General features: G+C 30.4%; 5 protein-coding genes and 1 long non-coding RNA gene across 7 annotated transcripts; 2 read left to right on the forward strand and 4 right to left on the reverse strand.

Annotated features, from left to right (window-relative positions):
- Positions 1-497: 497 nt before the first annotated feature.
- On the reverse strand, positions 498-2,512 carry LOC108565174. The gene is made up of 3 exons (XM_017924488.1): positions 2,408-2,512; positions 2,256-2,333; positions 498-2,196 (listed from the first exon to the last, which is right to left on the reverse strand). The coding sequence occupies exons 1-3, from the start codon at positions 2,469-2,471 to the stop codon at positions 581-583; spliced, it is 1,758 nt and encodes a 585-aa protein (XP_017779977.1). The 5' UTR covers positions 2,472-2,512; the 3' UTR covers positions 498-580.
- A 2,400-nt stretch (positions 2,513-4,912) lies between these two features.
- On the forward strand, positions 4,913-6,273 carry LOC108565154 (potassium/sodium hyperpolarization-activated cyclic nucleotide-gated channel 3-like). 2 transcript variants are annotated; one of them, XM_017924449.1, is made up of 3 exons: positions 4,913-5,441; positions 5,491-5,906; positions 5,961-6,273. In XM_017924449.1, exons 1-3 carry the CDS (start codon positions 5,192-5,194, stop codon positions 6,243-6,245), a joined length of 951 nt encoding a protein of 316 aa, XP_017779938.1. In that variant the 5' UTR covers positions 4,913-5,191; the 3' UTR covers positions 6,246-6,273. The 2 variants fall into 2 exon arrangements, with proteins under 2 accessions (XP_017779938.1, XP_017779937.1); XM_017924448.1 differs by having other exon boundaries at positions 5,491-6,273.
- Positions 6,274-6,614: 341 nt separating this feature from the next.
- On the reverse strand, positions 6,615-10,127 carry LOC108565177 (protein argonaute-3). Its single transcript, XM_017924492.1, has 6 exons — positions 9,668-10,127; positions 8,727-9,613; positions 8,361-8,674; positions 8,159-8,306; positions 7,736-7,944; positions 6,615-7,450 (listed from the first exon to the last, which is right to left on the reverse strand). Exons 1-6 carry the CDS (start codon positions 9,963-9,965, stop codon positions 6,754-6,756), a joined length of 2,553 nt encoding a protein of 850 aa, XP_017779981.1. The 5' UTR covers positions 9,966-10,127; the 3' UTR covers positions 6,615-6,753.
- Positions 10,128-10,838: 711 nt separating this feature from the next.
- Positions 10,839-13,040, reverse strand: LOC108565178 (fumarate hydratase, mitochondrial-like). Its single transcript, XM_017924493.1, has 4 exons — positions 12,999-13,040; positions 12,413-12,538; positions 11,590-12,353; positions 10,839-11,532 (listed from the first exon to the last, which is right to left on the reverse strand). Exons 1-4 carry the CDS (start codon positions 12,999-13,001, stop codon positions 11,028-11,030), a joined length of 1,398 nt encoding a protein of 465 aa, XP_017779982.1. The 5' UTR covers positions 13,002-13,040; the 3' UTR covers positions 10,839-11,027.
- A 9,361-nt stretch (positions 13,041-22,401) lies between these two features.
- LOC108565179 lies at positions 22,402-23,080 on the forward strand. Its single transcript, XR_001891166.1, has 2 exons — positions 22,402-22,770; positions 22,832-23,080. It is a non-coding gene; the product is annotated as an uncharacterized LOC108565179 (long non-coding RNA).
- Positions 23,081-23,276: 196 nt separating this feature from the next.
- On the reverse strand, positions 23,277-60,592 carry LOC108565180 (tumor necrosis factor receptor superfamily member wengen). Its single transcript, XM_017924494.1, has 4 exons — positions 60,243-60,592; positions 38,804-39,302; positions 25,263-25,403; positions 23,277-24,016 (listed from the first exon to the last, which is right to left on the reverse strand). The coding sequence occupies exons 1-4, from the start codon at positions 60,264-60,266 to the stop codon at positions 23,949-23,951; spliced, it is 732 nt and encodes a 243-aa protein (XP_017779983.1). The 5' UTR covers positions 60,267-60,592; the 3' UTR covers positions 23,277-23,948.
- Positions 60,593-70,086: the final 9,494 nt, after the last annotated feature.

The following is a 70,086-nucleotide window of genomic DNA, read 5'->3' on the forward strand; positions in this document are numbered from 1 at the left end:
ATTTATATAGATTGTTTACCTTTGAGAAACAAATCCATTATTTTGAGATATATTTCAATAATTAAAAGTTTACAGCTTACAAAACTTTCTAATAAATTTTATTTACAAATTCATTCCAATGTGTAAACGTATCAATATTAAGGTAAAGAACTAATTTTTAAGCAAAATAAATACGGAAAATTGTCATCAATAACAACAGTACGATTCATGAAAAAGAAATACAAAACTGGTTGGTCTTCTTATTAATATTTAGCTGAAAGTTTCCATAACACATGGTAGGAGGTTACAAATTGACAACATAATAATGGTTATGAAAAAAAAATAACAGAAAAACGTTGTATTAATTAATTAATTAATTTATTCAATGTGTATTGTTTTAACATTTTAATAATGTGAAACTTTTGTAATTATTCTTACCTGCTGAAATATTGCATACAATAAAGATATGAATTCGTATTTTATTCTGAAAAAGGGTGCATTAATTGAAACAAATGAAATAATATTTGAATATGCCTTAATTTATTATGTGCAATAGATAATATACATTTTATAAACAATCATAGAATTTTCATTTCGCTATTTATGACCTATTCACTAGCTGAACACTGCCAAAAACTTTTAATTGGGCTGTCACACTTAAGTCTGGAACAGTAATAGTAGGCGTTTTAGCAATAGGATTTAAAAGTTTCGTCAATAATGCAATAATTGATTTAACAAATGCATTGACAGCATTCTTAATAGCATTCGTAATGCCATTAAGCATTTCGTTAAATATGCAATTCATGAATTTTCCTTGGAATTTACCGCCATTTGAGATAAAGAAAAATTGAATTGTTCCTTGGAAGCCACCGATTACCGAAATATTATATTCTCCAAATATAAGCTCAATAAAACAGAAATTATTATGTCGGTTCATAGTAGGTGCATTTTGTACAGAAATAAATATAACATCAAAATCAACTCTCAATTCAGCAAGAAGATCAGGATTAGAAGCAAATTGTCTCTCCAAAGATCTATTATTGCCAATATTAACTATTAACTCTGTTAATTTAAAATCTCCAAATGGACCATTTGGCTTGACACTTGCCACATATATTTGTAAAAATTCCAGTAAAGCTTCATAGTTGATAGTTCCAGTTTTGAAATATTTAACAACTTCATTCGATCGTTTAATATATGTTGCAGCAAATCCACCAAATCCACCTAATCCCCACTTTAACAAGAGGCCAGCTCCATTTTTAGTCGAGAATAATGCGAGTTGTGAAGTGGATCCGAAATAGACGAAGAACAAATTTGCTCTTTGATTGTAAATAGCAAAAACATTATATTTTTCTCTGTACATAATCACAACTTGGCCATTTCCATTTCCAACTACTATGCTCCACGAATTGCCTAAAGTGTATGTAGTGATGGTAAAGATTTGACCATTGACTTTCGTACTTGTTCTACTGATGTATATTTGAATTTTATTATTGTAACCCTCTAAAGCTGCACTTAAATCAACGTAAAAAATGCCAATACCTTTAATATTTTGCACAAGTAACACTATTACTTTCACATCGGCTTTGATTATTACTTGAACAAAAACTTCCATGAAATCGACGGTTATGTTTTGGTATGTAACCGTAAATGTTATTAAAACAAATATTCCGCTAATAAAATCACTTGATCCTTCGTTCAAACCAATAGCTGGTGCAAGTAGTATTGCTATACCGATTTCAACACTAACCACTTGCTTTTGTATCAAAATTTGAATAGTATTGAAGATTACAGTAAAATCTGCCTTAATTGCTGCAGAAAGATCTCCTCTACCCTTAAAGGCAACATCCAATTGGCCCGAAAATACAATTGAAATATCGAAATAATATCCTGTATTCTTGTCGTGTTCTCCTTGAACCTTAGCTTTGTTGTCAGCAATAATTTTGAAGATAATTTCAAAACCGGCATAAATGTCAGAACCGAATTGAATGGCTCCTGTACCCTTAATGAAGAGTGCCAATTGCGTTTTGACGTTTATTAAGATAGCTCCACCAGTTTTGACGTTAACCATAACCATAATACTTGAACTGAATTCAAATACAATGACTATCTGAAGTTTGGCATTGTAGATACCAAAATAGTTTTGGTCGCTGTTGTACACAAGGTAGATGTCAACATCGATTTCCACTAACCAGTTCTTGCTATCAGGATTGTTGTCTGCATTCGAAATTGCTGTGTTAGTATTGTTTATATAATAGCATTAAATTATACATTACCAGGTGCCGATTTGCATTGCACGGTGCATTGTTCTGCGGCGCGGCTCACACTGTGCAGATGGTTCTTTGCAATGCTGCCTAATCAACAAACAACAATATGATTTCATTATTACTTTTTTCTAACTATTTTAAAAGAAAATAATTTTATTTACCCGTACTGTTGACGCTGCAGACGAAGAATAGGCAAAGCAAGCCGAAAGATATTATCCCCTTCATGATTCCACGACTGAATGGCTACACTACAGAACGTTCGGATATTCCTACTGTATTTATACTTTGCCGATATCATTTTCGGAATAACAGAAAGCTGATAAACATATTGTTCGATCAGAATTTCTGAGTTTTTCAAATTCCAGCATATTTTCAACATCTGCCATACTATGCATACTTACTTGATAACAGTGAACACCACTTTCCGCATGACCATGTAAATAATTGTTGTTTTTTCTATTGTATGCTACATAATACATAACAAAAGAAAATCAAAACTATATTTATTATTAATTATATATTGCGCCATAAGATATTCTGAATATATGTTAAATATAAGGAAAATATAGAAAACAATCAAACTACGATTGGTTGTTGCAGGATTTGTGGAAAAGAAAAGTGTAAAAATATATAAACATATATGAAAAGTTAGAAGAAAAAAATGTATCATTAATTTAAAAAAACCTAGCTTTTGCAACTTGTCAGAAATAAAATTTGCAAGTTGTGGCAAAAAACTGTTAGCAACAGGTTCATCTGAAGGATCAATTTCACCTTTAATTAGAATACCTCATTTAAGAAAAACGTGTTATTTTCAAATCGTGGAAAAATTATCCGTGCAATAACAGGTTTGAGTGTATTTCAAACTTGTCTGCTCCTAATACTAGATCTGAAATGTATAAGGACAAAATCCCAATATGATTTAAAAAAATATAGAACTTAAAAAATAAATGGAGAGTTTGTTTAAAGCCAATCAGCACACAAAAAAAAAACTATAATATTAAGAATTTTGGTTATTTTTTTCCAGTTGAAATTACGAAATTGCACCATTTTTCCTGGTATAATCAAATACTTTTCTAACATTGGTTTTGCTTGTTTTGTACAGATCCACCTATTAAATAACTATCTGTTTATATTTTGTAATAAAGAAATCTATCTTTATTGATAGTTGGGTCAAATCTGTTTATTAATAATAAATAAAATAATTATAAAAACCATAAATATTTGCTTTGAAATGTTAATAGTTCCTTTACTTGCCCTTAATTAATTTACTTGATTATTTTTCTGTTTTACCAGTCTGTTACTTTCTGTATTTCAATTATAAATGATATATAGAATTTGGAACTAAAGATTCAGTATCCGAGAACAAGGAAAACATTCTACCTCAAAAAGGACAATAAATCAATATTTTGTACGTATTCAATGTCATAAGTTATACTCAATTGCAGCATACTTTTAATTTATATTTAATGAAAGAAGAAAGAAAATTAAAGGTTTAAGGCAATATTTTAACCGTTACTACAAAAAAATTGTTTTCCATTTATTAACGATTATTTTTCTTTTTGATTAACCCTTTCCTGTTCATTTTTTTTATGCAATACCTTATAAAAGCACTTCTTTAACCATAAAAAGCATCTTCCCTGATTGTTTTCATTATACAGCATTTCCTACTGTTAAAAATACATCTAGCTTCAATTCACATTAGTTGATGCCAACAGTTTTAATCGTCGAAAGACAAAATTTAATTTAGAATTAATGATTCCATTTGGAATCATTGGGCTGGAAAGGGTTAAATGTGTTCTTACCAGATGCATATAATCAGACAACATAAAATTTCATCAAAATCCAAAATTCAATTATCGTCGACAATAATAATTACAATACTACTACTTAATTGGTTATTTCTAGGTTGATAATCTGGTTTATAATATTAATATGATTACGTTGTAATCTGAATATCCATGAAACAAATAAATGAATTATTATGTTTAAAAATATATTTTAAGTCTGACAATTAGACCTATAACGATAATCGCCTCAAGATGTTTTCGAAGGAAGATAAGTTGAGGAGTGAGATGCGACATGAATGCGAGCTGATTCAAGAAGAAGACATCGTCGTTAAGTAATTGTTATCGACAATAAAATGCACATTATTAATACTTAATTACAGCTATATCAATTCCGGTTTGTGCGTACCGTTTCGAAGAAGAGTTAGAAGGCAGCTGATGCTTTCCGACGCAAATGGCAGAAGCAAAACTTTTCTAAAGTCAGCGTACGTTATCAAGAAGGAGAAGAGGAGACATTTGAAATATTACTACTACATGATACATCCGTTCAGTAATTTCAGGTGAACAAATATTAACTATATATGTTATACATATTATTGTAAACTTCTATTTGCGACCCAGGGTCGCGTGGGAATTGTTGATGTTAAATGTATTAACACTTCTGCTGTTCACTATACCTCTAGGCGTAGTATTTCCATATAAAGTTTTTCATGCCATCAAATTGATATTGGATATAATATGTTACGTTGATATCATCGTAACTTTCAATACTGGATATCAGAATATAATCACGACTAAAATCATTTTGTCTAGAACTGGCGTGGCTAAGTAAAAACTCAAAATAAAAGTGTTTTTAGAAAATAACATGAATTTTAGGAAATATGTGCTAACTTGGTTCCTGCTCGATCTAGTTTCATCCTTCAACACTGATTTGGTGCATCTATTCCAAGAGCACAATACAGATATATTTAAGAAAGGATTGACTTTACACAACATCTCCTATTACTTGAGTTATTTAAAGTTGCTGAGAATATTCACAATTCTGCAATACATCGAACGACTGCGCGATGTAAATCACCTTAAATCCAATCTAATTGCAATATTAAATGCTTGTAATGTCATGGTTTTCAGTACAATCAATGGAGCATTTACAAATTCAAAATGTTTAAGTTAATTATAATGTTTATACTAATATTCATATGGTGCATGAGTTTGATACACATGGTAAATCAAATGCCGAACTCGGGGAATCTCCATGAACTGTCGCCATATTACATATTGAGGAATTCGGAGAGAATCGTCTATATGCTTCTCTTGTTTGGATCTCCAGGAACTACCCAACATTTACCTACAGTTATTCTTGAAATTTTTATTTTAACCATCGGTTTTACACTGCAGCTAGTAGTCGTCGGTAAGATGAATATCTAATAAGTATTCTCTATTCTAAAAATCTTTTTAAGCTCAAATATTGCAAATAGTCACTAAGCATAGTTTGTCTGGGAATAAGTATTATCAGTTGACGCAGCAGCTGGAGGAGTTTATGCGCTACAAGAATTTGCCTGATAACATCCGGGCGAGGATTATGAGCTATTTCGATTTTCGCTTCCAGCAAAGCTATTACAAGGAGGATGAAATTTTGAAGATACTATCGCCACAGTTAAGACAGGAAATGCTTGTGCACACTTACATGAATCTTTTGGAGAAGGTGAACATCTTTGATGACATCCCGATGGCTATCATCTGCAAGATTATTTATAATATGAAGCAGGAGATATATTTACCATCCGATGTCATTGTTTCCGCTGGAACGGTAGGAGATTCGATGTATTTTATTGCTTCTGGAACGGTCGCCGTTTATACTTCCACCGGGAAAGAGGTTTGTTTGTTTCCTACTGAATGGATGTATGTATTTAAATTGATTTTTTTGCAGATTTGCCATCTATCCGATGGAGCGAATTTCGGAGAGATCGCCATCATCATGGAAAACGAACAGAGAGTTGCCAGCGTTGTCGCAATAGATTGCTGCGAAGTGTTCATACTGCATAGGAAAGATTTTTTGAAACAAATTGAGAAGTACCCGGAAATTTATGCAAGGATGCGGAAAATGGCTCAAGATAGAGTTAGGAAGACGCTCGTAGCTACGTTCGGTGTTGATGACAGTGATTCCGAGGGCGACAATATATCTAGAAAATATTCAGGACGTTATCTAATTTGATATTATAAGTATTAAAAATAAATTTAATTTTCCCATAAACTTAAAATTATATTTCACTATTCTACTAATTAATTTGAATAAATCTACTTTTATTAACATTGTATAATTTATCTCATTATTATTTACTAGAACCGTTATTAATAAAGTATAGTTTAAAAAATAATCATAAACGTACTTTTCAAAGAACTAACTTTAAATTTAAAAGTTTATGAAAATATAGAATGAGAGCGAACAGAGAATACATACTAAATGTAATTGTAAATTATTTTTATATAATATGAAATTAACTTTTTTATATAGATTTTAGAGGGAGAGGTATTTTATTAGTGAATATAGTTTTCGTATTTTATAAAATATATATTTGTTCGTAAATGTATAAAAATAAGTAATACAAATAAACTATATCATAATAATGGAACAAGAAAAACAAAACAATACTTATAAAAACGTAACGTAAATGTGAATGCCTTATATAGTATTTGGTAGGTCGTAAGATTTCGAAGAAAATTTACAAGTAATACAATTTATCATTGAGTACTTCGTTCGGGTCCTTACCCAAGTATTGCCCGATAAGCCAAGCGGCTTTGTGAGCATACTGACAAGGTGCAGGTACTTTTATGGTTCCAGACCAATTGTAGTACATATGACAAAGCTTATACGTTAACATTTGTACATGATCAGGTTTCAATTTCGCATCGTCGTAGAGGACGGTATAATGGCAAGGAGTTGCGGTCCCCTGGTTAACATTTTGCGGAACTAGATAAAAGTCACTATTATTCTTGCTTATAATACATTCGTCAACGATTGTCCCGGAAGGAGGATTTCCCACCGAATCATTAGAAATTAATCTCGTGTTCAACCTTTTTTGAACCACAATCAAGCAGAGCTTGGTTTCAGTTATCTTTAGGTCGTCCAGAGCTTTGAGGTACTGCGACAACTCGTATCTCTTCACGTGATCAAATTGACCATCCCCGACGCCGTCCCTGTAAATAATTATTTGGGTCGGGTAGATTCCAGTACGTTGTCGATACATTAGCAGTGATCGTGCGAAAGGCACTTTCAGCGCATCCGAAAGTTCCTTCTCCTGTCTTATGCAAGTCGTATAATACGATGTAAATATCGAATTCGTGCTTGACACTAAAGCACCTACGGATACCTTGCTACCCGCAGAATGGTACGTATCGATTCCGCATACCATCCAAGACCTAAAAATATCAGATTATTCTCTGGTTTCAACAATCACAAAAATAAATAATCAATCCACTAATTAATTACATTACTCCATCTAAGCTTGCAGAATCCTGATAATTTAATTTTAAATTAAAACATAATCAGTCATCATTATCTTCTACATAAACAAATCTACACATAAATATATAAGTAATACCTGAAATGCATTCAACATGATAATAGTTATACATTCAGTAATATCATTGCTTTCTTTCTAAACAACAAGCACTTTACTTTTATTTTAACCACTTTGTACTTACGTGACAGGTATTTTTACACTCCAAAGCGATCCACCCAATTTGCAATTAATTTGTAAAGCAATTTTCAAAGTGACGGTACGCACTTTCTTTATGTTATTCAAATTCTTTGACAAAATTACTTGGCTAGCGACAGGCTTCTGGCATAGTGTCATCTTCTTAATCGAACTGTACAAGTCGTCACGTGCCGTAGGACATATAAAAACCATACACTGAAAGAATATTTAAATCTAATAAATAGTTCATAACTTGATAATGATATATACAGATTAATAAATTATATTAATTTAAATGAATATATTGAAAATAAACATAATAATTTGCATTGGAATCTTTCTTACATTTATTAATACTCTTTAATAATACGTTAATATTATATATTAGATATATTAAACATAAAAAGACATTTCCGAAAGTAAAACTTACTTGAACATTGTCATTGTACAATTTTGTTATAGCTTGTATGTAATTATTTGTGCGATCGTTCGGGATAGAATACAACTTTGGAGTAGTAATATTGCATCCAATATTACTACCCAAACGACACATATTTGTAGCAAATTCTTGGGCCACCCTAAAATAATGAGTAATATTAATGGGTACAATGTAATTGAAGATGATTACGAACTTTGCATCGCGCTGTGTATAAATTATGACCCAATCGTATAAATCTATTGGCCCAACAACCTTATTCTTAGACAGCGCTCCACTCCAATCAGCTTTAAAATCGCATTGGTACGGTTGGTTATTACCGAACATTATCATCTGCGGCGGCAGTAAGCGAGCATTAAGGTCGATTGTTCCATCGGCCAATGTTAAACCCCAATCACCTAAAATTTTAACCGCTTCTGGACAACTTTTAATATTGTTCAAGTATTTTCGCAGAGCCGCCATCCGTTGGTGTGCAGTTATTCTAGTATAAGCAGCAACATCTTTCATTACCTGCAACATCGTGATTTTGAATCGGCAATATGAAAAAAACATTAATAATTACATTAAAATCCGAACGCATGAAATCTGTTAGGCCAGTCAAATTGCAGAACTCTGGTATTAAACAAATATTCATATCAATGAGTTCATCCTTCATGTTAACCTTCCGCTTCTTAACATTGAGAAGGAGCGGCTGGTTCAAATCTGTGACATGTAGTCCATGCTGCTTAGCGTAATATTCAACGAAAGAAATGTCATTACCCTGGGAATTCTTAAATTTCCCTTGCGGATTAAGATCCCACAATATGTCATCGATAACGTAGGTTCTGTTATTGTACTTCGTTATAACTACAGAACCCAATAACGATTTCTTCAGTGCTTCCCTGAATCCTTCTCTATTTTCTCTTTGTATGTCTCTCATATGTTCCAGGACTGTAATCGTTCTTAAAACTCTATGCTGAGTATCCAAACACACCATTAGACCACCTTCATATTCATCAACTGCAATTGCATAACCAGGCAAAATTTCTAGTCTATGTTGGGGAATTAGCTTGGAACTTGGAGTGTCATAATAATTTCTCCCAATTCTACTCAACTTTAATGCTGACATCACTCGTTTGAATAGCACATTGAACATCTGAATGCACTGACCAATTCTTAATGTTTTCTTATAAATAATTGATAATGTAATCATTTCACCACTGAGTGGATGCGGGCTTGTAAACACAGTTTTAATGTTTTTCATTTTTATAGGTAAATACAGAATACGGCTGCCATCAAACATTTTAACACCTCCCAAAGCTGCAATATTTGCATTAATTATTTTAATCCTTGCATGCTTTGAATCAACATCTGGTTCAAAGGTGCAGTCATATTCATATGCACCTTTGTCTTGATCAATTGTCAACCTTATATAATTTGCAGAGATATTAATTGATTTTCCAACAGACCCTGAAAAAATAACAAATTCTAGTAATTATTTGAATGACATAATTTAAATTATACCTTTGTAAGAAGTAACTGGTGTGACTGCATCAAATTTTTCTACAATACTTGCTGTTTGTAAACTATTATCAGGTTCAGTTTCATGCTCTAAAACTACTTCTTGGCTTACTGTTGAGGAAGTTACAGGTCCCAAACTACCAACATTTAAGCACCTCAACTTTTGTAACAATGCTGCTCTACCCCGAGGCTTTGGGGGTTCCTCACTTGACTCTGTACTCACTCCAGCCCTATTCTCATCTAATCTTCTTAAAGTTTGCAAGATAAGGGCCCCACGGCCCATAGGTTGTACTGGATTCATTATTAAACAAATCTATCAATAAAGTAAATACAATTTACATAGAACTATCTGTTAAGTTTAATGTGTAATCCAATTGATACACAAAGGCGAACTGCAGAAATGTAAAATTCCTGAACACGCGAATAATTACAAAAAAATTAAATTATTTATGACTCTTTATATCCATCCTTATCATCTATTTCTTATTGTTTAGCGCTCTTTTCATTTTTTTTTGTATTGTTATATTTACAACTGTTTACTTTTTTAATGGTAAAATAGAACTCTGCGAAATCAGCTCCATCTCAGGGGCATATCTATAAGTTACAGTTTACAATAATCTTTAGTTGCTAGTTAATTTATTGGTTGTCAGGCGATAGAAATGGACAAAAAAAGACAACAGATAGGAACTTCTAAAAAAAGTTTTTTGATCTCTTCTGATATAATCTAATATCTTCTGATATTACTCTATAATCGAGTGGAAGTATGCAACTTACCTCACCCTTTACGATGTATGTAGCCAGTTAGTGTCATATTTAACATAAAAGTGTAAATAAATATGTAGTAGAAACAAACGAATAAAGCATATAAACACTTAAACGAAATCAACATAATAATTTATAAATAATTAAGAAATGTATAACTAAAAATTTCGCATAACAATCTTCTCTCCTAAAACACAACCAGCGTTATACCAACTATTTTGTCGTAAAAACAAATATATTCAATTTTGCCGGATCCTGTGAAGTCCCCCTGGTCAGTAGTTGTTGCCAACATCTAATAAAATTTATCAATAAGTTAATCAGAGTAACAAACATTAGAAAACTAAATTTAAATTATTCATTTACATTTTAATTTAAATGTCTTAATTTAGAACTTAAAATTTATAATCTGGGGTCTAGATCAGTGATTCTCAAAGTGGGGGTCGTCGAACAATTTTGGGGGTCCAAGAAAATTGAATTATTCGGGTATGAATGCAAAAGGGGGTTGCGGACCAAATATTTTGATAAACGCTGATCTAGATTACTATTGCTGCTAGAGATTTTTTAACTTAATTAAAATGTTTCAACAAAAACGAATACTATTTTACTTAGGTCCCAGCATGTCTTCGGGTTTCACCCAATCATTGAATTGTTGTTCAGTGAGATGACCTGACTTAAGTGCGGCTTCCTTAAGGGTTGTTCCTTCTTTATGGGCGGTCTTAGCAATTGCCGCGGCTTTATCATAGCCAATATGTGGGTTCAGAGCCGTAACCAACATAAGACTTTCGTGGAGGATCTTGTCAATCTTATCGGTGTTAGCAACAATACCATTAATGCAGTTTATTGTAAAGCATTTGCAGCTGTCGCCCAACAACCTAATAGACCTGAGTACATTGGCAACCATCATTGGTTTGAATACGTTAAGTTCGAAGTGTCCATTTGAACCACCCACAGACACAGCAACATGGTTACCCATAACCTGGGCAGCCACCATTGTGATGGCTTCACATTGAGTTGGGTTCACTTTACCAGGCATGATGGAGCTACCGGGTTCGTTTTCAGGGAGAGACAATTCTCCTAATCCGCATCTTGGTCCGGAAGCCAAAAACCTAAAATACATTTTCATCAGATGATTGTTATCATATTTTTACAAGTAAATATTCTACCTGATGTCATTGGCAAATTTCATAATTGAGCAAGCAACGGTGTTGAGCGCTCCAGAAACTTCCACCAAAGCATCATGAGCGGCAAGTGCTTCGAATTTGTTGGGAGCCGTCACAAACGGTAATCCGGTGAGTTCAGAAATTTTAGCAGCGCATTTTTCGGCGAATCCCTTCCTGGTATTCAGTCCAGTTCCAACGGCGGTACCTCCCAGCGCCAGCATATACAACCTTGGAAGGGTGTCTTCGATCCTGCAAATGCCGAAAGACATCTGTTGCACGTATCCGCTGAATTCTTGGCCCAAAGTTAGAGGGACGGCATCTTGAGTGTGGGTTCTTCCAATTTTGATGATTTTTTTAAATTCCTGAGATTTGCAGTCCAAACTATCCCTCAACATCTTCATGCTTGGCAAGAGGGTGTGATGGATTTCTTGTGCGACGGCAATGTGCATCGCAGTTGGAAAAGTGTCGTTGCTGCTTTGTGATTTGTTGACATGGTCATTGGGGTGGACAGGGGTCTTGGATCCCAATACACCTCCCATGATCTCAATTGCGCGATTTGATATTACCTCATTGGTATTCATGTTAGATTGAGTACCGGAACCGGTTTGCCAAATTACCAATGGGAAATGATCATCGTATAATTTGCCGCTGATCACCTCATCGGCGGCTTTCGAAATGGCATCAGCAATTTTCGGATCTAAACCGTAATCCTTATTTACCAAAGCGGCAGCCTTCTTTAGTGTACCCATTGCAGTAATAACCGGGTACTAAAACACAATACTTAATTACAACAACAACATTCAAATACAATACTGCTATAACTTACAGGCATCCTTTCGTAGTCACCACCAATTGGAAAATTCATGGTGCAGCGAACAGTTTGCGCGCCATAATATTTCTCGACTGGTACTTGAAGTTCACCGAAGGTGTCATTTTCGGACCTGAATTTAGCCTAAAAATAAACAATTAACAATATATAAAATGATTGACAGCAACAATTACATGCTATCTAATGATAAGTCTACTCCGATAAATTGCCATTCTTAAATGTTGACCAGTTTAGGCAATTACAAATTTGTATGTTGAATATGCAAGGCTGTAGTTTACAATAAATTTAGACACAACAATTACTTAAAATAATCCTGAAGATTATCATTTTGTAAATTATAATAGTTTGATAAATAACTTTAAATTATACTTAATTTTGTAACATTGGTGAGATGATTGAGTATTTTTAGATAATATTTAATAAAAAGTAGTATACAATCTATGGTAATCCAATTGAAATGCGATTTTTCGATACAGGTGTTATTAAGATTTCCTAAAGTTGTAAAATAGTTGTTAACTATGGAAAATTGAATATATTAGCAAATTAAATGCAGTTTTTCACAAGTTGATGACATAACACTTACCATTAGCGCAGCTCTAGTGGAAAAAAATCTCCCATCTATTGAAACAAACACTCCTGAAAGCAGGAAATCTTCAGTTGATAGTTAATTCATTGGTCGCTAGGCGAAAATCTTTGACAGATAGGAAATGCTGCTACTAAAACGAATCTAGATTTTTTCCATGTCAACATTTAAAAAAATATATAAACAACGCAAGTACACGACGTATATATAAAACGTAATATATAAAAAAATATATAAATAAAAAATATGTTTTTATTTACGTCAAGACAATTCTCAAAGATGATCCATATGATTGATTAATTAATAAATTACCTTTCTAGTGTTGTCCACATACTTCTTCCTCATGGATGGTCCACGTTTTCTCGTGTATGATCTTGATTATGCTTCCTTGCATATTCTAATAAACTTTATTGTAACAAAGTTATCAATAATATCTATATCTTGTCTTAAAATGTCATTCAAAGTTATCGAATATCAGTTACTAATTTTCCATTGCTCGAACAACGGAGAATCAAGCAGAGGAAATTTTCTCATTGGAATATTATCAAAGTTTTATGATCGCGAAGTAAAAATTTGAAATAGTCCGAATAGTTCCAACTTTAACTGATTTCGGATCAAAAATCTTCTTCAACCCGTGTTATCAACTGTTTTGTCGTAAAAAACTCACCAGCACAGAACGTGACATATCAGGACAGGTTAAAACATAACGTCATAGAACAAAAACAAAAAGTCTGTGACTGTGATACAAAGTGAGAAAACCAAAACAGAAATAAAACCACCGCCATTTATAGTACCGGACATCAACAACATAAATGAACTTGTAACATGCGTTAAACATATTTTTATAGATTAATAAAATTGATATAATATTAATCTCAGAAACCCACCTTGCGAACAGAAGCTATGTGTCTTTTCCAAAATATAAATTATACAAAACAAATCACTCGGACGAAACTACACTTTGATCAGAGCTCAATGAGCCATGAAGCGATACTCCGACGAAACTGCACACGGAGGTACTGCAGTATTAATTAATGACTCTCTGAAACATCACGATATTCCAAATTATACAAGTGAACACCTGCAGGATACAAGTATTATAATCGATGATTGGAGCGGAGAAATTGCTGTATCTGCTGTTTATTGTCCACCGAAACATAGGATTACTAAAGATCAATTCGAAGATTTCTTCAATACACTCGGACCTAGATTCATAGCTGGTGGAGATTATAACGCAATCACTGGAAGAAAAAAGCTATTGCACAGGAACATTTTTCGAAATTTATTTTATAGTACATCTATCATCATGGATGGTGAAGTGAATGTGTTAAAATTCTTAAAAATCATTATATTTTCGTTCCTACATGTATTTTAGGTAATAAAAATTATTACTAATGTAATACGTATGTTCACTAAATCTAAAAGAATACAAGTATCCTCTAACTTACGAACTCCCGGACTTACAAAAAATCTAAAAGCTCTAACTTGTTACAAAAATTGATAATTTCTTTAATAAAATATAATATTTTTGGGACTGTATTGTTAATTATTTTTTTTGTTATTAAATAATTTGTAAATATTTTGTTTATTTTAATCTATTTTTTTCAAATTTATGCAGAAAGGTTAATAGATTTCTATTAATAATAATTGATATAAATCTCTTTTGATTGTTATATTTGTAGATAATAGCATAATTTGTAGTATTAGCTGTATAATCTATTGCATAACTACACCTAACAAAGAACACTTATATTTAGTTTTCAACCACTAGATGGAAGCAGAATTATTTTCAAAATTTAAAATATTGCAAGTTTCATTCTTATTTAATAGAAGCCAAAATAAATTGAACGGGAAAAAAAGTACAAAATAATACAAAATTACTTACAAATAATTATAATTTATATAATAAACTTAATTGTATCATATTAATTTCATTTTTATGAAGATTAATAGAAATATTTGAACTATACTATAAATAAGCTAGGAAAATGCGTATGTGGCAATTTTTTTAAATCATAGAATATATTTTTGTCAACTACAAGCCTTTATAATTAATTGTAAAGAAAATGGTAATATTATCTTTAGTTTAAGTTAGTTATACTAATATATGAGTTCTAGGGAACATGAAATTTGATCAATGATCACATAACATCTAATAACAGTTGAAGACAGTTTCTATTACATCATTTAACACATGCCACGAAAGATACAAATTATGTAAAATTCCGTTCAGGGATTGCCGAAAGTGTTTCCTTCGAAGGGAAAGAGTATCTTTGTTTTCTTAATTTCGGAGTAGGGCGTTGAGGGCTGCGAATGCACATTAGCCAGGTGCGTGGACCTAATGACATGTATTTCCGTTTCTTGAGCCCTCCGGCTCCCACATAATAAGAAATGACATCCTTCCGGTGGTCCGACCTATGCAGATGCGTATACACACATCCCCGCACCGTCCCGCCCGTTGCATTTCATAACATCCATTCTATTTGTGGAGTTTTTGGGGAAGATCAAAAAGAACGAATTTTATAATTGTAAGAGGGAAATTTTGGGAAAGCCAGAAATAGAGGGTCGTGTGCAGAGGGTCTTAATGAATGAACTGAAAGAAGGAAATTGGGGGAAAAGCGTCATTCGCTGCACGGTCTACAAATTGTAAATATGTGCGTGAATGCGTGTATACATATAGAGAGAGAGAGAGAGATGCATGTATATATTTCAGGAAATGTCGTATCCTACGCACATTTATTAATATAAACCACGCGGGTTCATTCATACTTTACATTCATGCTATGTCGGTATTAATTAGGACCACTTCTTTTCCCAAAAAACATCTTCTCCTGCGATCTTCCCATCCGTCGGGATTGCCGAAATCCCTCACGCGTTTCTTGGTACCCGAAAATGCGACCGGCTCGTTTCCGAGATCATCAATTCCAGCACCGAATGCCAAAAAGTATCACTTCTGGATACTTTTAGCTCGAAAATCCGTTTCGAGCGGACTAATTTTAAAATGCATCCTCACAGCGAGAAAACATGTCAACATATTATTATTAGATTTCATAAGAGAAATAGAAAATTTGAAAATTCTTAAAATTTTATAATGAATATTTTATTTTCTAAATCTTTATGTTTAATAACTTTTTAATAACATCAATTATCCATTTAATTTTTGAATAAAACTTTATGCATTATGTAATTAACATAAAAAATTATTAGAAATGAGTTTTTTTTAATGTTATTGTAATGTTATTAACATAAGCTATATTACTTCATTAATATGTCTTTCATGATCCAAGTAGCATACGATGATTTCAATTAGTTCACTGACCCAACCTCTTTTTAGAGATTCTGTAAATCAGTTACAATATGGTAGAAAAGAAAATCACATAAATTTTATTAACCAAAATTTAAAAAAAAAAGCAATAAAGTCGGGGTTATATCATTTTTTAAATTTATCTAATTTGGACAGTATATCTTCTCTTCTATAGCTTGAGTGTGAAATAGAGGACTTACTTCAACTAATAATAGAAACGGTTTTTTTTTCAAACACTTTTCTTATTATAGGTCAAGATTTTTTGGATATTTTATTGGATAAATTCTTAATATGAAATATCTTTAAAATAATCATTTTATACTAATATATAAAGTGCTCTCATTACAAATCCAAAAATACCATATGAAGTGCATTCCTGACTTTAGAGCTAAAATAATTACATTGATTTGTTTTTATTTTTGATATAACTCTTGAAATAATCACTTGAAATGTACAGTAAAATGTCAGAAAAATTGACTTGAAATTCTAGTACTACTTATACCTTTTATATTGTTGAAAATCTATATTTTATATAAACAAATATACCAAAATTTAATCATTATTTGAATGTTCATTTATTTTATTATTTTGTATTGATTAATCAGAAAAAATTCAAGTTACATAAAAGTATTAAGAAAATTTTAATTGTTTAATTAATTCATCGTATATTTTTTTATTAAATATTATATTTTAGATTAGGAAATGCAATTTTTAATTAAAAAAACAAAATAATCGTTGTTGTTTGACTCTTATACTAGATTTATTTATTTCTTGAATCTGCATTTGATCAAATGTAAAATCTAATTAATTAAACGTATTTATAATAATTATTATACAAGATGTGTAAGTTTGAATGTTTGCTTATATATTTGTATTAACTACATATAAATTTAAAATGGATACAAACTTTATTTTCCTTTAATTGTAAAAAAATATCATTTGCATCTTTGATCACTACAAAAAACTTATTAACAACATAAGTCTCAGATATAATGAGTAATAAAATGTGATCTTTATAATATTAGCAGATTAACTTTATTTATTTCCTACAACATTTGCATTTAAGCAAGGTAGAATCGAATTCCAGACCATTAATATTCTATAAATACGGTGTTGAATAATCTAGGCGAGGCGAGACAATTCTTTGTTCCGATCTCTAATGGATCTTTCTCACCGCGATGCAGCTGCACAGTGCGAAATTTTGTTTGTTTTACAGGCATTGAATTCGGCGCGTGCCAAGTTTACCTAAAAATACCTATGTCAGGATTATAAATAAGCCGCGACTTCGAAACAATTTCTCTTTCGCGAGACTCCTTTTATTTTTCCCACTATCCAATGTAAAACGGAGCAAATGGAAGAAGCTCGAAGAAGCAACACACCACCTGGCCAACCACCAACAACTTTTCTTCTTAAGCACCTGTGTGTGCTAATTAGTGCACTGCGAGCGGCTCATCTCGCAAACGTTTCGTCGCTACATTGAGATATCCTTAAAATAATATTGAGAATAATATGCTTGGTCTACATAATAGACGCAATTATTATACACGAATAAATCTAGACTTAACAACCAGATGAATTAACTATGATTTACTATCAAAATTATTAACTAGATAATAAGTTTATTTTTATAAACACAAACAAAAATGTCAAATAACAGCATGATACAAAACTTTACATGTTCTTAAGATAATTATTATCTTTAATTTGATCTACTTGGTCTACTTAATAGATCTAAATAATATACTTGAGTAAATCTAGATTCCGTTTCCAAATGAATTAAAATTATGTCTATATCAACATTTCTCAACAGATCCTCGCTTTGACACAAGGTGACAGCAGTCATTAAAAATTTTGAGTCGTAATTCATAGACAGAGAAACTCTGGTATATATTATTGAGTTTCGTAAAATCTTGAATACAACGCGCACTTGCTTAAATTAAATTCAAATTCGTATATAATACGCATTAATAACTATTCAAGAAATAATTTTAAATTGCATTAAACATTTGTTAAAAATCTGTGCCTGCTCTTGATCATTATATAGTGTGTGCGCAAATTAATACAAATTGAGCGCATTATACACGATATTTTGTGTTAAACTATATAAATAAAGAATTAAATTTTTAATAGTTACAGCTCAAACAGATGGCAGCACAACGCATATTTTGGAGCGAATGAATCGAAAACAAGAAGAAGAAGAAAAAACACCTTTGCTTCTGTTTGGCCTGTAGTTTACTTGATTCAAAAACACTCATAAAAGTTTATATCATGTTTTATGTTTGGGCAATTATTCTATTTCGGAATTACGCAGGCAGTAATTCTCTTTAATCCGTAAATCTTGGGAAATAAGTCTCCACGAAATTTGTATCCTCGGGACTTGCTCAAAATGAAGGATGTCGGAAAAGGTGGTAACATAATAAATCTAGATAATATCCAACCTCTGTTGTCGTTTAAATTCTATTAAATTATCTAAGTTTTACATAAATATAATTACATTGAATACATTTGAATATTTATCATTACAATATATATGTTAACTGCTTAATAAGTAGATTTTTTCAAATAATATAAATTGTCAAATGATAATACAACATCCAATCAATACAAACCTTTATATGTTCATGAAATTCACAGCTGTAAAGATTATCTATTGAGAAGAGAAGAAAGAAATTGTGTTAGAAGTTAATTGAAAAAGAAACGTGTATGATAGATTTAGTGTTGCATCTTGCTATGATGAGAAACTAATTCATGGAGTTTTAAGTCGCTTGTTATGTAATTAATGAGCGCTCGGACAATGGAGATGAAATGCTGATACGATGCGACAAGAATAACAATTTATTTCAACGTTTCCTCTTACATCACCAATTGCTGATCCACTATATTTGGCACAATTGTATAGCAGCATGGCAAAATTCAAGAGGAACTCTGAATAATCTATATAGTGATAATTAAACAATAAAAACATATGTTGTATAGATTTGTATTTTATTTTGTTATTTAATATTTTAAAGTAAATATAACAAAACATCGCATAGTCCGGTTTCACTATAGTCCGGTTTAAAAATTAGAAAACAAACTAAATTTTAAATCTGCAAAACTAAATTGTATAAAAATGATACAAAAAATATATTTTTATATATAAATAACCGTTTTTTTTTACATATTTAGTACCTTGATGTCAAATAGTCCGGGATAACGGTGGAACTGATTACCCACGCTATGCGAGATATTGCTGTACACTCTTTGTAGATTAACGATAATCTTGTTTTTCGTTTTAGGATCAAAAGACCTATGAAGATAGAAAATCCAATTTTACTGAGTAGAAGGTGTCACGACTGTAATAATCTTAAGCTTCCTTCCTTAACTTGTTTAGAATAATTTTGGATCATCTCCAGAAACATGCTTAATGATTAGTACTTTCGTTGCGTTTTTTGGCCAGATGTCGTTTACTGCAATTCAACGTTACACACTATAAATAAAGGTAAATTGAATTAGCGATACACCTTTCATTCAAGATTTACATTTAAAAATTGTAATCTCGCAATGAACTTGTCGTCTGAAGTGTGTACACGAAGCAGTACGTTTGACCGTGATATTATTTAGTTCTTCTACGTTTCAAGATGAAAGTGCCCCAGTATCATATTAATAATAGTAATAACAGACGGCGGGGTGGATGTAAAATTAGTCAGTTATTAAACCATTTGATCTCCTGTGGCCGTGATTTGTAGCTCGTGTGGATGCTGAAATTGGATGGCTCTTGAGATGCGTTCGTAATTATAGAAGGAAGGAAGGCAAAACGCAAGGCAAGAGGCACAGGGTTATGAAAACTCTCGGAAATTATATGCTGATGTGTGTTTGCTCGGATGGTGTGTTTTGCAAATACAAACGTATAGATGAGAGCTGCATTTACTCGCTACATACGCGACGATGAAGAGGAGTAGTAGTAATTAATTCAGTTTTGCGATCGAAACTAATTAACATCGCGGATAACGTTAATCCCTACGAGTCCCATCCGAGCCATGCAAGCACCGTGTCCCAATTATTGCTATCTGGGGATTTTAAATGACATTTCTGGGAAATTATTATTAATACGGTCGGCGATCCACACTTCTGTCTCTCCGGAATACAACAACTTGAATTCATTAAAGCATCAAAAGGTACTTAGTACCTTCCTGGAATTACAGCTGTCTTCATTACTTGAGTTAATTAGATTTAGTTAAAAATAATATTATCATTAGGCGTTAATCAGATTAAGTTTTAATATACAGAAGTTAGATAAATTTATATTTGACATTCTAGTTTAAAATAAACTGAAAATTTGAGGTTAAGTTAGGTATAATTTTGACGTTCTACAATAAAAATTGTACCTAACTTAACCTCAAATCTAACATTGAGTTAACATTACCTGTGATAACGATGCTTTGATATAACAAAGTCAGCAATTTCAAACAAAATATGGGTAGAAGTTGTTCAAGAAGAAGAAATTAATATTAATAAATAATTTCACGTAAGTAATATAACAAAAGGTATAGTTTTTCTTCATAATGTACCACCATATTTCATCATCTATATAAATGCTTCCATAAAACGTGAAATATTTAAAGAAAAGTCAACACCTGAAACGTATCATTCCCATATTTTTTCAATTTTTATTTTTACGTCTACTATTTAAGCTTAATGCTTAAGATTAATGGTGTCCTGTCAGGCAGCTACAGGGATTCATCTGGTTTCTATTACACTTGATTCTATATTCGAAAAGGAATTCCATTCCCATTTTTTTATGCGCGGGAGGGGTGAACGCATTGTACAAAAAAATCGTGTTATGCACTCAGAATGGCATTTCTAATTAAACTGTTAGAAACATCGAAAGGAGTATTATAATATTTATGGTATTTATTTATATACCTAAGAACTTTCACGAGGAGAGAGGGTTTAGGATTAGTTTACGATTCAAGTGTGGAAGTCAACATTAAGATGAGAAATATTGCAGAAGTCTGGATGAAAGGATGCTTTCATTCAGAGATGAATTAATGCATGCAAAAGATGGGAAGAGATCAAATTGATCACAGCCATATGCTATATACATTAATGTAAAAACATGAAAAATGCATTAACTGAACTGTTTAGATATTAATTCATCTAAATTTTTTTTATTTCCCCGACTTACGAACTCCCGGACTTACGAATGATTGCAAGTGTTTGTAAATAAGTATTTTGTTTATTTTAATCTATTTTTTTTTTTCAAATTTATGCAGTCAGTAATACGGAATTTAACATATATGAAAGTAAAAACTGTTATAATGTATGATAAGATAAGTATATTTTTAAATTTTTAAAATTCCCCCGACTTACGAATAAATTCGAGTTGCGACTTGAAAACTAAATGATAGCTCTGTATTCTTAAGTAAATAATGCGTTCATCTATTATGAAGACCAGAAGTCCAACAAATTTAGTTCGGAACATTATATATGAAATATCTGTTAGACCTAGTTCCTGCGCTATTTTAGTTTCCAACTCAAAAAATCTGAAATTATGTTTGGGAAGTCGAGCCCAACTATTGGTTTACGCCATTTACTTGGCTTGACTTCAATACACTGACTAGATCGCAAAATGCACGTGAAAAATATTAGAAATCAATTAGAAATAATGGAGAAGATTAGTTGTGGTATTCACAGAGTTTTTCACAAGAGTTTTATTATAAATTTGTTTAAAAACTGAAAGGATATCCGCTTCGATCATAATCTTTGATGCTGAAATTCTGTGATCCAAACAAGCGATGTGGGACGTTCATTAGTAGAGTCTTTGCACTATTCTTAGTTATTTCAGAGTAGTTTATTTCTAGTTGCATATGATGCAAAGCAAATGACGAAAGAAGTCGTTTTGAAATCATTTAAAATTTACAAAAAAATATATTAAAATTAAATTTAAAATTAAGACCTTTTATCTAAAATCGTTTATTTTTTTGTGAAACTTAATATTTTAATAAATCTTTATAAAGGTAATGTGAGAATCATGTATATTTATACTGAAAATTATCAACTGCTGCTAAAGCTATCACATTTCAGTTTTCTAATTTAGTATGTAGTATCCTTCGGCTGTGTATGTTATAAGGATTTGCGTATTGCTTTTGAATTATTATCGCAATAATGCGAACATTTAGTGAATGCATTTATCTTTCAGATACGTTGTTGTTCTGCATTTCCATTTGCAGCATAACTCGTATTGAATAACTGATCGCAGTACACCACATTTGGTATTTCTGTTGACGTGACCAAAATACCTCAGCAATCTTTACCTTATACCGTAGATTTATTAGTTTCCTTTTACACTTCATGGAAACAAGGTGCACATCACTAAAGCTGTCAATGCACGCAATACATAAGTGCAATTTTTCAAACTATAGAAATATTTTGAATCGACGCGAATAGCGATTATTCAAAGCAGGATAACGAAGCAAAAAAGAAACGGTATTGTTGCAGGATTAAAGAAGAGCGAAGGATCGATGTTCTTTATATTTTATACCTCAAGGATCTCTGCGAGAGGCGTTTTCTTCGCTGGTGGAAAATTGAAAATTTGCAACTTCCGTTCGGGGTGAAAAAAGGGGGACGAATGAAATAAAACATTGCTCGTTCATGTATGTATGTATATTGTTTTGTTTAGTGGTAGTACATTACTTTTATTATTTCTCATAGGTACACTTTCTACAAAATGCGGAAATCCCCCCCGAGGAGCAGAAGAAATAAAAATAATAATAATTCTGAGAATCAACAAAAAAAAGGGAACGAAAATAAAAAGGAAACAATAAAATTCCATTTCTACGCTAAGGGAAATCCGCATCAGCATATAATAATACATAAATCTATGGCAACAGACTAAATTACAAAAAAATAAAATAATTGCAAAAGAAAACAAAAATAAAACGCATTCGTTGTTTAAATAAAAAATAAACATAAACCTGCGCTTCTCTTCTCTTTTCCATCGCTGCTCTATTTACACTTAATAATTAATAATAATAATACTTATTTTTTTTTTCTTTCGAGAAATTTACAAGCACAATAAATTAAGACAAACAAAAATTTACAGAATTTTACTCTGAACATTGTTTATATAAATATTCATATATATTTTTTTTTTCGTGTATTTCATTTTAATTCCTGTGCATAATCAGAACACTTACTTAAATAAATTAATTTAAATTACGTGATCTACTCTCTTTTTTTTTACACTGAAATAGGATTAGGCAATTTCGGGAAAAAACAGTGTTGAAAGCTCTATATATGTACAACATCCAGAGGAATGCTGGGAAGAAAAGCACGCACGCTCATCCAAATACGAGATCATTTCTGAAATGATCGACGGATGATCGCAGCAAATATCGCCTTCAAAATCAAGTTGTTTTTGTTTTGCTGTTACTAGTTTCGTTTCCTTTCTATTGGCTAATATAGCTAACTACATTTTTGTTAATTATTTATTAATATATTTAATTTTTTTGTTCTTTTAATACCATATTATTAACAAGTAAAGCTGTTTGGTTTTAAGGAAGTTTGCAAGAAGAATGAAATTAGGACACAGTTGGCATTATGATAAGTTATGTTAAATGTGATTTTCGAAACTACGTTTTCTTCGGTCGTCGAGCGAGTCCAATTTACGTTTTCATGTTCTCATCGATGTAGACGTTGCCACTCTCCGAACCCAACCTTTTGTCTTTCCTTCCTGCAACATGAAATTGTTCACAAAATTAGTTCGTATTCAAATAAATTTCCATATAGAAATTAATTTAAATTCTAGGAGAAGAATCAGCAAATTTTAAAACACGATTTAAAGTCAAGAAATTATTCACAAGAAGTTCACAATATATTAAAATATATAAAATCGTAGATAATGTGAAATTGAGACATAAATAGTACAAATGAAGATAATTTTATAAATTTGTAATGATGTAATGAAATTGTATTTTATTTAAGTATTTTATGGAAAATTTACTATAAAATGTAATATTAGTTAAAAATATACAAAAATATAAAATGTAGGGCAGAAAGACCTATGGTCAATAGCCCTGCGTTTTCGTATCAGCTAACGTTTTTGAAATTATATATATTTATTTTGTTCTTTTTATTTCTGTATACATTTTTTTGTACGACTGATGCAATAAACATTATTATTATAAAATGTATAAAAACATATAAGAATTTATTTCGTTTATTTTATATAGAGCGTCATGTTCAGTGCGATAGTAAATTCACTTGTTACTGTAAGTTAAGGCCTAAATTAAATAAATAAGCAATTTATTACAGTGCCTTAGATTTGATTATCTAAATAGTTAAAGGTTAAATGAATTAAATTATTTTCATTAAAAACGCATTTTCATTTGGAACCAAAAGGTTTATGACATTTTACATTGTTATTATTATGAATTAACCCTTTCAATTCCAGAGATTCCAAATTAAATCATTAATTTTTACTGTTGGAAGCAACTAATGTGAATTGAAGCAAGATGTATTTTTAACAGTAGGTAATGTTCAATAATGAGAAAAAACATGTAAAATGTTTTTTTATGATTAAAGAAGTGCTTTTATAAAGATTTGAATAAAACAAACAAAAAAGGCCATTTTCTTTTATTGTTTGTTTTATTCAAATCTTTATAAAAGGGTTAATTTTTAACAGAAATCATAATATTAATTGCAAAAATTTCTACAATTATAAATAAATAAGAATAATACTAAAAATAAAATATTTATATAATCGTCCAGTTTACAAAGAAAAATTGTGATAAAATGAAAATAAAATAATTTTGAAATTATAGTAAATGAAAGTAAAGTTGAATTTTTGTAGTCGCTTTTTAAATAAATAGAACATGTAGATTTATCGATTCGACATCGTAATTTGTATCGCAGCGAATTGGATAATTTGAATATTAAACTAGTTGAATTGGCTCGAGTTGTATACGTAATTGACTCACCATGAAGGAGTTTCTCTAGATACACGCATCTGTTGTTGAGGTAGTTGGGATCAATTGTGCCCAAATTAGGGTTTTCTGGGTCGCCTTTCTCGTTGTTGGATGAGGCCATGAGGCTGAGCCGAGCTGAAAGTTCCTCGACATCTGCAAAACGAAAACAAAAAAAATAAAACATCGGTTACTCCATTCCAACGCAATTAGCAACGGCAAAGAAATGAACCCATCGAATTGAAAATGCGCAGTTTCTCCGAGTTGCAAGCATACACAAACAAATCGAAAAGTGTTTGTTTGAATTTGCAATTGTATCGCGCCGTAAAACGCGAATTATTTTTAGACTGTTTGAGAGAAAAGTCTGTTATTATGGAAACGGTTTCCTGGAGACCGGGACCAGTGTAATAACAATCTAGGCAATGGTAAGCGCGGATTGACGGAATAAGAGATGTTGTTTGCGTTTTCGTGCGTGGGACGCATGGAAATAATTCGTGATTTTCAGCAAAATGTAAGAAAATATATATGGAACGTGACATGAAAACCATCGACGATGAAAAAGAATTGCAGGCAGAGAGAGGTAGACAGGAAATCGACATCGATTCTGTTTTCGTTTACGAATCACATCAAATGTCGGAGGAAGTTTACAGAAAACGGTTTACATTTACCAAAACGAAATTAGAATTCAATAATAGGATAAAAGTTGTTTTTGAAGTTTTACAAAAATCGTGTATATTTTACCAAACATTCTTTACAATTTTAATAATCAAAGATTAATTGGAAAAACATTTCAAGGAAGCAACACACAAAATATTATTTTAAAAATCTTAAAATACTTTGAAAAGTATGTTAGTTTCATTTATACAATTTTTTAAAACTACATTTACCATTTCTATAATTTAAAAATCTCTTACTAATATTAATAAAAACTTACTCAATCTTCAAATACATTAGTTTTTATGTATTTACATTTGTTTTATATATGATAAATAAAGATTGATGAAGATCTAACTGATCTATTGGAATAATCAAATTTTTTCTACTTTTTGCGTGTAACAACAATGGTTGATCTAGCGTATTTGTATAAGAGTATGGGTTAACAAAAATGTTGTTTAATTTAGAAGATATAGTGTTTGAATATTTCGGTAAATTCTTATTGTGATATAGTTGGAAGGTTTAGTTTTATTGTGTTCAATCTGCAAAAACAAAATTGCTTATACCGAAATGATACGATTTTGAACCAAATCAATATTGTCGGAACGTATGTGACACATGTCGGTAGGATGAAGCGAACGAAACGCGTCGGCCTCCAATGCAAAACGCATTGCTTGGAGTCCGCTCGAGGCGCTCGCTTTGAATATGAAATTGTTATACATAAAGGACGAAGAACGAACAGAACGATGAACGACAGTCGGATTCGATGAATGTTCGAATGAACGATTGAATGAATGATCGTCAAGTGCGATCATTTACAAGACGTGGCCCGTCATTCATACGCGTGCAATGCGCGCACGGCGTAAATCGAAGCACCTGTTGAAGAATGTGCCCCCTCGTTCCGACGAGGACTCTAAATAATTCCACGTAACCGATATTTCATTCACATGCAAAGTAGAACCAAATTCGTAAATGTACAGTTATAGGCATTGCCATTGATCTCCTGTCGCAAAACAAAAACTTTGAATTGTCTTCTGAACGTAATTTAAAAACCACAAAAAAATAACATGGAAATCACATTATATATCAAGAGACATATGTTTCAACTGTACAATAACATAATTTATTATTATTTTATAATTCGATTTACTTTCCAAGCAAATGATGTAATTTTTTGTATTATTTTATATAGAATAATCGATTTATAATAGAAGTACGTCTTACGGCCTTTTATATAATATTTTTTTAAATCTGTAAAAAAAGATAAGTAAAAAAAAACATTTATTTATAGTACCCAAAGTTTTCCAAAGTCTTGTATTATGTATTTCCTTGGGCGGAAAGCCTTAGGTCGATAGCACTGTGGTTACAATTGTGACTAATAAATATTATTATTTATTTCCTTATTTTAATAAATATACAATAAATACTTTAAAACAAATTACTAAATAGTTTACGCCCATTCAAGTATATTCAACAAGACAATACTAAAGTAGACTTAGTAAATTGCTTTGAATTTACTATAGAAATAGAACTTGATATAATTTTCTAAATATATAAAGGGATACAATATTCAGGTAGTCAGCCGTTTGATGTGGCTTCCTATATAGTGCCTTGACACAGTCTACATAAATTCGATTATAGCTAACAAGGGAAAAAATCGTTTGCAAAGACTAAAAGCCTTTAATTATAGTAATTAATTAACACTATAAATATAATCCTCAACATAAATTATTTCCATGAAAATATATTTATTATGCTTTTCAAAGTTCGTTTTAAACATACATAGTTTTCACATTCATCAATCACTACGATTTATATTTAGCTTAATTAATAAATATCCGATGACCTTCATCCCATTCGATTATTTTCAAAGCTCATTAAAAAAATACTGATATTTTTCATTTCTCGGAAGCATGTAAATATTATTATTACTACAAATCGAGATTTACCATTAAAGTAATCAAACTCTAATAATCCAAACAATTATAAATTTATTAAATATAAATTATCTCATTTATCAACAATTTATTTAGAGGTTTATATATAATTTTCAATTGATTGAATAATTTTTATCTTCAAAATTACATATTTTAGAATTATTTTCTAAAAGAGTTTAACAAAATATCAATTAACATTTTCTACAGTTTATCGCAACAAAATGTGTTCTCAGATATTAGATTAAATGGGACTAATGATTTTGTTGTTAAGAGTAAACTATTTCCTAACCCATTTGATCTACCCCAAATGTTTGATTTACTAAATTATAGTCAGATCAGACGAAAATCAGACAGAAAGTCAGAATCATGGCGAAAATGGATTATTCAGCGATTCGATAAATGATTTTCCCCAAATTTATGAGCTTCAATCAATTATGAAGAGCTTAGTCGGTGTTAAACGTGATTGGTGTGGCATGTTATGTAGGTAATAACACTCCCTTCCTTCATTATGCTTAATAGCCAGAAATTTAAATTACAACAAAAAACGCTGCACAAATGCCATAAATAATCTTCCACGTCCACATTTTTTGCGTGCTGGTAACGATAAGCCCGACCCTCCGTAAATTAATTCTTTTAATCTTCAATATTTTCATGTAACGAATTGTCAAATATATTCAACACAAAAAAAAACATGCATCTTTTTTTGTATTAGTAATGTTAATTACGGCCGAGAGCAATTATTCATAATTAAAGTAATTTGTTATCTGTCGAAGCATTTGCGCAATTTTAATTTTATAGTGTTAATTATTTATAAACGTTTATGGTAAGTGTGAAGAAACGAGCTCAAGTTTATCATATATAAAAATGTGTGCCCCATACATGTGTATGAGCGTCGAATCTCGCTTTTACGTACCATGTCGAGGGCAGAGAATTATTATACATTCTGAAGATGTTTTCCAAAAAGTTATGTTTATTCTTTTTCGGGAGTAACCATATTTTTTTTACACTCCCCGTTGAAATTTCATATTCACCGCACACGCACATATTTTCTCAGTTTTATTGTTAATATGATTAATGTGCCACGTGACCCATGTAAATACGACTTTATCAACGATTTCTCGAATGGAAAACTGATTTATCATCCACATATAACTTTTATTAAGGGTATAAAACACTTACTATGAACAACCATCAGAAATTCCAGCGTTTTTAGAAGCCTAATAAAATGAAGCATTTTTTTAATTAATTTGTTCCAATCATTTTTTTCATAAAGAAAGAATTCGTAAAATGAGAATTCCAAAAATATCAACTCACAATCTGTTCAATTCAGGGGATTCAAATATTTTCCACTCAAATGTATACGAAAATAATTACATTTATAATTTCTACATTAAAAGTTTAAGCAAATATATTGTAAATATAAAATAGATGAAGATAGAGGTTTCTCAAGGTATATCAATTTGTATTTGTCACTTATTTAATAAGAACACATGATTACAGTTTAAAAAAGATTAGAAATCGATTTAAATGTATTAGGAAACAATTTACTTTTATAGACGAATTAAAATATTTTGTATTTGTTAATTAGAATATAAACTAGAAAAAATTGGTAAATTTGTTTTTAAAAGTTTCATTATTAAATAGACCAAGATAGAGATTTCTCAAGGTATATTAATTTGTATTTGTCACTTACTTAATAAGAACCATAAATATGTATTATAGAAGTGTTTTACAACATTAGGAATCGATTTAAATATGTAGATTTTATTAGGAAACAGTTTACTTTTATAAACAGAAACTAATTAAAATATTATATATTTGTTAATTAGAATATAAACTAGAAGATATTGGTAAATTTGTTTTTAAAAGTTTCATTATTATTATTCATATATGATTTAGCAACAGTGTGATTAAATAAATATGTTAAAAGAGAAAATCTTTCAACGAAAGAATCCACTTGAATTTGATTGAGATCCATTAATGTTCCAATCGAGATACTATACTAGTCTTGAGTAATTGAGATTATTCTGATAGTGACTCGAGTGAAGACAATGCTAAACTTTTAGTTATTCACATACAGTGGATGAATAATCATAAACGAAATTAACATGATGTTTTCTTTTTTGGTTGTACGGCCGTAGTTTCTGTAATAACACGTGCCCAGCCAAATTCCTTCAAACACGCATTACATAAATATCGATGAATGAAGAAGACGAGAACTATGCATGGATGCAGTCAATGGAACGTGTTACAATTTGTATGTAGAGTAGAGTAGTATGTGGGTTTCACGAGTTTTCTAGTAGACAGGTTGGCGCCAAAACTTATTAAAGACAGTACAAGGCGTGAATGTGTGCGTTTGCGTATGACCGAGTGTATGTGCATATGTATGTGTCTTGCTAAGCGCACGGGGCACTAATTAATAATTAATTGTGGCATACAGAGACACCAGCGTATTGTAATTTAAAACAGTCTCGTCAATTAATTACCAACATCCGGTGCATTTAATCACATCTTATATGCATTTCATACGCATTCTATACCAAGGACGAATCGCCAACACAATTGGACTCCTTGATGATGAATTTCCACGACGTCTGCATTCGCATCCAAAGGTTGCCCCCAATATTACGAAGTGGGTGGAAGACAGATAGATCCAAGGAACATATAGAGCAAGAGAGAGAAAGACGCAGGGATCAGGACGGATCCGAGGAGGCGGCAAATCTCAAGCCTATTTCGTTTCATCTGCTGACACTCCACACACGCCATTCCATATTTAGTGTTAGCACTTCTGAATGTATGATATGATGACGAGATGAACAAAAATAAAGGAGATCAGAACAGATGTGTGTGAAAAGAAATTAATATTGAATCACTTTTTATATAACCAAAAGATGATTTATTTTTACTCTACTACTGTAATCAATATAATCATTTAAGACTGTTGTGCAGTGTGCAGTGTTAATCTTACTTACTACACGATAATCTGCATTCGTGTTATGAAAGTACAGTAACCATGCATTACGTTCTGTGAACTTTTTGCGGTTTGCGGTTTCAAGATCATCAATTATGAAACACGAACACCTATGGCTCATTATTATGTTCCGTGTATAATAAAAAAAAATCAGAATTATTACCGTTCATTCTGACTATAATGAGTAACTTCATGAAAGCTTTTTATTGAAATAACAGTAATTTTCTCGATCGGAAAAACTGCGGTAAATTTATTTTTCTAAATTATAGTTATTAACAAATTTAATTTTGAAAAGTATAATAATTAAGGACAATAAATTAATTCATTTTAAATGTATTTTTTTATACAAAGAAACGACTAAACTAAAGAGGTGCGTCTTATAATCCTGAATATTAAATAATTTTCTTTTTATTCGTCGTAGAATACGTTAAGTCGTTAACATATGAAATAAACAGACATCTCCAAATTTAAAAATCAATTTAAAATGTATACACAAAGATAGAAACTAAGACACATGGCTTCCTTTCAATTAGCACCAACAAGGGATGGCAAAAAAATGGTATGGGAAAGAAGGAAAATGTAAATATAAGACATGTTGTAGATGGAATATTATGATATACAATAAGAATAATAGTTGCGAGACAATGAGAATGCGTGTAAGTATGATAAATATGCCATTAAATTCCTCGCAGACTAGTCGTGGCATATATCCAAAACATTTACCACCTAATAACCTTCAAATTTTTGGCGAAGAATTCATTCAAGCTACTAAAAGCAGGAAATGGATTCGATTTGCGTATGCGAATTACGGCTTTCCCCACTTTTATAAATTTTGCTTGTTTATTTTTGCTGCAAAGATGTGCGGCTGGGAATGTCGTCTGGCGATCGCGAAACAAAGAGCGAGGTGTGCTGCGTTTGAAAGGAGGAAGACGACGAGAGAAGATGCGTATTCCATTTCGAGGTTCAGCTTCACTCCGTTTCACTCCTCTATTTGTTATTCCGACTACTGCACAGATGTTCAAATTCTGAATATGTATTTATAATGCAGATATACATGCATATTCAAAACCTGTGGTATTTTTAGTTCCTGCTAAATATAGTACAGTTCTGATGGTGCGAACGGCACGGCCGCAAAAGCTGGAACCGAAGTCTTCCATTAATTCCATATCAATTTTCAATAAACCGACATCCGCGAAACCTTACGAAAGAGCGAGATCCGTACATCGAGATCCGAGCGAGTGTGAGAGGGATGGAACGAGGAAGGTGTAATTAGAACTAAATAAATGATATTGGACGCCATAATATGTGTCATCAGTTTGGAACCGATCAATCCGAGCTTTCAACGGCGAACGTAAATCGAGCCATTTATTAATAAATTGCCACTCCACTTGCGGATAATGCTGATGGATTGTCCTGTGCGTGATTTTTCAATTGAATCCAGGACACGTCGCATCAAACATTCGAAATCGGGGCCTAAAAACAAATCCACTTAATGTAAGGCCTAATTCGCATGCTACGAGCGCTATTTGCCTCTTGATTTACCAAAGGGTTTCCGAGGGTAAATAATGCAAATTGAAGGAGAATTTGGTTACCACGCGACGAGCTCGGATTTGACTTTTAACACAAGCACTCACGCTTTGTATAGAGGATTGTGGCATTCTCCCTTGATTGTAAATAATTCAATAGCATTTCGTTTTAGGCATTATAATTCTGTTTAGTATATAAATACATAACATAAGATAATTCATAATTATACAATTTGGGATTATAATATACATTTTACGCACATAATCATTACATAAAAAAAGTAGTGGAAATTTACTTTAAAAATTAACTAAATTCCTTGAATTTTTCATAAGTTTATTTATAGTAAGTATACATTCAGAAGCAATTTGACCACTTGACTTAATTGAAATAAAAATAATATAATTGTGTACATATTATAAAAAAGTGTCAATGGAAGGTCATAAGTAGCCATAATATGTTTGCTTTAATAAAATCTGGGTTATATTTACTTTAAAATTTAACTGAATTCTTGCATATTTTCGGTAACGCTGTTTATTTGTAATACGTATACAAACATTTTCAAAGATCTTTTGTCTAGTCGAGAGTTATTTGGAAAACAAGAAGCCTCGAGAAGAGATCCATGAAGTGTTGAAAGCCACAAGAAATGGCATAAAGCCTTTGCAGCTAATAAATACGTGAAAAATAGAATACAAGTAAACGCACAGTTATGTTACTCAATGAAAAACGACTTAAGCTTGTTATACTTGTTAACAAAAATAAATGAAATATCAACATGTATTTAATTATATTATGACGCTAGATGGAAATTTCGACACACCTATTTATGCTCTCCGAAATATATTTGTAAATATAAACTATTTTTTTATAGAACTAACTAAAATCTGTATTTATTTGGAAGTAATATTTTATATAATTTGTTATTCATATTCTTTAATCAAGAATTATATAATTATATCAAAATAAGTTAGAATATATTTCTCATTTCGCTATATTTACTGTACTTGTCTGAATGAGTAATACACTTGGTTCTCTTTTTATGCGGTAGATACGTTCCACAAGAAAACGCATAAAAATAAATCGCACAAAAAAGGACTAGACACACGTATACAAATATTTAAAACCGTATAAAACTAAATCAATGAGTTACAATATACCAAAAATCGCATGAAAGTACAAAACTTATGAGCAAATTAACTTTATGTGAATAAAATATAAACAAATAATTATGAGACTTATGTAAGATACATAAAAAAATGTTAATATTGAAGTATTGAGACTATTAATACAACATGGCAACTATAAAGAAAAATGAATCTTGGAACTAAAGTGCTCTTCAGACTTTTTCCCCAAAAAAGTCTCATCTTGAGAAATTCAAAGAGACAAGAAAACTCAGCGACTAAAACTCACAAGGACAATGGATTTTTTAAAAGAAGGACGTCCTTTGACGCTCGTGCTGAGCTTTCTTCAGTAGCGCTTGGTCATTTCATGTTATAATTATTTTCTAGCAATTGGCTTTTGTATCCTGTTGTTTTGAATCCGTACGTTCAAATCTATTGACCCATATCCGAGTCGACCCAAACAAACATCATACACCAATTACAACAAACTCTTTGCGGTTTACCTTAAAACACGATTCGACCATATTTGGAGCGGACAATAAGCTCGTACAATTTCGTGTACATCATCGACAGACAGTAGTGGATATTTGTAACCGCAACACCGACGCATCTCCGAATAAATTTACATCCGATTATCCTCAACGTTGTCCCAGCGAAATTTATCGTAGCGGTATATCTCATACAGGCAAGAGCAGAAGAGACGGATTGAATTTTTTTTACACGAACCCGAATTACCATATCCCCGACATATTGTTATTCCTGCTCGATACTCGGCAGCTACCGACTTCTCCCGTCATCATCCCTTTATCGTTAACGCAAAGACATCCTTCTTATGTTCATCTTCGCATTAGAAAATCGATTATTTTAATGATCGATGCGCTATACATCACAATATTTTATAGCAACAAAGTATATACAGTGGAACCTCGCTTAACGAGCACCTCGCATAAAGACCATTTCGCTTAACGAGCGACGTTTTGCATAACGAGTGACGATGAGAAGTCCCGGATTGCACGCATGCTACATCATTTTTAAAACTTGTGTACACATATTATGTGCATTTTTGAATATGTTTCACTATACGAGTATTTCACTATAGGAGCAAATATCTGGAAATATTGGAACGGATTAAACTCGTTAAGCGAGTTTTCACTGTAATTCGAATTCTATAGAAGACTTCGTAACATTTGGCTGTACGTAAATAATGATATTGTATATTAGACATTGAACCTAGCCAAACCACAAATTTTACATTTTAAATTTGTAGCCTAAGGCTAGGTATTCTATAGAATACCGAATTAAACACTTTACAACTAACAAATATATGTAATACATCTCTCGAAGGCAAAGTTTCTTTTTTTTTAAGTCGTTGCCACATCGTGTTGCATTGAAATTAGAAGAGAAAGCTTTTCGAAAATCACTTTTACGATCAACATTAAAATCAATACATTTATTAAATTTGCATAACAGATAAACAAATGGTATCAAAGACGTGAACATAACTCCGTGCAATCAACGTGTATAATCAGCTCTGCATTAATTAAAAACTCCTGGTTATTGCTTCATGTGCGAGGTGAAACTAAGCTCCTGGACTCTTTATGCTAAAGTGAAAACTAATCTGTATTCCCCTCACGGCTATCCTCGAATGATAAAAGTGATGAAACTGCATACATTACGTTTGCAAGTAGCTATTTATTTTGACGTCATTGAAAATTTAAACGCTATACAAAAACATCATTATATAACATTTTAACGTACCTATAACTTACACAAAAATCCATTTTTGAGCATTACAATAATTTCACAAATAGTAACCAATAGTATTTTCAATCATACTTGTCTCAAGGCACTTTTAAACATCTTGTTAAACATCCACAAAAGCTTATGCTTTGGATTTTATTAGAAAATAATGAATGAATTATGTTTTCGCGGCACACACAGACCCAGTAAAGTTAATAAATCATTTTTTGTATACTTCTTTTGCTTCTAATAATTATTTACGAGTATTTTCAGTTTATGAAACAGTGGAACGAAATCATTCATAAATACTACCAACTGTATTTTCACATCGTAACAAATGCAATTTTCCATGAATAATTTAACACTAGCAATATGTAATCAAATAAAACACAAGAAACAGCAATAATTGCATATTTTAGCAAGTCAATTAATTAAATTTGCAATTTAAAATAAACAATTGTAATTTCAAGAGAATTCAATTCCGCTAATGTATTTTTGTGTAAATATTTTACCAGCATATATATTTTACAATTATTAACGAGAGCACATTATTTATTTAGTCTACATTCGGTGGTTTATTAATGTTCCTTTAATATTAATTATGTTCATTGTCGATAAAATAAATAGAGATACATTAATTTATATTTAAAATCAATTCAAATGAAAATTAATGTTCCGGATGAATAATTAAATCTTTCAATTTCATGCTTTTTATTAATTAGTTACATTTTTTAGATTATTACGGTCATTGCTTCCATAATAAAACAAAAAATACATTATTAAATACTTACAGCAGAACATTAGTATTTTTAACAATAATTTATATAAGATTTATTAGTTTTTAACATTTTCCTGTTAAGATTATAAGAGAAGATGTTTTATTTTATATAAGTAATGTATTAAAATATATTTAATTTTTAAAACTGAAAACAGTAATAATATCCAATAGTATAGAAGTAAATCATCAACTTTTCGAGTTATAGATATTTTGATCGAATCCAAAAAACGTTTAGTATTATAATTATTGTTGTATTTCATAGTATAAAATTATGAAATAACAGTTGGATAAAATTTAAGAAATAATTAGAGTCAAAGGTAGTTCTATTTATAACAATGTTTCCATTATTTAAATAAAAATGTTTAATAGAAAAAACTTTACTTATTGTTACAGGTTTATGGAAACACATTTAGTTTTTTTTTTAAACATATTCAGGAAATGTTTTTTGACGTAAATTGTAAAGTACATATTCTTCTTTTCATTCAGTATTTCAAGCAAGATTCTTAAGAAAAGAGCATACATTGAATTTTTCGTGCCAGGAAAGCATGTAGAAAACAATGACCGTATAAACTTTGAGATTTATGATCAACTATTTTTGTTGTAAACACAGGACGTTCTATTGTCGAACACTTTGTCAAAGGGGAAGAAAAAGTATTAGGAATGTTTAGCACCGTTCCCATGACCTTTTGTATCGCGCGTTTCCGAATCGGAGAAGAATGAAATATTTATCGGTACTCTTTCCCGAGTATACAATTTTTCCGGAACGTTTACGAGCCTTTTATGAAATAACCTAATGCATGTTTATTATAATAGGTTCGTGGGGGTTGCAAGAATTTATGAGATTTATTAAATTTAATTACACGGCGTGCCTCACAATGGGTTCCGCTGAAAGGCCAAGCTCAGATTCTCAAAGGTACCAAAAAGGACCTAACTTTCCGCCTAAGTAACGGTACAGACGACGCGACGGGGGTGGCCGCATTCAATTTGATCCCTTCCCCCCTACAGTAGCTCCCGACTCTTGAATCTGCCTCATAAATACACATCGTCACGCCGTGCATCTCCAAGTTCGTAACTTTAATGGGGTGATAATGTATAGCTTGTTACGTTATGTTGAACTCTGATTTTTTTATTGCGTTTTTTTTTAAGTTTCCTTTCGTCGGCATTGCGTGGCCTCATTGCTGGATATAGTTTCAATTAATGTGTAATTATTCTGTGCCAGATTCGAAATCAATCGGTTAACGGGAAGCAATGCCCCAAAGCAGATTGGATGAGTTGAAATAATTCTTGGAAAAAAACATTTCCGAACGGATAAAAAAATCCCAAATATTCACGTATACACCTATTGCATGTATTAGTCGTGAAAGTTGCTTAAAACTGGTTCTACCATTTATCAAGAAAAAAACAATTGCATAATAATAAATGTCAAAATGTGATAAATAACCGAACATAACAACTGTAGTTTATGAACTACTACGATTCTCAATGCAATTAGTGTGAATATAACAACTGTAGTTTATGAACTACTACGATTCTCAATGCAATTAGTGTGAATATTAAAACAATTGTAATATTCTAATAAAATATTATGTGAATCCATATATAATATTAAATTTAGCAAATTATGAATTGAATTAGAGTGGAAAGAATTATGATCAAGAGATCTTTGTAACAATTCACATGTTCTTTGTTTAGTGTGAAAATCTAATTAATAGATTTTCATTAATAATAATGTAAACCTAATTAATTTTCCTTTAACATTCTGCGATTCAATATCAAAATAATATTTGTAATACAACATAAACTAATTGATCTGAAGATGAAAATACAAGCAAATATTAGTATTAATAATATAAATGAATTTATGAATACAAATTATATATTAACAATTATCGAAGTAATAAAAGTGACAATGGTAAACAATTGAAAATAGAGTTGGCACGGAAACTAATTTCTAGGTAATAATCGTCTTGGAAGTAAGTTTGGCAAAACAAATGTTCAGTAAAGCAACTCGTATAAAATTATTTTTAGCTTACACAAAGATCACTTACAGCATCTTTTTAATGGAAGTAATTTTTCTTTTTCGTTACTAGCAAATTTGTTAATTATAAGTTATGAAATGTAGTAAGAAATGTAAATAAATAATTTTGTTGTTATTAATATTAAAAAAAAAAGTATGTCTGTAACGGTTTATATTATTTGATATGTTTCTATTATTACTATTCTATACAATTACGGTATTGGCTAGTACTGACCTAACGTTTAATGAAGTTGAGCCTCTTTTCAGAGATATTGTAATTATAATTTATTAATTTCATGTGTTTATAAAATGTGAAAGATGATGTTTGTAATTTGTATAGGTAAATGGCGAAAGACCACCCTAATGCATAAATGTAGGATGTATATATGTGGTATATAAATGTGTATGTATATAGCGAGTCGTAAATGTTAGCGTAGTGTATGGTTCTTGGACGTCACTTCCTCGCCGACAAGGAGGTCGTATCTCTACGAATCCGTGTGCAGGTTTCTTAATTAGCTGGGGAATCGGAAGTCGAGAAAATAACTGATCGTCTTTTGTGTGTGAAAAGAAAATACATATTACATACACTTACAAATACACACGCGAAGACGGCGAGGTCAGAAAGGTCAACACGATGGATTACGGAGGATAGGTAAATTGAAGCTGATGAATGAGGTAGATGATTTTGGCGATGATGGATGTATTGAAGCGCGGACCAGAAATGGTTATGCGAAAATGATTTGGTATGCAGCAGACGAGGCAGACCGATGGTTTCACCGTCCCAAATTCGTTCTGTTGTTGTTATTTCACTTACCAGCCTCGTAGTTCACCTTCAGGCGCCTCCACTGCTTGGCCTGGTACAGCGAGTAAAGAGCGACGACCAAGAAGAAGATTATGCAGGAGCAGACGGCGCAGGTGAGTGCTATGGCCTGCCAATCCCAGATGAGCTCTTCGGCGGTGTTGAAAGGTGGTTCCGCGCTGCCTGCCATCGTCGTTTCGGTACTTTCTCCACCGACGTGTCTGTGATGCTCGGACCTGTGGACACCGCTGTGCCGATGGTTCTGATGGCGATGCTTCTTGCTCTGCGAATTGAGGTACTCCAAAAGAATACCCAGTGGGGCGCACTGGGTGTCCTTGTAGACCTGGCACGGGATGAAAACGACTTGATTCTTGCTTTCGCATATTGTGCAGTTCATGCATTTTTGGAGCTCGTAGTTCAGGTACTGATCCTTCAAGCAGAGCGCCGACACTGTCGTCGGTGGAAAGCACAGCAGCACCAAGATGGTGGTCAAGGCCGGCGCCGCCAATAACACCTGAATACAAAAAAAATATATATATAAATATTTTGGGAAGATCTCGAAACCTTCCAAAAAAACAATGTCAGGTCAATCAACCTATGTAGCAGGCGTTGCACAACAAAACGCAATTACTACATTGTACTTCTATGTTTTTTGTTTGTTAGTGGACCGCAAGTCTAAAACATTGTTCGAGGCTTAATTGCAGACCGCAGCAGCATACAAAAAAATAGATTTGGTAACGCTTTGGGAACGGCCAAATTGGCTAATAATCACACAGCCGTGCACATCAAACGCATTAAATCCGCATCGAAACCACCGAAAACACATAATCACGATGACACTTCACAAACTTTTTGTTTTGTGCAGCTAAAAACAAATTACTAATGACATTTTCATTGCCTTCTGTTCATATACCATTTTAATTTATAGTAACAAAAACAATGTGTAGAATTTTGACAACTTATGCAAATATGATACTTTTAATTGTCAGTTTAACAACATTGAAACTAATGGTAAAATGCATTGTATAATTTAATGTTTATTGCATTAAGAAAACTGAAGAAATATCTAAAATAATAAATATTTCTTATAAATAAATAAAAAAACTGAACGTATATCAAGTAAAAAAAAATCTCTTATTATGTAAAGACTATTATACAAATTTATTTGTACGACCGGCGCAAGAGATTACGCCGTCCTGGACAAGACATGTAATTTACGCGCTACATAATATGAAATTGTATACATTCATGAAAATTTTCCGACCCTTGGCATCTACCACCCTGGACATATGCCCAGTTTAGCGCCGACTCTGTTTATTTGTAAAACATTAAATTCCATTGGGTTATGAATATTTAGTCTAATATAAGTTATATTTTAAATTATACTCAATAAAATTTAGCTAATATATAATAGCATATGTAATAATTCCGTAATAGGTGTACAGTAGTAGTAGAAGTAATCAGTGCAGAAAATCATATTAGAATTATTGATTATACCTATAATATATTGAATTAGTAGATAAAATAATTTCTAAACAAAAACTCATTTTGGAGACAAACTAATGAAATTATGACTCCTACTTTAAATAATAAATATTGGTAATACAAGATCAATTAGTCATAATTATAATATAACTATTACTAATTATTATTTGCAAAGCTATTTGACGTTTATTTCTAATATTATTTTTTTAAATATTTGAATCCAAAAGTAATAAACAATATTTTTAAAGTATTTTATTTGCTTTTGAATTTATTTTAGTTATATATGTTTTTTGATTAATTCTTCATTTTTAATCTTTAATTATTTATGTAATGTATATTTATACGTACATGAAAATAGTAATTTAAATTAAATAAATAAATTAGGGTGCTCTAACAAAATAAAAGAAAGTAACACATTAAAATGATCAAACTAGACAGTACAAGACAGACCACTTATTAAAATTGTTAAAAAAGATCTCAAAAGAATAAAAAACTTAAATTGGTTAAAATAATACCTAAAAGTAACATATTAAAATGTATAATTGTTACTTTTAATAATATTTTAATTAATTTACATAATTGTAGTTTAAAACAAAACAGGTACATGATAGTTCTCGGATCTTGAATTTAGTTTATCTTCATGTTTTAATTATAAACTAAATAAATAGCAAAATATAATAAAAGAAAACAAGTTCGATACGATTATTGATGTCATATCGATTTAACGATATGTTTCTATTTACCATCAGTATGAAAACAAATCAGCAGAAACAGGATGCCTGCAGCCGCATGGATATTGCTTTGCAAACAAATAAACACGTTTCAAATTCGTATCGATTTCGATGAGAAATCGACATATTGAATGACGACTAGAAACAATGTTTTTTGCCATCAGAGCAGGAAGACGATCCTACATTGTATTTAGTTTCAAACGCAAATCATCCAATAATGCATATTAATTTCAGACTCATGGGGGAAAACACGCGGAACGTAATTATCGGCTCCGCTAAACACTGCAATCGAAATTTGTTTACATATTTAATGCATTCCATTCCAACGAATCGAATCGGAGGTCGATACTATTTAATTAGCACCTGTTCGACCTCAGAAATTCGCAATAATCATACGGCGATGATAATGAATTCATAATTTGTACAACAACAAAAAAAGAAGAAAAATCGTCCCACGTGTCTCCATCCAAAATTAACGCAATTCATATTTATAGAATTTAGTTTGTTTAGTAATAAATTAAAATCTTTAATTTGCGTTACGTTGCAAAAGATGGATTCGTGTGCAATTCGCACGTAAACATTCGATACGAAAAGAAGTTTCTATTTGTTATATAAGGTTGTAACTGACCATTTGCGGTTTGTTATTCAGACATTGTAAATATTTCTTATTTTAATCCAGAATAATGGTTGGTATATTACTTACGTTTTGAGAAATGCGGATTTGATCAATTTCAAAACTATTACAAAATTATTTTTTATTCAAAAATGTTTTTTTTTTCTCTTTACAGTCAAATATCTTGCTGTGCGGTTTATTTTGTATGTATTTAGTTCCTCGATTATTCCGTTATTGCTGCACAATTCTTATATAATTGTCACTTCGCATTTTTTTAATATTTACATGTTAAATAATCATTAGCAAATATCGTCAATTACTTCTGGATACGTATTTTGAAGTATTCGACATTACACATCTGCTTGAAGGCCAAGTAATTTCTTAGAATCGAGAAATCAAAAAATATTTAATAACGATAATAAACGTATAAAACTGTTGTTACTGTTAGTAATGTTTATTAAAAAAAATAGTAACTAAATGGAATTTATGTAATAAATACATGTGGATATGGCCTTTAATTTAACTAATTACAAGGTATACTACTAGAATTACATTATTATAATTAAGTTAACATCTATATCTAATAAACCTATAATTTTTAAATTAAATTTATCGAAGATATCAAATCATTATAATATATTTTTTTCTTTAAATTAAAAAAATACATAATAATTCGTACTAGAATTTAGTTTTTGTTATGTTATTTAGCCAAAATTATGTCAGTCTTGGTTTGTAAAAAAAAAATATTCAAAACAACATAATAATGTTTGCTGCAACTTTTTTTTATTTTCGGATATTTTTGACCTGAATAAGTGTATATTTTTGGAACAGCGATGTATTAGAATTTTAATTTGAGACAGAAATGATTTTGGACATTAATAAGTATAATTTTAATACCAATAAGATGTTTTTTAAATCATAAGAAACTCTTAGTCTTTTAAATCCTTTTTTAAGTCCCTCTTTAATCTGCTAAGACCGTAAATATTCTTATCTACCTAAACGTTTCAATGCTTTCAGATTAACATTTCTATCTAAGCTGCAATATTCGATTATCGTTTATTGTTTACATTATGTTATTTAATTTAATATTCAAAATTTGTTAACACGTGCTACAAGAAGAATATCTATCTCGGTTGAAAATAAAAATAAATACATTTCGTAACTGAATCCGAAACGAAAACAGTGAAACAAATATTGAAATGGGGTCAACGGAAAGTTCCAAGGAAGGAACTAAGTTCCGGGAACGAAGTAATGAAAGTTTCTCATATGGTCGAGGACCGTGCGTATTCATACAGCAAAAGAAAGAACAAAACGAAAATGCGGAAAAAGAGCTGGTAGGGTAGGTGTGTTTTAAAGTAAATTACGTCTGGGCCGAAACGAATTGTTGGAATGAACCAAAAGGCACTTTACACCCAACTGAACCGACACGAACAAAAAAAAAAACATATCAGAAGAAAACGTTTATATACAGCGAGCTTTCCTCTTTGACTAATCCATGTAATTTGTTTCGGGGTTGGGTTATATAATTAATTTGTGAATTGATTAATATTAATGATCTCCGGATGGACGACGCGCATCGAAACGGCTGAAACCATCAATCCTCATACTCGCCTCATCATCAAACACCTTTCCGTTGATGCAATTGAATCCGAAATCACGTTCACCGTACATTTTTTTCTCTCGTAGTTTTTACGTTGTTTTATTTTTGTTGTTTGTTCTCCTCATTTTTTTTTCGCTTTGCCTGCAACATGCTGGTGCCATTAGTCTGGCATATGGTGACCATATCGTCTGGATAAACACACGCGCAAGAAGTTCAAGGCGTACCATGGTACGTGCATAATGGGTCGAGTGGAAAGAGCAGGGTGGAAAGGAGCAGAGAAAAGTTATTTTTAATTGTGGACCTTGATTGAGGTCGATTAAGGATTCAGGTAGCGTTTGGTAGCCTCCAGGGGGAGAGACGCTGGGAGGGACCAAAAGCGCCGAAAGCGAACGCTCCTCGTGATCTATTATGCAATCCCATGTTGTTTGTTGATGATGGTCTATCCCTCCTCCTCGTCCTCGTCCATTGTTGTTGCTGGTACCCCGCACCTCTTCAAAGATGAATTATCGGTCGCCGCTTTAATGCGGACAACTAAATCGTGCTTTGTTTCCGTTCGCTTTTAATGTCACCTAATGTCCCTTTTCTTCTTCGACCACCATCGGACGTCCAGGGAATGAATGCGTGTGGCCGACCGTCAGATAAACTTGAAATGGATCGTCGAAGAAGAGGAAGAAGAGTAGAAGGAGCAGAAGAAGTATGAAGAGCCAAAAGACAATGACGTTAGCAGTAAAAAAAATATAATAAACATTAAGTCTCGGGGGGAAAGGTAATTTGGGCAAATGGACAAAGTGTGTCGTCCGCCTCTTATCCTCCTATCATTTCAGATATTATCTCTAATGCCTACCGAAATACAAGGAGCTTTTGGAATCTCGCCCTCCCTCTCACTCTGATTACGTTACCCGCTTTCAATTGTAAATGTAAATCTAGTCACCATATAGGACCGAGACAAAACACAAAATATAAAGAGAGACGAATACGATTAACATTATGAATGCACCACAATGGCCCATCTTATCGCATTATATCTACTCTTTATGCCTCAACATCAATCACATAGCATGTGTAGTTCACATTCGAATGGTCTTTAATTCTTTGTTTTATGAGAAAGCTTCAAATGTTTTAACGAAATAATCTCTCTTTCAACCTACATAAAATACATAAAAATAAAAGATAAATTCGATGGAAAAAAATGCAATTGAAACCATTTACATTCTTTAATGTGATAATTTACTTCTTATTTTAGAACGTTAAATAATAAAAATATTGCATAATTAATAAAATGGTAAAATAATAAAATGTTGTATTGTTGTTTATGACAATAACATTATCAGAACGAAAGTTATGAGCAATTATTTTGTTCTTTAGACATTTGGACTTTAGAATTAGAAGACTTTATTTGAAGCAACAACAAACGGCTTTTCAGTGCACACATAAAATATAAATATGCGTTTGTAATGCTATATTTATATTATTTATGTATGCTATAAATAACACTTCTAACCAACAGAAGTTATCCCTTTGAACACTAGTCTACATCTAATGTTTCAACTAAACTGTAAACAAAAAATGATATTGTGTTATCTTCATTATATTATAACTTTCAATACCAATAAGCTGAAACAATTTGTAAAATTATTCTTCTTATTTATAAGAACTGATGATTTCTTTTCAAAAGATTTCAATATAAACAAATAAAAATATATGTTTCTTTGATTAAAGAAATTGATTGAAAAATGTCGGTTTAAATTTAAACTAAAGTAATTGCACATTCCAAAACAAATTGCCATTCTGAATGTAAACAAATTCCTTAGTAAATTTAGAACTATTTCAGGGTCAGATTGAAAGAATCCGAATATTTACGAATTCCAATTACTTAATGCTTCATCAATCTTCTTCGCAGAGTGGCGCAAAAAAAAATCTGTTCTAAACACAAAGAGCTGGAAACAAAACATTTGCTCCGCTTTCAAATGAATTTACTTCTGTTTGTTTGTTGAAAGTTTTTCGAATCTAAAATTCAATCTTTTCTTTTTACCTTTTACCTTTTCTATATTTTTTTTATCAATTAATTTTGTTATTTCACATCATGAAATTTCCAAATTGCTTTTACATAAAAATATATAGACAATTTATTTAATTATAATTACGATTTTTATAACTTTAATCCACTCCAAGTTTGAGAAACACTGCTTATAGAATATACATTTTAATAGAAAAAAAACGTAAGTAACTTTTTTACAAAATCAGTATAAAAAAATTTAAAAAAAAAACATATGAATTGTTTTGATATAAATCGTGAAATATTGTTAAGATATTTTGGCTTTTTGAAAGTTATAGAGAGATATGAACTGGGAACATTGTATCCACACCATTTACTGCATCCGACGACAAACTCGAAGAAGATGCTAATATCCTTGGATGTCCTTTAATCTCTTGCTTAATGGCATAATAATACGCTGATCATAAAAACAGCAACATTGTAACAAAACCTCAATATATAAAGAAAGACATCAGTGCAACAAAAACACAAATGTATACTTTATACTTAACTTTGATGAAGTCATATTTAACATATTACCAGAGTGAAAACTGTTGTTTATATAAAAATATATAATTACATATTTTAATGTAATTTCAATTAAATTATGCGGATGAAATTAAAACTATAACTAATTTATAGGCCTCTAAGCAAGTAAAAGTACAAGAATTTTAACAATCATTTTGTTTCGCAAACAATGCGCATATTGTGAACTTACAAAGTTCGAACAATGGAGACTTATCAACTATTTAAGCGGAGTACAATGTCTCGTAAATTCATGGGAAAGACTTTAACGTTTCTTTTCGTCTCACACCACTTGAAATAAGGACCATTACAAGTTGTAATGTAAGTTAATTGATATTTCAGATTTCATTATGCGCGTGTGACGACAACGTAAATTATAGTTTTTTTTTTTTTTCAATTTATGTGTTTTTGTATTCTTCCCGTTATAAATAATTTACGTTTGATACAGAAAGAACACTTTTTTTCCAAGGCTGTACGTGTTTGGAAAATTGAAGCAGTATCTTTTTTCTTCTTCTTCATATAATTTAGCTCCTAAAACGCGACAGAATTTCAATTATATTCTTGTCTATTTTGTCATGTGAATACATATTTTTTATTAAGTCTAATCTTCCAACAGTAGCAGCAGCTACGTATTTATGTTGACTTTATAATTTGTTTATTAAAAAAAATTGAAAATAAAATTTGGTAGAACTGAAGCCAAATTGTTTAAATGACATATTCAAAAGGTACACGAATTTATTTAATCTAGTATGCATACATGATTAATCTTCATTTTGCAGTTTAATTTTAGAGCAACGAAATTATCCGGACTCGTTGCATACATTTTGATTACATTTGCTTTGAATCGTGAAGAGAATTTTGCTCCTGAAGATTTTATTAAAATTTTATAACACGCAAATTTGTTTATTTTGCAATATCAAAGGTCGCTCGTTAAATTTCCGCACAGCAGGGGCTTTTATTAAAGTCCATACGCGATGTTATTAAATGCAACGTTTTGTAATAACTGCCCGAAATGAAAAAAATTCATTCATCACATTTTCAACGGATTATTTCATGCGTTATGGATTTTTTTTTCCAATATCACCCATAAAATATTATTGCCATTTTTAAAAGCCATGAAGTTTCCAATAATCATGTGTCCATAAAATGTGAAATTATGAAATTGATAGAAATAGTTGTCATCCAAAATTAACGCTTTATACAAAATGAAAAGAATCTGATCATTACATGTTTAATTACATCTTTGTTAATTTAACTATATTTAAATAAAATGAATTAATGAAAAAACCTTCTTGAAAGGTGATGGCATATGGAAAATATAGTTCTTTGTTTATTAAATAAAAAAATACTTAAATAAAATTGGTTTTGCACATATTAATTGCGCTTATATTAATAACGAAGATTACAGTTTTGTAGAAAGAATAAAGGTAAAAATAATATAAATACTGTTATGGAAATAAGTAAAATTGTAACTTTAATTACCAGTTGTAACGGTCACAATGAAGCAATTTATCAGTTTTGTAAGATTGCTAAAGTAATCAATATGATAAAGACCACCAACAGATGATTTTTTATTCTTATCAGATATGGGAAATAACTGCAGTTATATCCTACTATAGAATTAACCACAAACTTTATTGTATCTCCTTAATAAATAAACAATATAAGTTAGTAATAAAGAAGTTTTCATATCCAATTATATTTAAATTATATCGAATAGTTGCATAAATAAAATTTCTGCAATGTATTACAGTTTATAAACCACGAGGTTTTCATTCTAGTTAAATGTAATTGTATTTACTATTGATCCCAGTTGGCACAGAGTGAGTGTATATAAAAAAATCAAGTAGAATCATTTAAATTCTTTGCTTAACTATTCGATAAGTTTAATTTTATAAATAATCAAAATTTGTAGAGGTTCCACATATTTATTTGCCTCAACACATTTCAGCATTCAATTGGCGTCGAAAGATTCTTGGCAACGCAGGTAAAAACCACTGGATTCGGTTATTAAATTATTGAGCAATTACAGCTCAGGAGTAGCAATAAATATGAAACAAAACCAGCGAGAGTTTAATAAGTGCGAAATTGAATTTCACCAATTTCATTAGTTGGCAGTCCACCAATTTTCCGCAGAATCCAACATGGATATGGTTATTAGAATTCCAGCAAAACCGAGCTGCACTCCTTCTCCGTCTTGCACCATAAAAACTGCTGACGTATGAAAAGCTCTTAGGTATTTTTGTCATCAGAAACGTGATGGAATTTAATGATCGCACATCATCATCATCTTCGCTTCCAAGAAACCTTTTTCTCAATGGATGCACTGTATCATAGATTGCGCAAAACACAAAGCTAGAAAAAGCAACTGTTGCAATTCTCGTTTCTTTTTTGCGATATAAATAACGCTGAAAGACAATTGCTACGTCGAATTTCAATTATAATCAGCATCGGCACTGGAGCAGAGCTTCAATTACGAATAACTCGATTGCATTTATTGTTTTACGTAATTGTAGCGCCGCCTCGTCGCTGTTGTTGCCAGTTTCAAAAGGCCAGATGATTTTAATTGATTTCAGCTGTATTTCATAATTAGGAAAAATAATAACGTTGACCGAGAATAGAGGCGAGTCACGGCCGAATCCATTTGGGAATACTCTATTTTTTTACAAACTATTTCAAATATACAATTATGTCTGAACAGAAATGTATATTAGACATAAAACGAGCATTGTATAAAATTAACGTAAAAATAATTTGCTAATTTTATATAATCAATTAACATAATACATTCTAAATATATATTTGTGTTGAGTAAATTCCCAAGAAGAACTAAAGAATGTAATTTATGTAGGAAATAAATCATCAAAGCTTTATCTTATGAACCAGTCTTTCTGAACCTATGGACCGCAATTAGGATAACAAAAAGGTTGGTAAACTCTGATACAAACATTACTAATGTTATGTAAATGTCATATGTTTCTTTGTAGTCAATGTGTTGAAAGCATGAATTTGAATGATAAGAATTGAAAATGAATACTTAAACTTGGTAAATTATACTTAAAAGTGTTGTCTAGACACTAAATTCTCACAGATATTCTTAAAACTAATGTATTTCCAAGTAACTTAATACAAAAAATTGAGATTGTAACATTATAGATTTTTTTATTGTTTCCTTCGTAGATTCTAGCGTAATGAACTTATATTATTCGCGCGATCAAACAATGCGCATTGAAATAGTACAAAAAGATCTCATTAAACATGAATAAAAGCTGAGAGTCGGTCACAATGAGCGTTGGAGACACACGTTTAAAACGCGAACACGTGTAAATTAAAGAACAATTGTGCATTTTTAAAGTGACCCGCAAGAGGCCGTTCCACGAAGAAGGGTTTACCGTGCATTTTGAATAATTTAAATGGGCGCCTCCCTTCATTCCTCTCCACACCACCTCTCACCTATACCACCGCCAGTGCTGCCGCCGCTTCTTCCCTCTAAATTCAATCGACGCCGTTTGAATACTTTATGAACGATGGAAAAGTCGCCTAATCGCCAAAGCTTTCGGAACTTTCCCCGCTCGACTTGGTTGCATCAATTGTGAACGTGGAGGAGGAGCAGTAGAAAAAAGATAAGGACGCCTCGAGTGTTTGGGAACCGAAATTACACCCGGTCTTGATTAATGGTATTTTATCTGGTCTCCGTTTATTAGAAGGAAAGGGGAGGCAGCAGCGGTTCGGATTTGATTGAGCCAAACTGTAAATGCATAAATAGGACTCTCTGTCCATGGGAGAAGATGCGAAAGCTGCGGAGCTGTGGAGGTCAAGTGCCTCCTTCTTTTAACTACACTCCACATCCAAGATTGTGAAGGCATATTATTATTGTCTTGCTGCGCTGCATTTCAGTTCGCTCGCTACTTTTAAATAAATGCATTTGCACTAATGATTGCAAAGAAACAGTAGTGCAAAGAACAACAACTTCTTCGGTTTTAATTTCATCTTGGTTTCATGGAGTCCAATGAACTCGCATTTCCAATCAATCACCGTGCGTTTTTGTATATCCGATACTCCCACATTTCGTATTTGTACATGTGTCTCTTGTATTTATTTTCCTCGATGACTCCTCTGTCTCTCCTTCCCAACCGTCCATCTCTTCCCACGAAATCCGTGTGATGTTTGTATTTGTATCCGTCTTTGGTAGATGGACGTTTTGACACCGCACGGAATCGGGGGGCTTCGTCGCACAATAAGAACGAGAATTACATTTTCAGACGGAACATAAATGTCAACGCGGAGATTAAGACTTCCACCAGGACATGATGGTCTTTCCACCCGGGAGATGGAAGGGAATGATAAAAAGGGACAGCAACAGTGTCCACGTTCGGACACGGCTCATGAAATTGGATACAATGTGTGACATTCCTTACATGTTTCCCACTCGAATTCCGACATGACCGACTCCACCCCAGGAAGAGAAGCGAACAACACACAATACCCCATCTTGAATTAACTATCTTTTAATCACTGCTATTTATTAAAGAAGACAATAAAGAAACGTTGTCGTCCTTGCGTAACTCCAATTATCAAACCTATTGGGTTACCATCCCTTTTTTTTCCATCCACCGTATCCATTACTTTCCCTCGAACATCAATAAAATGTCAGCTTTACTTTTAACGTGTTCATTTGTACATTAAAAGTAATCTTTATGAGCAGTGTAATTCTTGAACACTTTTCCTTAAACTAAAATAACAACAACTAATACAATAAAATAAATGTACATCCGCACCACTTTAATCACTACATCATTATATTAGTAGGATAGACTTTTAATGTTACCTTTTATACATTAAACGTTATTTTTACGACCCTTCACTCTGTTGAAAAAAAAACTTAATCCAGGATAACGAGCTTAACTAATGCCAAGGAAAACATAGTCATATGTGAATACATTTTTTTTCATATTTCACTAAGGCTCAGACCTTTAATCCCAATAACATTTGGTATTACTCCATCTTCTATGACAGTCCCTAAACCAAAGTTTTATTATAAAAAACAAGTCTCATATAATAACTTCCTTTTAAATACAAAATATATATCATAACATCACAATGTTATGATTAGAGAGTAAAATAGAATTCCATTCAGAATATTTTGTATTTATCATTCAAGAATTTATTTGAATAACAATTACATACAAAATTTGAAATTGCATTAAATATTTGAAATAATTCCAATATGTTTCAATTTTTTGTTTAGCTATTGATAAGTATTAATGTATGTATTTATATAATACTTGAATATTGTAATTTTCTTTAAAATGTTGTTGATATTCTTTCAATATTTGCAAATACAACAATTTAATAGAAAAATAAATGTAACAACTCATAATATTTTTAAATAACATTGGATAACCAAAAAAAGTGATACAAATTTCTGATTTGCAAATCGTTTTGAAGCTGAAAATGTTTGAAGAGAAAAACCAATATAAACGTTTGCAAATATTAATGGAATTTCCAATTTCAGTGATAGCGAATATTTAATTGATTTACTGTACAGTGGTAATATTACTTTATATTTGAAATACAATTATAAAACTAAATTGTAAATATAGAAAGTTCGTTATTTCATTTAATGAAATGAACTGATTAATTTAAAATAAAAGCAATTTATTTTTTTATTGAAATGAATATGCTTCTAACTTTATTAATTTAGATAGATATGTGATAGTCTCTATACAATACAAGTACGTACATAAAATGTAAATTAAATTAAAAAAGTTCGGTAAATTGAAAGCGGTTCGTCGATGGCAAAAGGGCGAACGCAGATGAAGGAAATAAAAGGTAAAAAGAGGGAAACGGATCCAATCGAATATGTTTCCTGTAGTATTTTTTTGGTCTCCAACGTGCATTGAATTCGCTTTAGTTGGGGGGTTTCTAATTAAATTGCGAAACTTTTTCGTTATTCCGAGCGAACTCAATTTTCATCGCTTTCATCCACGACATTCGGCAAAAGCTTATAATAGTAACTAATGGTGGACGGCATCTCCCAATACGCATTATTGCTTTCCCATCTTTCTCCATTCTTCTCCAACGCAATAGAATTCCACATACGTCTGTTCTCATGATTCGGCTTAATTATGTCCATTTGTTACGGGGCCTTAATAAATCTAAAGTGAGCCCAATTTATCCACCAACACGACAATTTGCCAGTCTGATATTAAAATTTTTCCGAGTAAACAAAACAAATTCGTTCGTGAGACGTCCGGCGCAAATTGCCTCAATAAATTCTGTCTGGATGGCTTTATTAACACTCCTCCTCCTCTTCTGCCATCTCCTCCTCCACCTCTAGCCGCCCTCTGGACGTGTACATTGAGAAGAAGGAGGAAGACGGAGAAACGCGTCTACAAATCGGGCGAAAGGAAGCGGAAGGAAAATTGAATCCGGGTGATGGATGTTCAAAGCAGAGAGCATCGGGGAAAAGACGTTGGCTGCACCACTACAATGATACGGTTTAATTGTCGGGTAATTAGGAGGCAGTCAATAACCTTCGGAGGAGAAGCGACTATATTAAGGCGGCTTCACCTAATTAGATGCCGGGCATTATTTTAATTGAAATAGATCAAGAGGAAATGGATGCCTTCGGTCTGCTGCTTTACAATTCTTTTTCAAATCTACTTTAAATGGAAGAGCACAAAAAGGTAATTAACGCACAACGATTAATTGCTTCTAATTGAATTCAATGAAATGTCCGAGATTATTACACGGAATCATCAACTTTACATCGTAAACGCCCGTAGATGTTGGCTGTTCTTGTTGTTGTTGTTGAGAAATCTGAGTTAAGCTCACTGAACGATTTAATTACAAATTGTTTCAAGTGGAAACCTGCTGGATTACGCGATCTTAGTCGGCATGTTGACTACATCATCAACTGGAGAATAACGACTGATTTATATTGAAATATTAATTAAATTAATTTTAACATTAAACCTTTTCATTAATTAATTAATATTAAATGATTTCATTTAATAATTAAATATTTACATCAATGACACAATACCTCATTGTATTTTTATGTATTTTTTTTCAAGTATTCAACTATTATTCTAAATCAAACAGAATCTTACTCATAAAATGTATAAATATATTTTATGTAATTTATTTAATACAACGTAATCAAAAATAACAATTCGGATTGATTTTTTTTTTCTTATTTGAAATATGAGCAATAAACTTAAGATTTGTTCTTGGGATTTCCAACTTCTCAAACGACTAATGAGAATCAACCATTTTCTCAGAAAAAATGTCTTAAACAGAAAATTTCGAATTGCATTAATATTTAAAATTTTCCAGTTGTTATTTTTCATACTGAACATTCTGTCATAATCTTAAATAATCATGTAACTTGCATGTTTAATGAAATAATGTAGCCTAACTTCGTTAAATTACTCAACATTCACAAAAACTTAATTATATTTACATTAATTTTAATGTTTCTGTAATTTCTATTTCATCGAATCTTTTAAAAAATTTGAAAATGAGTATAATTATTAATACAAATATATATTTTTTATACGAAAGTGAACAAACACGGGCATTTATATCGTTCAGGTTCGGATCAAAGACATGAACATATGTTATTATCAAGAGTGAAATAAAGTTTGGGAAAATGTGGAGTAACTTTGAAGTCGCCGTGTATCTAGACGCGAGGGAGAGAAACATGAGCGAAAAAAAAAGAAGATCGAAGCCGTTTCAAGGTTTAGTTTATTTTTGCTCGTACCTAAATTGAAAATAAACTGAAAACAAATGGGTCCGAGGAGGCGCATTGGGAGCGCGAAACTTTCCACAAGACTTTTCCGAAACCAAGAACACACTACTGGGGGCCGCAATAGAGGAGAGGAGAACGCGTGCCAAACGTGTTTACAAAATCGCCTGGTTCTAAATATAAAACCATTTTACACCATTACGATGCCATTGGGAAGGGAAGAAAAAAAAGGAAGAAGTGAACCGAAGACGCACCAGAACACCCATAATAATAATATAAAAAAAAATAGTAACACTGCGGGATGTAAATATTTTCGTTAAACATTTGGGACATATTCCCATAAAGGTGCAAGAATATATATAAATAAAAAAAAAAGCAACTGCAGTATGTGTGTACATAAGGAAACACGAGTTCCGGCCGGAAAATATTCAACCTCTCCACACTTTTCGATCACTTGTTGTAAGACTTTGCGCATTCGCGCGGAAATTTAAACAAACATCGGCTCCGCGCACTTTTTTTTTGTTTTGTTTTTTCTTTCTTTTCCCGGATAGAAAAAATAAACGATGCGCCGGTTCTTTCAAGCAACTGGTAATTATTATAAAATCCGGCCTTTTTCTACATAACATTGAGCTGCACAATGCAACGTAAACACGCTGATCCAGAAATAAACTGACGAACATATTTACTCTTAAAAATAATATCCAAAGTAATATTTATGGAAAGTATACCGAAAAAAAAAGCAGGAAGAAATTTTGATATACGTCTGTATACAGTATATAATTATATAGAGAAAATATTTATCAAGCGCAGCAACACATGTTCCAAACAATAATACTTTATTATATTTAATCCAGATTTAATCCTATTTTCTTAACTTAATCGACTTAATTCCTCCACTATATTTTGTGGATTATTCTACCTTCACATATATATATGTAAAGTTTTATAGTAGATTATTATTTCAGTTATAGTTTATATTAGTTTACGTATATAATGTAGTTTATGATTTTATTTTTTTTATACAAATTTTAACATAATGAAAATTACTATAACATTTCCGCTTTATAAATACAACAATATTTCGAATAATGCGGCTTTGATCAATACGTATTCACTATAGACTAAAAGAAAACAAACTAAACTTTATATAAAATTGTGAACAATTTAACATAAATGTTCATTTTTTGTATGTTAGTTGAACTTTTAGTCTGGTTTCAAACAGTGTGGGATATTGACGGAACCCGCACTATACGAGGTATTAAATTATCTTTAATTTTTCAATATCTATTAGACCAATTCGTCAAAAAGAAAAGCACATATTTTTCAAGAATTTGATCAGAATCAGATAATAATAACATTTGTTAATGTATTTGTTTTTAATTCTTCCTAGTTGTTGCATTTATTTGTTATTTAAGTATCTAAAGTTCTTAATTATAAAATAAATAAATACAGTCCCAACAAGTTCACAAATTACTTTTTTTTTAATTTAATTATTATAGAATTTATATTGAATAGAAAATTAAACTCAAATAATATAAAATTGAATTATATTCCATTATTAAAGATATTGATAATGACAAAAATGACAACAAGAATAACTTAAAATATAAAAAAGAGTGTAAAAATATATGAATCATTGCAAGTATACAATAATTATAATCATTCTCAAGATTAATTTAGTAATGGATTTTTTGGTTTAAAACTTTATAATAAAAAGATACAAAATAATTATTTTGATAATTACTATTGTCAAGTGTTTAACTTAAGCCCCTAACCTAAAAATGACATTAAATGAAAAATTTAAATATTAATCATCATTTTTTGCACTTCTAATATAATGACTTGCGCCGCCAATTTTGATAATATTTATCAGATTTTTTACCCAAAAATAAATAACTATTTACTTATAAACATTATAATTACTTCCTTCATAAATAAATTATAATATTAATAATTTTCAGTTTTTAAATAAAACAAACAGCTTAATACAAATTACATTCAACACACCTAAATTACTTTATAATTAATATACAAAAAAAAAAAATAAAAAAAAAATGTTAAATGTATGAATGGGTGCAGTTGCTGATTACATAATTTTAATTTCCACGTGGAATTAAATGAAAACACACGGAAGCATACTTAATTGGATTTGTTTCGTTTTGTTTATTGTTATAAATTCTTTTTGTTTGTGCGTTCATCTCCCACCGGTGCTCGTCTAAATTTAATTAAAATTGTGCTTCGCTATATAGAATTTAAAAAAATAACGCGTAATTAAAAAAAAAAGGAATAGCATAGAAATAAAGCTGTTTAATGGGACTCGTTGAAAAGGAAAGAAATGGAGAATGAGCGAAGCATACTGGAAACAGATTCACACAGACTAAACAACTGTTTGTATTTATACGCTTTTAATGATCGCGCTCGTAAAAAAAATGAGGCAACAAACAAGTAAAAAAAAATGTGTTTGGAAATTAATTAATCTTGGTGTAAATCGATTGATTTCACGTAATTAATTTGATCGAGTAATTAATTAACTTGTCTATTATTAACTGAAGTCATTAACTAAATCATTATTTTACCTATTTAATTATAGTGTTGATGGTCAAATTAGATATTGTATTTTAATTAAACTTTAAAAAAAAAGTGTAAATTGATAATTTATTTAGATTTATTAAAATTGTTGTATAAAAATGAAGACATCTTTTTTTTACATATTTTTACCAAAAACAAATTCTAATCTAAATTTTTTTTAGTATTGTTTTATATTTTAACAATTGTTTGGTTTGTGCAACTTAAAAATCCACATTTTTTTGTTGTCTTTTTTGTTTGTTTTGTTTACATACTTCAGTAAATTAAAAAATATACAAAGCTATGCTATATTTCCGGCCTATAAATCAATGTCGTTTCCGGTCCAAACAAAACACAGGACACCTGTATTTATTATAATTAAACAAAGTATTTGTAAACTTAACATTTGAATTGGATTTAAGTTACGTAAATTAGTTGTAAATGTTAACTTTAGTTTGCTTTTCCTGACATAACTAAATATATTGATTTCGAAAATAAACTTTCAATCTTAATATTTTTTTTTCAAATTTAGTCAATTATTATAGATTTTATAGCCCTTATACGTATATTTCATAATTAATAAGTATTCATTATTACAAAATTTAATTCCCATATTGACTATTCTTTTCATGAATATAGGTAGAACGATTTTTACTCGACTCTTTAATATAAAAAGTTGTGTAATGGAACATAAAGGAGATCTAGCTAAAACAATAATAAAGAAAATACAATGAACTTTCTTGTCAAGCAAGTTTATTTATTAAGTTTTATTTATTTTTTTTTATTAAACACAATAGACAATTATGCAACGCAAAACATCATGTTCTTTTCAATATTCACGTTTGATGTGATAAATAAAATTTCTCAATATGCACGAACGGTACTCGTTGTGGAAAAAAAGCGTCTGTTTGAAGAATAACGCCATAACGTGACTGCGATTTGCATATTCCCTCTCATTGTCTTTGTGCATTTGGGAAAGCGCATTCAGTTTTTTTTTTAAGTTATTATAAAATAAGCGGTGAAAGCATTTCCATTTCGCTCCACCAATTACTTAATCTCGGCAAAAACCGCGTTTCATGCGAAGGGCGAATTCTTCCAGAGGATTGAGTTTTCCGAGTTTCACATCTTTCCACATAAAAATATAATCTGGAACATCCGCGACTATATGGAAATTCCGGATAAAAATCTTCTGGAAATTGCACACATCATAAAAGTAACACATTTTCGGTGTTTCCATTCAAAACACAATACGGATCAACTTTGTAACTGGATACGGTCTCAACAAGCTTGAGTTTCACTTTGATGTTTCTTGTACCTTCTCGAATGAGGACAAACTACAAGATTGTGGCCTTAAATAGTAAAGAATACAAGTTAATAAATCAATTATAAATACTTATTTCTAATGATGTTGAAGTCGATGTAAAGTTTACGATACAATTAATCATTCAATATAAATTAACGTTTATGTTATTTCTTCTTATAATTAGAAATAAACACAGTTCCAAGGTATATAATGTGTAAGAGGTTTTCTTAAATTGCAATTGCGAGTGTATAAAGTACGTTGCAATAACAGTTAGTCCGTTGACTGGATGCAACTTCCGCGTATCAGAACTGTTCATTACGTAACTTCGGAAACTAATATCATGCCTCGGGCTCTCCTACGCTAGATTGTGTAATTAATGGATGCGATGCCATATGGCATAGTGCGCATAATGCACCGGAGAGGCAGCAAAACAGAAGACGACGATGATGAAAATTAACAGCTGCATTTTCTTTTTTTTGTTGTTTCATCCCTTCCATCATTAAAGCACAATCTTATAAGTAATAAATTATAAAATACACTATAAATATTTTATTCGATTTTAAAAGCTTTGCATATTATCATAATCAATGGAAATGCGCTCCGTTTTCCGATTAACACTGGATAATAATAATAACCGAATGTAGTGCAGGTAAAATCAATATATTGCGAGTTTGCATATTGCGTTTTGGAGTTCGCTTTTGATTAATACACGCATTTCGGGTTTCCAAATCTAAAAATACTAAATATGTTTTTCGATTCCTACACATTTTTATATCCAACAGTATTTCCAAAACTTTTCAGATAAACAATACCTTGTTATTGTTGAAAACCGATTTTTTTTTTAAAGCAATATATTAAATTATACCAACAATATTGCTTTTCCAACTAATCTGAATTGAATCCGGACTAATTCAGGTGAAAAACTGACCATTTCTTAATAACACAACAATAATTTTGTGTACTAATTTTTCAGAATTTATTTTTATTTTGCTCAATTTACTTTAATTTGAAATCCGGACTGATCGAAACGGCACTATACAAAGTAACTTAATAACTTACAAACTTGATTTACTATACTTATTATAAAGATAAATAAAAATATTTATCAACAAAAATCTAAAAATTCATTAAAATATTTCTGTTTAACGCACTTTTGGAATCTCATTACAACCATGAGATAATTGCTAAAAACATATTTTTCATCTTAATTTATTTCATAAATATTTTATATACTGCAATTTTCATCAAATTATAATCTAATAATAACTATCATTAAATAAAAAACATTAATAAGATTATCATTATTTTAATTTCAGTACATTTTCTTTTCAACATTTATCAATTGGTTTAACTTTTTCTTCGATATTTTCATAAAGTGGCATTATATTTTATGTTCAGCTTTTCATCCTCTTTCACCCTACACCGCACCACATACTGACTGCTATTATTACTTTCTTTCCGCTATCAGTATCTTATATCCTGGCTTCGGCTAAAGCTCTTCACATTCAATTTAGACTAATGAAACTCAATCAATGCCAACCACATCAGATTTCCGCCTGAAAAAGAATTGTAGTTATTACAATTTCAGTATTTATTCTATATATTATAATCAACATTTTTATGCATTAAATTAATTCAATTAAAAACAGAGAGAAATACATTTAGATAACTAAATATTAATCAAATTACACACGACCAGTTAATGCTGCAATTAAATATAATAGAATAATTGCAGTTAAATATAGATAGTTTTAACATGTGCATATTTTTTTCAATTGATCATAAAACATTTAAAAATGGTTCCAAGAGCGCTAATACATTAGTTTTGATTCAGTTTATTAAATTTATTACAATATTTGTATTTATTGTACATAACAATTTACGATTTCAATAAAAACTGAATTTTAAACTAGAAACTGATTAGTATAATAGACTTAATTCTGTAATTAAATATAATTGTATAATTGCAGATAAATATACACACTTTTAACAAGTTTTCATTTTTCAATTATTACAACGTAACTTGCTTAAATAATTATATTTAATTACTACCTACATAAAAACAATTGTGAAGATTACAAATGTTTTTAATAATTGTTATTTTGATTGAGTCTATATTTTTAATGAAGCTTTTCTTCGCAAAATAAATAAAAATATGTGAATTAATTATGATTTTAGTTTTTACTTATTTTGTTCCATTCATAAAAAGTAAGTTCTTTTTATGTATTAAGTGATATTTCATATTTTGTTGTAGACTTAAGCAATGAATAGAATCTTCTAGTTTTCGGTGATTATTTTTAATAATTGTAAAGCTTTTATGCAAACTACAAAATACATAAGGATTTGTTACAAAAAATGGAGATGTGTATGTAAGCTATTTAGCATATTTGCTACTTATGAATTTTGCTCGCTGATAGAATTTGCCATTAATATTGACGACAACGGAAAGGCATTGAAATTAGTTTTGCAAACAGGATTCGATCAGAGTGTATATATATAAACACACACTCACACACACATAAATATATAATTTTTTCCTTTATGTACTTGTATTATATTATTTATGTACGTACGTACGTTTTCGGCAGTCGGTGAATGTAATGTCCAAAGCTCATTTAAATTTTCGAACGGTGCCAACAGAAACTGTTTGGACAATTTAAACGATCGTTTAAATATTAATTAAACAATTAATAGTAGCAACGGCGCCTAATAATAAGCATTTACATGCGTTCCGATTGCGTTTATATTCAAATTGCGCCACTAGAAAACCGAAAAACAATTTTGAGGAATACCGTAAGTATTCCGCTCTTTTTTTCTTCATCAATCACAACCGATTTTGCTTACCTTACAAGACGTAAAAATCCCCATGCAGATCGTATAACTTAGCGTAAGTAATCCAAATTTGAAGTCATAAATTTTTCGCAAAACTTTTCCTTCCGGAGGTGTCCTCCTCGTATTTTCGATGTGCCAAATTGAATTTGTATATATTATATGGTCCTTGGTCGATGTTAGAACAACAATGTTGTAAAAAGAAACGTCCGTAAAGATGTTCTCGGTTCAAAGCGATGTTTGGAAGTTTCGTTCGTAACTCGTAAGCGTACGCAACATTTTCGAAGCACACCACCCGCACTCGGTCTACGCTCGGATCGGACTGAGCTTACAACGCGCGAACTTGACTTGCTCGCTTCTTGTACATACGCTCTTATATAACGAGCGGAGCGACGGAACGTTACGCAGCCAAAGTAATTTGCTAATTTGTATACATTGTTCCGATGCTCGGATGGCTGTAAAACCATTAAAGGATATCCATTCCCTATCTCGTATTGCTCCTTCGACCTCAACATCTACTCCAATCCAAGATACCTATCCAAATACAGAACGTTTTGCAATAACCATAACTTACAATCACTTACAAAACAAATAAAAACTCAGTCCTTCAGTAGAGTAAATAAACAATAAACTTTCCTATCATTTCAATCAAACATAATAATCGAAATACCTCGCATAGTGCGGCTTCGATTAGTCCGAATTTACTATAGTCCGGTTTGAAAATATCAATGCAACTGATTACTAGCACTATAAGTGTTATTGCTATATACAATATTTTCTTTAGTATTTTACGAAAAAAATATTTTTTTTATATAAATTAACTAACTTAATAATTAGAATATAACTAAAAATAATTATATAAAATGTTTTCGATAAATTCTATAGAAAATCTAAATAAAAAATAAATTATATTCAATTATAAAATATATTATTACTTATATTTCTTTTCCGACTACTCTGAATTGAATCCGGATTAATTCAGGTCTTTAAAAGCGGTGACCGATAATTTTTTAATAAAACAACAATAATTTTGTGTACTAATAATACCTATGTTTTTCCGCCCAGAGACAGAAAAAACATAAATTGTCACAATAAATTATACAAAAAAATGCATTTTGATAAATAAAATAAGACGTACATATAAGTAAATATAAAAAATATGAAATTATAAATTAAACAAAATAAAAGTAAATCTTCTCAAAATGAAACAAATAATAATAAATTCTGAAGCATCATTCGGTTGAAGAATGATAAAATTCGTTCGGACACGGTCTATCCACCCTTCATGATAAAAGACCCGGCTGTCCCATGATTCACTCTGGTAGGAGACTCCCGCTCATCCACAGCGAACATTAGTACATAAACATGATAATATCACGTCTTTTCAAGCGCTACGGCAACTATGCGCGATTTTCTGCAATCTTTAGCGAGTTTAATTTGTTAATATAGGTGTTAACTATGTAGTGATGTATTGTTATTGGCCTGTGAATGCTGTTGTCCTGAAGGTCTTTAGATAGATAAAATTTATTTTTTATTTTACTGAATTAAAATTTACTGTTTTGAAATCGGACTATATTCAATACGGACTTTCGAAGCTCCACTATACGAGGTAGCTTTAATACAATAAATTACATTTTTATAAAGTTGATTTTCTGTACTTATTTTTACTGTACTTATATATAAATAGACATATTACATAATAATCTAAATAGCTCGCATAGTACGGCTTCGATTAGTCCTAATTTACTATATATAATCCGGTTTGAAAATTTCAGTAAAAATACAATTTTAATTAAGTAAAATTAAATTATAAAAAGTAAAATTAGAATGTAATTAAAAATATGTAAATGATAAATTCTATAAAAAATACTAATAAAAATTAGTTTATATTCAATTATAACATATATTATTACTTATATTTCTTATATGAACTATTCACGTTAAATTTTGAACCAAAAAATACTACTTCAATAATACAATACAATCGTTTCTACAATTTCAAAAAATCATATTTATTTCACAATATACAAAATCTGTATTATTAATACCATTTATTCTATTGAAATAGTGTTAATATAAGTACAATTTTTGTTGAAATTAAGTTGGGTTTGTCAGAAGATGATATTGTATAAAAGTATGTGGAAAAATATTTAAGTAATATATCAATGTCTGTCATATATTCAAACAATTAATCTTACTTAAAATTTTCAGCTTCAGAATCATCTTTAATTCCTATTTTAACTGTTTTAGTTAAATAAATAGTAAGTAAAAAAATATGCTATTATATCAATAGAGTTACTTTATTATAATAAAATAAACAAAACTGTGCAAATAATAAAGATAAAATAAATAAATGTGGAGTGGAAATAGTAATGATTATGAATGTTGTTTATGAATTAGATTTCGCATTCATCATTCTATTGATAATTTTGTATGTTCAAATTTTGCACACTGTAGACGAAATAAAATATTATAGTTTATAATAAAATATATAAACATGTATGAGAAATTCTTGCTTGAAAATTTTCTGTTTATTTCCTAGTAAACCAGGAAATATAAATCTTAAAAATTGAAAAAAATCCCTGTAATACTCAATAAGTAAGCAAATCAAATTATTCAACTGAATCACTCACAATTTCAAAAAAATTCGTATAATATTAATAAATTAAATTTAACACAATATTTAGGGGCAATTTTTGTAAAACAAAAAAAAGTATATATAAATACGCAGTTTCAATAATATTTTTTACATAAACAATAATCAGTTTGATTCACACCATTTTTCTATAAAAATGTTTATTTAGTATTTTTTCCACTGAAAATAGATTGTAATCTGTTTGATCAATAGAAATGCAATAATTGATTAAATAAATTGCAAAAAAAAACTTAAAAATGTTCCAATTAATTTTGTTTGTCTCTAATTATTACATCAAAAACTTTTTAAACTGTTGGAGATTAAAAAAAACAGCGAACGTTTCAGGAAGTTTATCATTATTCATTAAATAAATAGCATTAAGTGAGCTTCGTGTTACTTAATTAAGAAATACGAACACCTAAAAGAGAACATAATTACATAATGAACAATCCAAAAAAACAACCACAACAATTTCTTAAATCTTTTTCACTAGTTTACAATAACTTTCTTCAATTACTTGGAAATACTATGAAATAGGAATAATTCAACTTACGTTATATAATTTTATATTTCAATTTTTATTATTAAACATAAATAATAACTATAATTTTCTTCAATCCGCGAACGCAAAATCTAGTTTATATTCCACTTTTTGTTATCACATTCGAAAGTTGTACAATTTATGCTATTTTTATTTGATTTATGATCCGTTTGGTGTTTTTGCTTAGAAACAATTCTTGGAACTTTCTATGCAATAATAGATCGTGGTACATTTCAAATTCAGAGAAAAACCATACAGTTACGTTAAGAGAAACCTATTTAACCAATGTTTCGTAATTCACTAACAATGCTCTGTGTGTGTGTTTTCAGTTGTCGGGGGACACGTGATAAACACGTAATTAGTGTGAACACGTTCTTGTGCCACGTGAATGGAAGGGCCATTATCCAAAATCGATATGCGAGGGTGTGAAATAATTCTTGTCCGGTGCAGAAGTTTCTATTCACACATGCACACATGAAACATGCATTTTCATCGGGAACTCTAATTTTCCACTTGAAATTATTTATAGACTTCGAGAGGTTTGATGAGGGGTTACATTGGAATTCGCTACCAGACATTTTAACGACACTATTACAACCGAAATAAAACACTATTCAATTCAAATAAATTTATAAATAGTTCTTATTTTATTTATTTATAAATCTTCATTGGTCCCTATTTCGATGACAGGGCTATCGACCGCCAAGTTTTTATTTCTATTTATTACAATTAAATACAAATTGTTTTACCTTTAATTACATTATAATCCCGATACTAAAACAATTCCCAGATGTGCTGCGAGTTTATTTTCTTGGGATTTGCTATAGTAGTGAGATAATAAAAACTTTGTCAGACGCGGTAAATAATTTCTTTCATCGTCACTAGAAAAAGTTTACTCATCGATGCTTTTGTCGATGGACTCCTATAGTTCATTTTTCAATTGAAAAAATTTCCTATCGTTCTTTTCAATGGCTTTCATCATCACCTTTGTTGCAGATGAACCGCACCTGTATTTGGTCATCATGCAACATTGCATCTTCAAATTCTTGTTTTCCTCTTGAAGCTTGGTCAGCTCGAGGGCGCAGATCTTCTTGTTCTGTTCGTGACACATCTTGGACAGTTCAAGTAGAAATGATTAACTTTAAAGTGAATCACTCGTTTTTATATACATTCTAAGAGTGGTGGGGATATGATATTACGTTTTATTAAACCCCAAAGTAAACAGGTAATTTCCTAGAAGCGCCCCTAATTATATTACACCAATATTTTTTTCCTAGTATTAGAAAACTGGTGAAGTTCTTAAGTTTAAAACATTGAATGTAAGTTTTTCACTAGATTCTATAATTATTCTAAGAATAATAACTATGGAAATTTAAAGTAATTGGTGTAAACTTTAAACAATATTTATTTTTCATCATTTTAAAGTACTACAAAATATTAAGTTAGGATATAATACAATATTGTGTTTATGAAATTATTTTATCTTTTATCACCATTGGAAAAAGTTTACTCATCGATGCTTTTGTAGAGGGATTCCAATACTGAAAGTTCATTCTTCAATTGAGCGATTCTTGTGTCGTTCTTCTCGATGGCTTTCATCATCACCTTCGTCGCCGATGAACCTCCCCTGTATTTGGTTATCATGCAACATTGCATCTTCAAATTGTTGTTTTGCTCTTGAAGCTTGGTGACACTTTACTGCAAAGAGCGGCAAATTAAAATCTTGCGTTAATTTTAGGATACCCTTTATTACACCTATATACATTTTGCCTACGATTACGAAACTACCTTATGTTTAAATACATCGAATTAATTGATTCTATAATTTTTGAAAGATCTATGGAAATATGAAGTATTTGTATAAATAAATTTTAAAAGTATATTAAATAAAATTTTGGAATATTTTTCAACAAAAATCATAAAAGCTAATCATTTAAAAAAAGATATTTACTAAAAAATATTTTATAGTACATTCTTGTGAAAATTATAGATAATTTCTAAGGAAATGAAAATGATAAAAAAAGTTTAATAATTCGGTGAAATAAACAAATAATCTGTAACACATTTAATCTCAGTTTCTCAATCAGTTATACAAATATTCTACAAATTATTAGAGATTCCAAGTTATAAATTATAGGTAAAACATTTGATTGACAAATTAGTCGAGTACAACTTTACGCATAAGTTACTAGAATATTATAAAGTTTTAGAGAAATTCTGTTTTCCAACAAAATTTAGGAACAAATTATCTTCAACGACTAAGTTTACACATTAGTTACAGTAGAATATTTTGTAAATGCATACGTTTCAAATAGATATTAAAACAATTCTATACATCCACTTTTATCTTGTCATATCTATAAAATGTAATAGCTAGAATAATTATTTAAGAACTATATTAGAACTATTTAAGTTTAATATCATATTATTTTCTTTTCAAAAGTGAATATGATATATGGATTCGATTAACTAAAATAAATGATTACTAAATACTAAATTATTCAACAATGAATTGCATTTTTCACATAAAATATATGTTGTTCTTTCATATAACACTGGAATATATAATAGTCTATTGTGTTTTAAAATGATTCAAAATTCTTGGTAAACCAATAAAAAAAACAACGACTAAAAGCTATTGAATATAAACTTAGCATTTACTGGACGTTATTGGTATTAAAAACAAGATTTATAAATAATCTACAAATAAAAAATCGTATAAATAAAATAAGAACTGACGTATTTACTTTAAACCTTTTTTATTATAACATATAACAACAATAATGTGTTCTACTTGTAAATTGTAATAAAAAAATGCTCAACGCTCAATTTTTATAATTGAAACGTAACAAATTGTTATATTATTATTATATCTTAAAACTAATTTATACGTATTATGTAATTGTTTGAATCTTATGTGTTTGAAAAAGTAATGCAAAAATGTTTTATGGAATAGATTAAAAATTAATATATACATCGAACCATATGCTTTCGAATATCCTCGTTACAGATATGACATACATTTCATACGCCTGAAAGCAATTTTTCCGAGAAGCCGCAAATGCGAAAACCACGCCTGCTCCCTGAAGATAACTTAATCTTCGGGTTAGGAAAGAGACTGTTCGAAGGAAAATATACTTTTATCGTTATTTCCAAGTAGCCAAATTCGAACAGAGATAAATAAAGATTGGCAAATAAAATTGGAATTGAATCCAGTAAATCTATAACAATATTTTCAAGTTCGTATTTAAAACCTGCCACTGTCGGTTATGATAATTGTAAATAAAGTGATTGTATGTTAGATTATTGCAACTATACTTATATTTCTTAATATTAACTAAAATTTGTTGTGTATATACAAAACGATTTCTATTAAAGTTAAAATTTGCGATTTAATTAAAACTTTAATATATGTCTCTTACCTAATACAGTGGAATCTCGATTAACGAGTTTAATCCGTTCAAAAATTTCCAGATTTTTACTCGTATAGTGTAATTTTTCTTACAATTCATTTTGTTCGTTAAAAAAAATGCTCGTTATGCGAGGTGCTCGTTAAGCGAGGTTCCACTGTATATTATTATAATTGCAATCATTTTCACAATTTAATTATTTAATTATCTGTAAACATCAAATCATAATATTTTAATATAAACGTAGTTTGTTAAAACTTGAATAAATAATGAATAAAATCTGCATAATATAACCAAGTTCTGTTTGATTCCATGTATAAAACATTAATGTTAGCAATTTATATATATGCAGGTTACAGGTCAAGATCTTCAATTATAATTCTAATTGATGTTCTATAATTGCGAAATAAGTGGGTAACGATGACGATTATTGCATTGAAGTCCAGTGTACAACGGCAGGAACAAAAGTCTATTTTCGGTGTGCACTGTTGAAAGGTGCTTCGCGATCGTAAGTCACATTAAGTGACACCACAGAGGAAGCGGTATAAAAATAACGCTATAATATGAGTCGAGGAATTAAATTTTCTTGAATTATGGGAATACGCTATACCAACAAGTTTAATAATAGAATCACTTCCCTTCTAAAACAACAGCACAAGAACATGAGAAAATTATCCCAATTTTATTAATTTAGTCAGTTGTAATTGGAATATTTAATCTTTGCATTTTATAATATTTTGTAGTTTATTAAGATTTGTAGAAAATATTGTTAAAAGAACGAAATATATTTGTTGTTTTGAAGAAATCAGTCATAATTGTCTGAAATGTACTTAATATTTAGTTTATCGATTTTTTTTGAAATATAATTTTTAAAATATTAAAAAACGTTTATTAGCTTGAGTTAATAAGAAACAGAGTTTTATAATAAAATTAGTTATGATTAGAATATAAGTACAGCAATACGTGTAGTACTGAAGGATTGTTTTACTACTTTTAGTATTCATATTTTTGAAAAATTATTTTATAACCATGAAACAAATTTTATTATCTCGAGATAATAAGTATCACTACCAAACGAAGTATAATAAAATAATCAGTTATAATTAGAATAGTTGCCTTAACCATTTCTGTACTCCATGTACACACTCAGTGTTTTCTATGGACTAAATATGAAAAGTTGCATTATAAATAGTGTGTATTGAACAAAGTTTGTTTGATATTGAAACTTGATAGGTAAGTATTTTGTAATTTTCAATTGCATTTTGCACCAGCCGGCATGGTGTGTGGTACACATGTGCACCTGCTGTATTAATGGTCAGAACCCGATTCAACCTTTGTTTTTAAATACAGTATTTCTGATAAACGTAGTTGCAAATTTAATTCAAATATAAAGAGGAAGTTAACACTTGAATATTTTAAGAAAATATTCCCATCCTCTTTCTATATATACATACACTGTGCGATGAGTGACTCGAAATTTTGAAGAAAGAAAAAAGGAATAAACGATTACCAATAAAAGAAACATGTAGAAGGCTCTATCAGAAGACGTAGCAGATGCAAACACGTACCAAAACCATGTGTAAATAATGGAAGATTCCACTATGCAAACTTTGTTTATCATTGTTCCATTCCTACAAACTTTAAAAGCGAAGTTTCATTATAAAAATGTTATTTTTAAAATTTTATTTAATGTAATTATTGAGCACTAGTGGAATATATATATATGTACCAGCCCTTAGATGCAAAAAAATATTTTTTAGTTAAAACTGTTCATTATTCAACCATTAACCATTTTGAAATGGTATTTAGTGGATAATACTAAAAAAAATCCCAAATTAATATCCACTGAATACCGCCTCGAAAGTGTTAAATACTACTATTAGAATTTATTGAGTTATTTGGAAAATAATATTAAAAAGGACGAAACAGGTTTATTATTTTGAGGAAATAAGAAACAGCGAGAGACAGAGTATGATAGATTGTTGGTAGGACATGACTGATGATGGCTTTATCATATGCTCTTTTTTATACCATTCCTTTGGGATCAATATTGAAGATTTTTTCTATCTTCTTTTTTAGTTTCCATTTTTTTTAATAAGATTTATGTTCCAATTATAGTTTATTATTGTGCAATATTACCCGTCGTCACATTAATTTCATTTTATTGAGCGGTAAGCTTACAAAAGTTAAACATTATGTAACACAATTACTACTTGAATGGATGATAACTTGTCAATTTCAAAATATTTACTAGATTGATGATTATTTAGTAGCAATCAAATTATTAGTATTACTACACATATTTTAAAATATAGAATAGACACATTTAAGTAACGAAGAGTAATAATAATAATTATTGCAACAATAAAAATACAAAATAAATCCTTAATAAAATAATAATAATATAAAAAGTCAACTACAAAGGACTATGGACTACCCTACGTACTGTTATTTCAAATAGTTTGTCATTATGTATGTTCGAGTTTTGTTAGATTTTATGTTCAATTACTACAACGAACACGAATTAGGGGGAAAAAGTAGTTATTGATTTTCAAGAATCCCCTAGTACCTGGTTCCAAATGTGATATAATGTACAATGTCATACGTTATGTATATACATATATGAAAAACTACACAAAATTTGATTTTAAATAATAATCATGCAATTTTTGGCTTCAATTAGTCCAGATTCTATAAAATATCAAGTCTCTTTTTGTATCGTTATTTTTTTATATGTTTTTAGTTCCTCGAATAGTCCGGTCTCAAACAATCCGAGATATTGGCGAAAACTGGTGTATTCGTTTATATAAAAAAATAAATTTGCAAAGTGTTTCCCAATCTTGAAATTAGTATGTTAATATGATAATTAAAGTTTGGACAATAACTCTTCATATGTATTTGTCCAACAAATGATGTTTATTAGTTGAATATAAGAATTTCGTAAAAGTATTACACAATGAAAAATTAAAATAGGCATAAATAATATTTAGGTGCTTTCTTTTTGAAAATTAGTATTCATATATTGAAATAGAATAATAGCAGAGCGTGTATTAAGTTTCAATTAAGAATAATGTAATGGAAGCAAAGAGCCTTTGAATAATCGACTTGTTTCCTACAAAACTTTGCGCTGAACACTTCCTCATTACCATATACACGATACCGAAACAACTATGCCTTTATAATAATTATTCCTTTATATTATATTTTCATCAGACGTCAAGACTTCAAGCATCTTGTGCGTTTCGTGTCTCAATCTTATTAATTAATTCAAAC

Source organism: Nicrophorus vespilloides, unplaced genomic scaffold, assembly GCF_001412225.1.
Source record: "Nicrophorus vespilloides isolate i.1.1-1 unplaced genomic scaffold, Nicve_v1.0, whole genome shotgun sequence".
Classification (NCBI taxonomy): domain Eukaryota; kingdom Metazoa; phylum Arthropoda; class Insecta; order Coleoptera; family Silphidae; genus Nicrophorus; species Nicrophorus vespilloides.

Bases quoted from the DNA above. Each gene is read 5' to 3' on its own strand.
- LOC108565177 (XM_017924492.1), bottom strand. From the start codon at position 9,965: ATGAATCCAGTACAACCTATGGGCCGTGGGGCCCTTATCTTGCAAACT. The intron at 9,614-9,667 runs GTATAATTTAAA...TTATTTTTTCAG, and splicing joins ACCAGTTACTTCTTACAAAG to GGTCTGTTGGAAAATCAATT. The intron at 7,451-7,735 runs GTAAGTACAAAG...TGATATTTTTAG, and splicing joins AGTGTAAAAATACCTGTCAC to GTCTTGGATGGTATGCGGAA.
- LOC108565174 (XM_017924488.1), bottom strand. From the start codon at position 2,471: ATGAAGGGGATAATATCTTTCGGCTTGCTTTGCCTATTCTTCGTCTGC. The intron at 2,334-2,407 runs GTAAATAAAATT...TTTGTTGATTAG, and splicing joins CTGCAGCGTCAACAGTACGG to GCAGCATTGCAAAGAACCAT. The intron at 2,197-2,255 runs GTAATGTATAAT...TTTCGAATGCAG, and splicing joins GCAATGCAAATCGGCACCTG to ACAACAATCCTGATAGCAAG.
- LOC108565180 (XM_017924494.1), bottom strand. From the start codon at position 60,266: ATGGGGATTTTTACGTCTTGTAAG. The intron at 39,303-60,242 runs GTAAGCAAAATC...TTTTGTATTCAG, and splicing joins GGATTTTTACGTCTTGTAAG to GTGTTATTGGCGGCGCCGGC. The intron at 25,404-38,803 runs GTAAGTGAAATA...TTCGTTTTGCAG, and splicing joins GAAGGTGAACTACGAGGCTG to ATGTCGAGGAACTTTCAGCT.
- LOC108565154 (XM_017924448.1), top strand. From the start codon at position 5,192: ATGTTTAAGTTAATTATAATGTTTATACTAATATTCATATGGTGCATG. The intron at 5,442-5,490 runs GTAAGATGAATA...AATCTTTTTAAG, and splicing joins ACTGCAGCTAGTAGTCGTCG to CTCAAATATTGCAAATAGTC.
- LOC108565178 (XM_017924493.1), bottom strand. The intron at 12,354-12,412 runs GTAAGTTATAGC...ATTGTGTTTTAG, and splicing joins GTGACTACGAAAGGATGCCT to TACCCGGTTATTACTGCAAT. The intron at 11,533-11,589 runs GTAGAATATTTA...AATGTATTTTAG, and splicing joins AAATTTGCCAATGACATCAG to GTTTTTGGCTTCCGGACCAA.